The 54897-nt window shown below is 41.1% G+C and overlaps 4 protein-coding genes and 2 pseudogenes across 8 annotated transcripts; 3 read left to right on the forward strand and 3 right to left on the reverse strand.

Moving 5' to 3' along the window:
* Nucleotides 1-4824: 4824 nt before the first annotated feature.
* Nucleotides 4825-7846, forward strand: LOC139412318 (UDP-glucuronosyltransferase 2A1-like; annotated as a pseudogene).
* A 316-nt stretch (nucleotides 7847-8162) lies between these two features.
* On the reverse strand, nucleotides 8163-20130 carry LOC139410746 (RNA exonuclease 1 homolog). 4 transcript variants are annotated; one of them, XM_071156208.1, is made up of 17 exons: nucleotides 16365-16457; nucleotides 15226-15326; nucleotides 13220-14859; nucleotides 13039-13137; nucleotides 12671-12938; nucleotides 12209-12414; nucleotides 11871-12011; nucleotides 11631-11745; nucleotides 11398-11469; nucleotides 11113-11256; nucleotides 10494-10607; nucleotides 10350-10423; nucleotides 10148-10252; nucleotides 9883-9998; nucleotides 9630-9768; nucleotides 9318-9438; nucleotides 8163-8921 (listed from the first exon to the last, which is right to left on the reverse strand). In XM_071156208.1, exons 2-17 carry the CDS (start codon nucleotides 15266-15268, stop codon nucleotides 8830-8832), a joined length of 3489 nt encoding a protein of 1162 aa, XP_071012309.1. In that variant the 5' UTR covers nucleotides 15269-15326; nucleotides 16365-16457; the 3' UTR covers nucleotides 8163-8829. The 4 variants fall into 4 exon arrangements, with proteins under 4 accessions (XP_071012309.1, XP_071012308.1, XP_071012311.1 ...); XM_071156207.1 differs by lacking the exon at nucleotides 16365-16457 and adding an exon at nucleotides 19956-20130 and having other exon boundaries at nucleotides 8388-8921; XM_071156210.1 differs by lacking the exon at nucleotides 16365-16457 and adding an exon at nucleotides 17407-17476 and having other exon boundaries at nucleotides 8388-8921.
* On the forward strand, nucleotides 15769-23157 carry LOC139410747 (polymerase (DNA directed) iota). 2 transcript variants are annotated; one of them, XM_071156212.1, is made up of 10 exons: nucleotides 15769-16012; nucleotides 19404-19538; nucleotides 19633-19797; nucleotides 19982-20128; nucleotides 20387-20623; nucleotides 20812-20990; nucleotides 21105-21196; nucleotides 21291-21424; nucleotides 21679-21887; nucleotides 22032-23157. In XM_071156212.1, the coding sequence occupies exons 1-10, from the start codon at nucleotides 15928-15930 to the stop codon at nucleotides 22926-22928; spliced, it is 2280 nt and encodes a 759-aa protein (XP_071012313.1). In that variant the 5' UTR covers nucleotides 15769-15927; the 3' UTR covers nucleotides 22929-23157. The 2 variants fall into 2 exon arrangements, with proteins under 2 accessions (XP_071012313.1, XP_071012314.1); XM_071156213.1 differs by lacking the exon at nucleotides 15769-16012 and adding an exon at nucleotides 18617-18736.
* A 512-nt stretch (nucleotides 23158-23669) lies between these two features.
* LOC139410748 (ras-related protein Rab-27B-like) lies at nucleotides 23670-32440 on the forward strand. The gene is made up of 6 exons (XM_071156214.1): nucleotides 23670-23761; nucleotides 27184-27361; nucleotides 29861-29946; nucleotides 30071-30174; nucleotides 30886-31009; nucleotides 31450-32440. The coding sequence occupies exons 2-6, from the start codon at nucleotides 27209-27211 to the stop codon at nucleotides 31634-31636; spliced, it is 654 nt and encodes a 217-aa protein (XP_071012315.1). The 5' UTR covers nucleotides 23670-23761; nucleotides 27184-27208; the 3' UTR covers nucleotides 31637-32440.
* Nucleotides 32441-38783: 6343 nt separating this feature from the next.
* Nucleotides 38784-48071, reverse strand: LOC139411946 (alpha-N-acetylneuraminate alpha-2,8-sialyltransferase ST8SIA3-like). The gene is made up of 4 exons (XM_071158710.1): nucleotides 47908-48071; nucleotides 45089-45211; nucleotides 44338-44895; nucleotides 38784-39066 (listed from the first exon to the last, which is right to left on the reverse strand). Exons 1-4 carry the CDS (start codon nucleotides 48069-48071, stop codon nucleotides 38784-38786), a joined length of 1128 nt encoding a protein of 375 aa, XP_071014811.1.
* A 2392-nt stretch (nucleotides 48072-50463) lies between these two features.
* Nucleotides 50464-54683, reverse strand: LOC139412319 (cyclin-G2-like; annotated as a pseudogene).
* Nucleotides 54684-54897: the final 214 nt, after the last annotated feature.

A 54897-nucleotide genomic window follows, 5' to 3' on the forward strand; every position in this document is an offset into this window, starting at 1 on the left:
AAAGTAAGTACACATTAAGTACCATCCTCTTATTGTAAATAACCCTGGTATTCCATTGACACCATGCAACCATTTGTACTAATTTAACAAACACCTCAAAGTGCCGAGCCAGGAATTCAACAGTGCAGCTGCTCCCTATGTGTTTGTACTGGTCCATTCTGGACCCTCTGGTCTACTAATGCCCTTGTTTCCTCTCAATGGGGCCAGTGATGGCCACGCCTCTGATTGTCCTCTACAAACCCTCTGACCACTGTGTGGACACGGAGACAACCCCTAACCTCTAAACCCTTATCTAGTGTCCGAGGGCAGAGAGAGGGGAAGAGAAAAAGGACAACTTAACTTGTGACCTGCAATCACACAGGTCAACATGTAGTCAAACCCTGATCACTGACCCAACAGGCAGATACAGCGCTGCTAGTCCTGAGGGGCTCCTATGGGCTCTTGAATGGAGTGTTTTTATCCCCTTTCTGTGTCAAAATGTCAATGAAGTCAGATGCCAGTGTAGTTTACACAGGCCATTTCTGTGTCCAATAACATTTGAATTGGAATATGTCATTATTTGGATATTTGCCCTAGGTATGGATATGCACATATTAGATTAAACTTGAATTACTGAATTTGCCTCTAGGCTCTAATCATGGATTATTATGTAAGAACTGTGAAATTAGATTTAGAGAAATGCATAACCTTACAACACAATAAACATGTTTTGAGAAAATAATAAAATAAAAATACACAAATTAACAGATCCATTTTGTCAAGTACCAGTAAGTACCAGTACCAATAAGTACCAGCAAGGTTCGATCCTAGGCCCCACGCTCTTCTCAATTTACATCAACAACATAGCTCAGGCAGTAGGAAGCTGTCACGCTGGTAAAAAGGATTTTGGAGACAGGCGCAGGAATACACAATAGGGGTTTTTAATACACTCAAAACAAACACGTATACAAAAACACTGGGCTGTACCCAAACAAAAAGGCGAGGGTAAACCTCATTGACCGATACGGGACGATACCCGTAATACACAATATATATAGCACGCAGCATAACAGCTGGACCAACGCATAGGTACTCACACCACCAACAGACATGGAACAATAACCGGCAAAGACAGAGGGCACATATATAACATACTAATCAGGGGAAATGGGAACCAGGAGTGTGTAAGCAGACAAGACAGTCCGGGGTTGATGATAATGAATCCCGTTCAGTGAAGCCTAGAAAGCCGGTGAAGTAAACCTCAGGAACTGGTGAACAGAACGAGCATCAGTATCGGGGGGATCCATAACAGAAGCTCTCTCATCCATTTATATGCAGATGGTACAGTCTTATACTCAGCTGGCCCCTCGGATTTTGTGTTAAATGCTCTACAACAAAACTTTCTTAGTGTACAACAAGCTTTCTCTCCCCTTAACCTTGCTCTGAACAACTCCAAAACAAAGGTCATGTGGTTTGGTAAGAAGAATGCCCCTCTTCCCACAGGTGTGATTACTACCTCTGAGGGTTTAGAACTTGAGGTAATCACCTCATACAAGTACTTGGAAGTATGGCGAGACGGTGCGCTGTCCTTCTCTCAGCACATATCAAAGCTGCAGGCTTAAGTAACATCTAGACTTGGTTTCTTCTATCGTAATCGCTCCTCTTTCACCCCAGCTGCCAAACTAACCCTAATTCAGATGACCATCCTACCCATGCTAGATTAAGGAGACATAATTTATAGATCGGCAGGTAAGGGTGTTCTCGAGAGGCTAGATGTTCTTTACCATTCGGCCATCAGATTTGCCACCAATGCTCCTTATAGGACACATCACTGCACTCTATACTCCTCTGTAAACTGGTCATCTCTGTATACCTGTAAACTGGTCATCTCAAGACCCACTGGTTGATGCTTATTTATAAAACCCTGGACAGTTTTATCTCTGTCTATTCATTCAAAGACTCAATCATGGACACTCATACTGACAGTTGTGGCTGCTTTGTGTGATGTATTGTTGTCTCTAATTTCTTGACTGTTGACTGTTGACTAATTTCTTTGTGCTGTTGACTGTGCCCAATAATGTTTGTACCATGTTTTGTGCTGCTACCATGTTGTGTTGCTACCATGTTGTTGTTCTGTTGTGTTGCTACCATGCTGTGTTGTCATGTGTTGCTGCCTTGCTATGTTGTTGTCTTTAGGCCTCTCTTTATGTAGTGTTGTGTTGTCTCTCTTGCTGTGATGTGTGTTTTGTCCTATATTTATATTGTATATATATATTTTTTTTTTAATCCCAGGCCCCCGTCCCTACTGGAGGCCTTTTGGTAGGCCGTCATTGTAAATAAGAATTTGTTCTTAACTGACTTGCCTAGTTAAATAAAGTTCAAATAAAAAATAAAGTAAGTGCCCATTGTTACCTCCACATATTTTCCTATTAAATACAAAGAAAATATCAGTGAAAACAGTCATGTAAATTAAAGTGTCACCGATTGGTGAACAAATGTAAACAAAAACAAAACAGTTTCCTCGTTTCACCCTTGCATTGGCCCTGATGTCATCAACTAAGAAGATGATTATACCCCAAGGTCACACATCTAGAGCCCTAATCACCTAGCCTGCTTAAACCAGCCTGAATGCTGAGATCACCATTGTTTAACATTTAACCAGGCTACTAATCACCTATTGTCACTGTTTAAATCTGCCCCATGTCCTTTCTGTGCCAACAGGCTGCAACTACTGAGCTGAAGGGTAAACAGTGAGTTGGTGTAAGGCCTTTTCTCCACCAACATTAAACCTGCTAATGGTGTGTAAACGGAGCAATGTGCAGCTGCTGAACACAGGCATACAGCCCGTGGGAATGGACAGGTGACTGCTCTTAAAGGGATAGTTCCCCCAAATTACAACATTACATATTGGTTTCCTACCCTGTAAGCAGTCTTTGGACAATGTATGACAGCAATCCATGCTTTGGTTTAGTTTCCTTGGCACTGTTTACAAATGCTACAATTTTTGCATTTGTGACACAAATTCCCTTCAAGTCAGGGTACTGATATGAGCAAAGGACATCCAGCCAACTTGACACAACTGTGGGAAGCATTGGAGTCAACATGGGCCAGTGTTCTGAGGGTGTTCTGAGGGCAAAAGGGGGTGCAACTCAATATTAGGAAGGTGTTCCTAATGTTTCGTTCACTCAGTGTATATGGTAGAGAGAATGCACACATGATGCAATAAATCAATTTGTTGTTGCTCAGCAAACTATAGCACTCTTTTAAGGCCAAACAAATGTAAAATGTTCAACACAACACATAGGCCTTCAGTGTAGTCATATTGAATCATTGTCTTATTTACAGACATTTATGTACATTCTTGGCAGAAAACATCCAATCACAGTAGATGCTGCCCTGACAACCTTTCAGCAGGATAATGTCAAACTCACTAGCTACTGAAAATCAAATCTGTATTCTGCTCATCTCCTCATCCAAGGATATTTGCCTGATTGACTATTCTCTCCCAAGTACAGTGGTAATGGTCTATTGAGAGCACATTTCCTTATCTACGTCTAACACACTGTCTGAATCTGTTATCACAATGGACCAGATCAGTGCAGGCAAGCCCTCTCTCCTGGCTGAGGTGCCATGAAAAATATTTTCTGGAGCTGGGTGCCAACCGATAGGCCCTGAGCTCTTTATCCCCTTAAACCAATTCACACTGCATGTTTAAATTTTTCATCCTCCCCCTCCTCCTTCCCCATCACTTCCTTTCCTCCCCCTTTTTCCCTCCTCTCCATTGCTCTGGTCTTCCCCAGCGAGGACAGGTAGAAGAGGGCAGCCCAATGAGGGATGGATGCAGGTTCAGGCTCATCGGCGGAATGGGGACCCCATTCTTGGCTGGACAGCACCCTCTCCTCTGGAGCACTTTCTTATAGGGCCCACCACTGACAATCCCACATTCTAATCAGATTATGCAAATGTAGACTTCAAAAAGCAACACACTGTAACCCAAACCCAGGCACTGAGAGAGAGAGAGAGAGAGAGAGAGAGAGAGAGAGAGAGAGAGAGAGAGAGAGAGAGAGAGAGAGAGAGAGAGAGAGAGAGAGGGGCCAGGGGGAGGGGCCAGAGGGAGGGAGTTGGGAGGGAAGTACCAGGGATGGTTAGAGAGAGAAACCATTTCGAGAATAACAACTTCCAATAAATCTTGTTCACATGTATATATCAAACACTACGCACTAAAAGCTCTACTGACCACATGTACTGTATACACCTACATCCTTCACAACAACAGTAGCCGAGGACCGTTATTTCCCAGAGAAAAACTTCCACAATACCACAGCTTTCTGAAGGCTGGTATACACTGTCTATTCACCCAACCCTGACCCTGGGAAAACTCTGTGGCTCCACACTTAAACTAGCTGCCGAATTTACCTGACAACTATGCTTCTACATCTCACTTGCTAAACAGAGATAGGGGCCTATAAAATAAACTATACTGTCGTTAGCGAGGAAGTTTAGAAATATCTATTACCAAATGTAATAGTTTGTCACACGTAGTAGTAACACAAACATTTTGAATGATGACTTCTATACACTTTTATATTTGTTTTACTTTGTTGACTTTCTCTGTGTGTTGACTATTTTCAGATTTACAATGTAGGCTTTTACCTTTCACCCCCAAAGTCCACCGGTTTGCTCTTCTACCCGGTGGCATGAGATAAGATGAGTACCACTATGATTCAGAGTTCAAGTTCTTCAGTTAATGATTGCTTGACTTAAATGACTAGTTTAAAAAGGATTGATTATAGACCCTGTCTACACACTTACCATGAGGCTGGCAGGCAGAGCATACCGGCTTAAATAATCATACAGTTATATATCATAGGGTGCATAGACTGTGGAAACATATTAGTTTGGCACACTGAAGTCAGTCACTGGATCAACCTCAAGCCTGTATTGGAGACTCTGATAGACAGAGGACACAATGTTACAGTGCTGGTAAACAGTGCTTCTCTGTACATAGACCCCACGGAATGCTCTCGCTTCAGCTACCAACCCTTCAATGGCTCAGTCTCTGTGGAGGATTGCCTTGAGGAGTTCATACACTTTTCCATGTACGAGATGGACCACCTGTACTACTGGCAGATCCACTGGAGACTTGATGAACTCGTACAAAGACAAATTCAGCTAAACATGCAGATTGTGGATGGACTGTTAAAGTCAGAGAGCGTCATGGAGAGACTGAGAGAGGCCAAGTATGAACTTCTATTAGCTGATCCCATTTGGCCTGGCAGTAAGCTGGTGGTAGAGATGCTGGGACTTCCTCTGGTGTACACGTTTCTCTATCGCCCACACCAGGGAGAGGCTCTGTGGGCAGCTTCCGGCCTACCATTCTACGTCCCTAGTGCCATGGTAAAATGAACGGACAAAATGAATTTTGCTGAGACTGATGAATTTCCTGTTCTATACGTCGCAGGACATGACAATATACAGTCTTTGGCGTGATATAGATGACTACTACAGTGATGCTATAGGTGAGCTGTTACAGTATCATTGGATGAGGTAGCCACATTTGATGATAACTACAGAATAACGTAGCATAGTGTATTTATTTATACTTAAATGTCAGTTCTAATGCAAATACCACTTAATTCTACTGATTTGTAGCCAACAACAACTTGTGCGATGATAGGAAACGCTGATCTCTGGCTGGTCCGTACATACTGGGACTTTGAGTACCCCCGACCTTTCCTCCCAAACTTAAAATTTGTTGGAGGAATCCACTGCAAGACCGCCAAGCTCTTACCAGAGGTAGGCTATGGCAAAAGCACACTTACCTTAAATCAGCATCACTACAAAACATATTAAGTATATCAACATCAATCTGTCCTCACAGATATCCGTTTGTCTTCTCCGCAGCATCCGTTGCATACACAATGTCATTCTAACTAAGCCTACAAAGTACATTATGGTCATGTTTTAGCCATGTCATGTCATAGTCAGGTCAATGTCATTACGCTCTGGATAAGAGCGTCTGCTAAATTATTCAAATGTAAATGTTTGAAACAGAACAATACAAAGAGCTAGATATACAGTAGAGTTATATTTATGGCTCTGTGGTGAAGTGAGAGGACTACTGTCCCATCAGGCCCTGGAGGAGTTTGTGCAGAGCTCTGGAGATCACGCCATTGTTGTGTTCACTCTGGGGTCCATGATCAGGAACATGACCACAGAGCAGGCGGATATGATCACCTTAGCCCTGGGACAGATACCACAGAGCAGGCGGATATGATCGCCTCAGCCCTGGGACAGGTACCACAGAGCAGGCGGATATGATCACCTCAGCCCTGGGACAGATACCACAGAGCAGGCGGATATGATCGCCTCAGCCCTGGGACAGATACCACAGAGCAGGCAGATATGATCACCTCAGCCCTGGGACAGATACCACAGAGCAGGTGGATATGATCACCTCAGCCCTGGGATAGATACCACAGAGCAGGTGGATATGATCACCTCAGCCCTGGGACAGATACCACAGAGCAGGCGGATATGATCACCTCAGCCCTGGGACAGATACCACAGAGCAGGTGGATATGATCACCTCAGCCCTGGGACAGATACTACAGAGCAGGCGGATATGATCACCTCAGCCCTGGGACAGATACCACAGAGCAGGCGGATATGATCGCCTCAGCCCTGGGACAGATACCACAGAGCAGGCGGATATGATTGCCTCAGCCCTGGGATAGATACCACAGAAGGTCAGAGAGAACCTATAGACCTACAGTAGAACATTCCCTAAGCATATTTGTTCTATTACTGGTTCTTATTTACAGCAAACCAAGTAGACGTGTTGCATCTGTCTTGTGCAGCCTGTGTAACATACTTAAACAGTTCAATATAAAATATAATAAAGTATAAATAATAACATATAAATATGTCCCTGTCATGGCCAGATTCTGTGGAGGCACAGTGAGGAGAAGCCTGAGACTCTGGCTCCCAACACCAGAGTGTACAACTGGATCCCACAGAACGACCTGCTAGGTAGCTATAGGTTTTTTATAACAAAGACAATAATTCATTATTATGCCTGTTTGGTATAGTGCATAAACCAATCTAAAACTAGAGCCTTGATCACCCATGGTGGAACCAATGGAATCTATGAGGATATTTACAATGGGGTTCCCATGGTGGGTATTCCTATGTTTGCTGACCAGCCAGACAATATGATCCATATGAAGGCCAAGGGAGCTGCTGTCATCATGGACTTCAACTCCATGCAAACCTGGGACCTTGTGGATGGACTCAATGCTGTGATCAATAACCCGTCGTAAGTTGTCCTCATTTTCACAAACATTTATTTTGCTACAGAGTACAGAGTAAATGAGCAACTAGTTTGCTATCACATGAATACACATCTTTATTAAATAAATAGAAGGCCCTACGTATTCTAGGTCATCTGAGAATTGATCAACAGGTATAGGGAGAACGCCATGAGGCTGTCCAGAATCCATTATCACAGACCGCTCAGTCCTAAGGATGAGGCATTGTTCTGGCTGGAGTTCACTATGAGAAACAGAGGGGACAGGCTCCTGAGGTTCCAGGCCCACCAGCTCACCTGTTACCAGTACCACAGCCTGGATGTGCTGACTCTGCTTCTGGCTGTCCTGCTGCTCCTAACCCTCCTCTTCATCAAAACAGGCTTCTTCTGCATCAGGAGTTGCTGTTATGGAACCAAGTTTAAAAGCAAGGCAGAGTGACAGCTTCAGCCATATAAATACAATAGACATCTCTATTCACGTCAATTATGGCATAATGGGTGGACTGGAAGCCTTTGAGTGTACACGTAAGAGCAGGAAATAAAAGCAGTAAGTAAAAACATCAACATGTGTTGTGATTTGTTAAATCAACTCAACTGACATTACAAAAATACATTCCATTGCATGAGCCCCATCAGTTAACATCATTTGAATGAACATTCTATATTACCATGGAAATGATTGCATCGTAATACCAGGCAGCAATTGAGTGTATCCATGAGTTTATCAGTCAAATTGCCAGGGTTAGAGGTTCCTTGCCCGTTCTGTTCATTCAATTTTTTATGGGTTCAGCACCAGGCAATATTATTTCAATACTATTACTTGACTTTCTTCCTCATCACGGAGAAGTGATAGCCACCAAACAGAATCAGAATGTTTTTTGTATCGTATTGTACGTTCCATTTATTTTAGTTAACGTTTGCGTTCATTGCCTGGTTGTAGAGGAAATTACAGGCTTTACACAAGTTGGACCTGTTCTTTCAAAAGAATGGTGTTAAATAATTATTGAAATAGTTTATCCTCAGTGACACTGAGGTTTTATGTATCATCACATAACATCTGAAAGTGTTGAGGACTGTAGATAGACTGGGGAGGGGCCTGTTTCTTGCTCACATTGAGTTTATTGGATGTTGGACTTGACTCTAATCTCCTCAGGTGTCACACACAGCTATAAAAGCATAATGCTGCAATTTCCATCAACCATGATCATAATAACAATAATACCCCACAACAGATTTCTTTACTGTGCTTTTACTTTCAATATATATTATTCTTTCCCAGTGTTGAGTGCATCCCCAAATAATAACTACATTGGCATAAGAGACTGAGAAGCATAACATAATTGAACAAAGATTAAACAAAAATGAATTCCATCAAAAAACAAAATGTACATAACAAATATAATTTCCCTCTCCAAGCCTACCCAGACCATTTGAAGAAATGAGCCAACAACACTTCCCCTTTATACAAATAAGTGACATTTTAACATACATCTCTGTGATTTCATGAATAACGAAGGTGGGCGATGCCAGTTTTATTCAGATCACCATCGTTTAGTTTTGCCATCTTCTTTGACCTTCCACAGCATGAGCTCCATACAGGCAGCAGCATCTTCTGCTGAGTCATGGCCACCCACTGGAAGAGACAGGAACAATGCCATACACACTGTTACTGCAAGACTAATGTAGGCCTGGATATATCTTACATGTATCGGAAAGCCTTGGATTAGGAATGATTCTCACATTAGTGGATACATGTTTTAGGACTTTAGCCTCCTACGCAACACAAAATATTCTCTCTCAGAGTTTCCTTCTCACCTGTGACGTTCCTTTTTCTTAGTGTTCTAAGAACATTTTTTTAAATGTCGTGAATGGACAGAATTGGGATTGTGAAATATTTTTCATTGAGAACATTCATGCAACATATCTCCCTGATTTCACCATGATCAGTTTGACGGTATAAAAAAAACTTTAATGACACACAGTAGTTGGACATCCTCCCCACTGCCAGACTTGTTTGTGTTTGACCCACCACTCTCCTGGATGATCCTCCTGAGGTAGTCTGCTGTCAGGTTGTGGAGGGTCATCTTATGAGGCAGGCCCAGGCGGTGGGGGAACGACACAGAGGTGTCCACCACGGTGCCATGGAGCAGCTGAGACAGGTAAGGTGACAAACTTTATGGGCCAGTTTCCCAGACACAGATTAGGCCTAGTCAGGACTAAAAAAACATGCTCTAAGAGGATCGTAGTAATGTTTTATTTGATGTATCGAAAAAAAGAGTGATATTGACTTTCCATATCAGTGTCCATTCACTAATAAATAGTTAAATGCAGCACAACTCACCTTCAGTGCACAGAGGTCAGATTCCAAGCCGTAGCCGATCAGTATAGTCTCAGCACTGACAAAGCTCAGTAGAGTCTCCTGAACGTCTCGGATGGACGAGCTTGTTCCTTTCACATCAGCTTCATTGATGCCTGAAAACCTGAGGAAAAGAGAGCAATAATGACTTCCATGCCATCCTTGTCAAAAATACTGGATTAAATAAAAGCAGCCTGTCAAGATTCAATATTAATTATGAAGTGTTATGTGGCCTTACCTGGTGTTGTAGTCAATGACATCATTATCAGGTTTCACAAAGGTGTCATAGATGACCTGCAAACTGGAGTTGACAACAGTCACTCTGGCCAGCTCCAGACCTTGAGTGGTATAGCACTGAAGAAAAATAAATGTATTAGTCATACAATAAAACTTCACCAGATCACGTGTGGCAGTGTGGAAATTGATATTCAAAACACACTGACCCAACCTTAATTGGCATGTCATGCAAAATGTTGCCTATGAATTCCATAATTCAATCTCACCATTTCACAGTCGACTGAGAACACACCCGGGCATCCCTTGTCAGAGGCAGGCCTTGGAAGGGTACTGACAAAGCCATCCAGGCTAACTGCATCATGGACATGCAGCTGAGGGGGGAGACATATGTGAGCAATACAAAATGTTCCCTGACAGCTTTGAAGGGTCTTAAGGAAAATAAGTGTAATGCACCAGTCATCTTCTTACCTTGAAGACTTGGCATCCAGGGCACCCAGCCACACCTTCACAGCAGCTGTAGCGTGTTTCCACTCCACCTGGAACTGTACAGTAATAGCAAGTTATTAAATATCTGTATTCAGACATTTAGAACATTCCATAACGTCCTCTCACCCTTCTTCTCAACTCCTTTCCCATAGTGGTAGTTGCACTCCTCCTTGCGAGTGTGCTTTCCCACTTGGTTCACAGAATAAGTGGCCCCACACCGACAGCAAATCCTCTTCAAAGCTTTTCCCCCAGAAACAAACAAAAACACAAGTTGCCAATTCAGGAGTTAAACAGAGCCCTGAAAGCAAAGACATTATAAAGCTGGAGTATGCCCTCTTCTGGAATGGGGAATGGTGAAAAGAACATGAAGAACAGGTCCATGTTGACTACAATACCCAAGGTAGACCAGTCCAAGGGAAATGACTCATACCACAGGCCTAAAATTTAAATATGAACCGTTGAAGCCAGTTCCACTGCTTTCTTTCATTGTTCCCCTCTAATCAGGGACTAATTCAGAACTGGGACACCAGGTGGGAGCAATTAATTATCAGCAACAGAGAAACAGTACTCTCAGTACCTCCAGGGTTGGATTTGAATACCCCTGGCCTATTGATGTATTTTACATGCTTGCTACAGGCAATACATGCTTATGACCAAATGTCACATTCCAAGAGGTACATTTTTACATTTGGTCATTACTCAGCAATATAGACCTGAACAATGCAGTGCGTCATACTGTACTCACGATCAGTGATTCCCTTTTTATAGTCTTCACGGTACAATATGGCACTGCCAGATTTCTCTGGGTGCTGAAGAGGATAGTTATTCTCCGTCAATATCTCCTCTGACAGAATGTGCTCCTTCAAACTGTCATACAATGCAACATCTCCTTCAGCAGAAAATGAATAGGAAAGCTAAATGAGTCATGGAAGTGTCAGAACGGCAGTCAAGATTTTGATATGACGCATAGCATAACTTAGAAAAAAATCTTATCCTTTAATGAAAATGTGTGTTGAGGAATGCATGATACCATTTCCCCAAAGTGCTTTTTCATTGAGTGGAATATTTCCTTTGGACAACTGGACATTGGTTTCATTTCCAGCTGCAAATGAACAGACAAGAAACAATTCAACTTGAGTTGCGAAGCCCAAAATGTCCTTTGTTTACATCTGTCCCACCACAACATATTTAACAATATAATACTATTGCAAGTAATCAAAAAGCAATTTAGAATACATTCACTCAGTTGCTGTAGATTCCCACCTTTGACAGAGACGGAACTCTGGTTCTTCAGCCTCTTCAGTGCATTCACTGCAACACTCAGATACTTGAGTTTGTTGATGCTGCGATCATACACAGTCTTCTCCTCAGCAAGAGCCTAAAGTATAAATCACACTGTCACAGCTTCCAACATAAAACAATAGGTCATGGCAACAACATGTATGACAATTCCCATTTAATATAATCATGGCTAGTAGAAATGTTGACTGCCCTGGGTCAAACCTTTTCAAAAGCATCTTGTACAGTGACGGACGTTTTGAGGAATTCCTCTACAAACAGGTTTACATAGCGCTGCCGTACGTCATGTGGGACTTTGGCGCTGACCTCAAGACGCATCTTGGCCTTACGTTTGGTAGGAATGGGCTGGGAGGACAAAAGCAAAGTAATGATTTTTTACTTGAGAAACAAAACAAAAATGACCTTGCCATGCACAGTTTTTTAGAAAAGATATGTATGCAAGCGCTAATGAAAATAATCTGCTCAGTAATGTGCTACTGTGTCAATACAAAGAAAACCACTAAAGCCATTTCATTCCACCTCTACATTATGTTGGTACTCACCTTAGCAGGGATATAGGCAGTAGGCTGAGGTTGTACAGGAACAGGTGTAACTGGAGTATGGACTGGGGTATGGACCGGGGTATGGACCGGGGTGACTGGAGAATTAGCTGGAGTGATGGGCAGAGTGTAGCTTCCCTCTGGGAGGATGAAGTGCAGGTTGTTGCCCACCTGGATGGCTGTTCCCACAGGTATGACGTTCACACATGCTAGCAGGGAAAATATATAACCAATAACTTAGTATCATGTACAGATGGAAATAATATAGATGAAATCTTCTGATGCATAACATAGACAAAAAAAATATGTACAATAGGACATACATGCCAACTGACTGGAGGAGTGCATTTTCACCTCAACATCACCCTGTTGTACTTTATCATTTACAACGTCAAATTGCAGTGGTTGGTACATTCCTCACACATACAAAAGTATAGTTTACACATTAAAGATATGGACTCTTACAGTTTTGCATAGTAGTTTGGTGAGTTGGCTGGTGAATAAGGTATTGAACTGGATGGTGGGTGGCCTGATGACTGGCCTGATGAGCAGGAGAAGGCAGCATCACCATTTTTCTCTGTGAGTTGGAGATGAACGCCTGGCCTCCTTTCAGAGCAGCGGACAAAACGGAGGCCCTCTGCTGCAGCTGCTGGATCTTAGAGGGGTTGGACAACTGGGGGGCTCCTCCACGGAAAGGAACGATCACCTGGGCTTTGCTTTTGCCCACCGGTGGCTGTAGGACAGGAAGGCAGTCAATTACAATAAGTAAAGTTTCATGAATCACAGTTAATAAAGTAATTCATATGCTTGAGTTGTAGCCTTCAATAGTGTACCTCAGTATATCTGGACACATGGGCCACCCTCTTCCTGGGTCCTGGCAACGGTTTGGGTTTCACTGCTAACCCTGGTGTCTCCACATCCACAGCGCCTACCTAAAACACACAATGACAACATTTTCCTATCTCCATTGAACTGTACAATTAGCCCACCCAATGTCTGTTTGCATGCACTTACAGGTGTACAAGCCTGGTCTGTCGATCCCTCTTCACCCTTGTTGGCTTCCTCCATGAAGATACGATAGCATTCCTCCATTGTGTCACTATCAGATAACTCTGAATACTCGAGCTCCTCAGAATTTGAATCAATAACAATGTGTTCATTCATTGCTTCCACAGTAGGCTGCTCTAAAGGAGCAGATTGTAATTCTACTCCATTAGTCCCTGACGCAGTTGGCCCATATGACAGCTGGCATTGGGTGAAACCCACAGTAGTGGCCGCTTGCTCTACAAAGTTTGCTCCCGGAACTGGACTAGGCAGGGAGAAATCAAACGCTGGCGTTTGGCCTGGTATTTTCTGCAGACATGGCACTGATGATACACTTTGTACAGGTGACCAGTAACTCTGAGCAGAGCTCTGTGCTACTGGCTGCTCACTTCTCTGGGTCTCAATGGGGAGTTTATGGGGGGAGTAGACAGAGGGAGGGACTAAAACATTATGAGGTAGTGAAGATACATGTCCATATGAGACTTCATTGGGTTGAAGATGGTTACTGTTCTCAACACAGTTGTAGGCAAGCTCACGTTCAAGCAATCCAGGCTCTGCCATCAGTAAGTTGACATCAGTCTTAACTGGCTCATTATGGTGGCGTGTCTGTAAGGATGATAGACTCATTTTGAGAGTCACAGGTTCTGGGACACAGTTGCTTTCCGCAGTGACTTCAGCCTCTTGGTAACAAACTATTCTCTCACTTTCACTCCTCAGGTTTTCCAAGCATTTGGACAAGTCATCAAATACACTCTCAGCACTGGGTTCACCATCATTTCCCCGACTAACGGAAACACTAGATAGGCCATAAGTGTTGAGGTTATCATCATCTTTCACAATCTCAGACACTGCAGGTGGGGATAGGACTTCGACTACTTCAGGACCAGGAGTGGACACAGGAAGTGGAATACTAAGTGGAGCATGAGCCACAGTAGGAACAAAAACAGGGTGGACTTCCTCTTTGATTTCCTGTGATTGGTTTGTGTTGATCTTACAGGGCTTCTGAGCCCGACACTTCTTTCTATCGCTCTCCAGAGGTGGAATATCAATGATGAGGACCCCTTCTTCTTCAGAGTCATCAACTAGCTTGTTACTACTAGCTGGTGAGGCAGTGAACTCTTGAGAAGGTGGCTTAGTTTGGTCCTCCTTACAAACATTCTCTCTAGTCCTCTTCACACCTTGCCCACTTCTCACTTTCTGCTCATTACCTGGTTTGTACTCAGAACAACCACTAGATCGCAAAGAAGCTGAGAAGTTGGACAAGGGGTCGTATTCCAAATCAGTCCTGGGTTTGGAGTTGTCAACCACATACTTCCTCCGGGCAGGAGAATAGACTGTAGTTGACTGCCTGTGTTTAGACTTGACACTATTTCCATTCAGATCTTTACCTGGGGTTTCAGATTTGACAATCAAGACTTTATTGGACCCTGTTCTTTCACTGTCCACCTGCACAGTTTGGTAACGAGATAATCTCCTTTGCTCCTTCTCAACCTCATTCTTAACAGTCTCAATTTCTTTGTTGATCCTCTCCAACTCCAAAAGGCAAGGGTCTTTGGCTTCATTGACCTGTGGGACTCCATTAATGGAAGTGGAATGAGTTTTCCAAACACCTGTTCATGGAGAAAAAGTAAATAGAAATCTGATGTCATTAAGAAGATCAAACGACGTAAATTACTACACACATGCCATACTATTTTTCCAAAGTGAAAATAAATAAATAAAATGCAGCCACCTCGCATAATTCCTTACAACATGGTCAGGGCAGGTTGATGCGCTGCAATTAGGTTATAGGCAGACTTGAAAAGAAGTAATCCGATTTCAAATTGATGGGCTACTGCCCATTTCCACTTGAGGATGTAATGTGGCAATTAACAAGTATGCCTTTTTGGAAAACTATGGCAAAACTAAAGGCAAGCTGAATAAAAAAATACTTCGGGGAATTTGTATTAAATGAATTACAATAAAACCAGACTGACCTGCTGCTGTTACCGGTGACCCATACAGGGTGTTGTCAAACATTCCTCGCTCGTCTTTGTCATGCTTGTACAGACAGTGGGGCCGCTTACAGTGGTCACGTCTGAAAAATGGACAGTCTATTTCAGCGAAGAACCCAATGGAAGACAACATCGACTACTTATAATGTATCTGTACTCCGGCTATATTTAATAACATTTATTCACGCGTGGGCGCTTTCCATCAATTGTCCACTCACAACACTATGCACCTGTCATGACGTCAGTGTTACGTGAGTTTTATAGCATCAGTCGTGGCGCGGGACATTCGGTCAAAAAAATTATAGTGGACTGCCATGCGCAATCATTTAAATTAATGATGATGATGATCATGTGAAATAAGTTCGCTTTGGTAAAGAGTCAAGCTAGCATATTTGAAATTAATTGACAGGGAATCCACCTGAAATTGATAAAACTTTCCCCAGGCCTAAAATACAAATATGTCTAGTGGCTGGTGCCACCAAGTGGCTGTGCCTCTCTGCTACTCTGGAAGTACTTCAGAACTGTAGGTGGTGCAAATGCGCTTGTTGCTGCTCAAGCCGTCGAACCCAGAATCAGAAGAAGACATCCAAGAGACGTTCGTGTGTTGCGTGAAAAATCGAAACAACACTCAAACATATTCATATTAGATGTTTGAGTACATCAGAATGTTCTTGTTGTTTAGAAATGGACGTGGGTGTTGAGGACATTGATGAGGATGAAACTGACTGGAACAGCATTTGCTCGGACTTTGTTCAACCCCCCCATGTTGGTAAGAAAACAACACAAATGACACCAAATGACGGAAGCATATTCCTTTGCTTACATTGCATGTTAAGTGTAGTGAATAATAAGTGTGTAATGCTATACTCCGTGTGTAAACAGTGTTTGCCTACCCTTTTCGGTTACTGTACCACTCATGACTCTGTTCCATTGCATTAATGTTACACAAGAGTCATTGGACGAAGGCGTGTTGTGTAGGGGAAAGTTTTGTTAAGAGCCCTGATTCTCGGTTTGAACATTAACATGCATCGCTTGCACTACGGTTTTGGAAGCATAACGGACCTTATTTCATATCAGCGAGAAATATTTTTCAAAAAACAAAAGGTTAAATTAATACACACCTTGTTAGTGTTCCCACACGGCAATATATCCATGTTACAGCGCTTGTTTACGGAAGACGAGGCTATCTAGCAATTAACTATCTAGCATGCTCTGAACACCTGTGTGTAAGTGTAACTCGGGAAGTGTAGTTTCCTCGTATGGGGCACCCATAGCTATATGGATCTGTGCAAAACCGCTACAGTAAGTGTATGTTTTCTGTGTGAATATTTTTTTCTCGCTGATGAAAGATAAAGGCATATGCTTCGAAAGCCATATTGCAAGAAATTATTTACGTTTCTAAACATTAAAACACAACGTCAATATTGTAATTCACATGAGGCAGTCGTGGGTGAAGCTAATGGCTGAGAACAATAGGGAGAAGGCAGACTGTCGCCTAGAGTTTGAGAGCTACTGTACCACCAACTGAATGTTGCTCTGCCCAGACTACCCTAGTCCAGTGGTTCCCAACCTTTTTCCTTACTGTACAACCAACTGAATGTTGATCTGGCTAGAGTACCCTAGTCCAGTGGTTCCCAACCTTTTTCCTTACTGTACAACCAACTGAATGTTGATCTGGCTAGAGTACCCTAGTCCAGTGGTTCCCAACCTTTTTCCTTACTGTACAACCAACTGAATGTTGATCTGGCTAGAGTACCCTAGTCCAGTGGTCCCCAACCTTTTTCCTTACTGTACAACCAACTGAATGTTGATCTGGCTAGAGTACCCTAGTCCAGTGGTTCCCAACCTTTTTCCTTACTGTACAACCAACTGAATGTTGATCTGGCTAGAGTACCCTAGTCCAGTGGTTCTAGAAATATAAAGCCCTTTACTTTCATATCACATAAAAAAAATAATTTCACACCTACTGTCACTGTTTTAACCAGTTGCAGCCAAAAGTATTTTTCAGTGACAACACGTTTCTGGAGGCCTTCTTCCGTTACACACAGGTTTTCAGAGCATGCGAGATAGCGAATTAGCACAGGTGGTCCCTTTGTCTTCTGTCTGTCTTCCATAAACACACGTTTAGCCCCTCCAGACCCCCTTATAGTAAAAATATATTACCTTTAAATGTGCCATGAACACAACCAGTTGGGATGTTTTCATCTGATTGTCAAACAAATCACTTCACAAAGCAGTTTACCTTCGTACGTTCATCCAAAATGATTCCAGGATGCGAACAGTGCACTGTGCACCCGCCAACGCTCCTTCACTCATGTGAGTGGTTGAAACTATCTCACCGGAGAAAGCATCCAAGCAAGGGAAACAGTGCCCCTCTGCCTTACTAAATGTATCTGATGCTGTCTGGCCAAAATAATTGTATTATATGCCATACTCTTTTTGGCCAGACAGCATCAGATACATGTGCTACACATACGTTGTTCTTAACTGACTTGCCTAGTTAAATAAAGGTTCAATAATAAAAATAAAAAATTATGTCCTCTGCCTCGATGATGATGTCAGTATTATCATCAGCACCTGTCTTTCTTCTAAAGAAGTGTGTATTGTATCCCCATAGAGTCTAAGGGCCCGAGGCTGGGTTTCTACTAAACTAACCTGGTCGAGAACCAGGGTTCCCTAATACGGGCAAGCCTGGGGAAGTTCATTGTTGAAAAATGGCTAAATAGGGGTGGAGACCCGGTGTAATACGGTGACGCCTCGGTACACATCAAACCAGTCAAATGCCTTGCTTGGACGGAGCTCCAATAGTGCTCACTAGATGAATGTTGTAGGTGCAACAGTGCCTGACGATTCTTTGGTGAGGATGGCCAGGAAATCGCTGATTTTAAAACCCCATCAAAATATGTTGATGTATGCAATTTTATGTATAGAGCACATCACTCTAGTGTCTAATTGGTATATTGTAATTACTTCGCCACCATGGTCTATTTATTGCCTACCGTCCTTTTCTTACCTCATTTGCACACACTGTATATAGATTTTCTTCAACTGTATTAATGACTGTATGTTTGTTTATTCCATGTGTAACTCTGTGAGGTTGTATGTGTCGAACTGCTTTGCTTTATTCTTGGCCAGGTCGCAGTTGTAAATGAGAACTTGTTCTCAACTTGCCTACTTGGCTAAATAAAGTAAAAATAAATGTAACAAATTCTAACAAAACAGAATTATGTTTTTCTTCCAGGCTTTCATCCATTTTCTGCAATGTTGCAAACTAGCATACAGAACAACTCTCTGCAAAATATGACCTTCCCTGTCGAAAAACAGTGGCAAATATTACACGTAGCACCAATGGGCATGGGGAGAGAGGGTTCTTGAACCGTAAAGTCCTATCAAAAATCTTGCCGCTGGGAGCCATTAAACCATTCAAACTGTTTTTGCAAGAAAAAATGATCCAGACCTCCAAAGGAGGTGTGACAGCGATGCAATATTGGAGGTATGGCAAAGCGAGATGACTACTACTAAGCTAACATATGGAATTGTTTTAAGATGGTCATAGCAAGGACATTTTAGCTATTTTATTTTAGGACCCTTGTAGGTATATAAATAAGGACCCCTATAGGTATACAATAAAAATGTATACATTTTTGTTATGCCTCAAGTGGAGTATTATTATTATTATTATTATTATATATTTTTTATGCTCAACTCATGAGGCCCCTTGATGATGTGAGGCCTGAGGCAATTGCCTCTTCTGCCAAATGGTAAGTCCGCTAGCGCCTCTAAAGATGTGTATCAATTTAACCTTTTGTTTTTTCTTCCTGATATGAAAGATGAGGTTCTTATGCTTCCAAAACTGTACCGCAAGCAGTGCGTGTTAATGCTCAGACATGGCTTCTGGGCTCTTATCAAAACTTCCCCATACAGAAGACTCATTCGTCCAATGACTTATGTGTAATGTAATAGAACTGGGAGTTGTGATCAAGGGCTAGGAGTACCCCTGAAGTACCCCCTCGTGCATTTTACCAGTAGGTCTATGGTCTCATGAGTCTTCTCAAGTACCCCCTGTGGATAGGCCGAGGACCCCTGGTTGGGAACCACTGGTGTAGTAGCTCTTTCACCTGTAATTGTTCTCACTATGAAACTGCCCTTCTCTATTTCAGTGATCCATGGGGGCAAATATTGCAGTAAGGTACCTGCACCACCAGTACAGAGAGTCATCCTGCATTTTGACCTGGACTGTTTCTATGCCCAGGTTGAAATGATCCGCAACCCAGCACTGCGGATGGTGCCTTTAGGTGATTTATTTACATACTATTTCTATAGTATTGTTTTTCAACATGTTAATGGAAGCACTGGTTGCATAACAACTTCCCTCTGGACTCCTTGTAGGTATTCAGCAAAAGTACATCATCGTCACCTGTAACTACGTGGCCAGGGACCTTGGTGTGACAAAGCTGATGTTAGTGACGGATGCCAAAGAGAAGTGTCCTCAGCTCGTGCTGGTCAAGGGAGAGGACCTGACACACTACAGAGAGACATCGTACAAAGTCACAGGTAATCAACTCAGTAACTCTTGAAAGGAGTTAACCACCACAAACAGCTAGAACTGTGATGATCTCACAAACATCAGATTTATAATGTTTATAGCCACAGTGTTACGCTCTAATGAATTCTACCTTACTATCAGTTTTTTGTTATGGAAAAACTCTCACCTGTCTCTGTGCTTTCCTCCATTTAGAGTTGCTGATGTCGTTCTGTCCATTAGTAGAACGGCTAGGGTTTGATGAGAACTTCATGGACATCACAGAGATGGTGGAGAGGAGGATGGAACAGACCCCAGAGTCTGCTCACTATTCATACGAAGGCCACGTTTACAATCTTGACAGTGAGTAGCATAAGGTCTAGCAGCATTCAGACGGGGGACTTATGAAACCAAGATATGGGTTGTGAAACAACCTGTGAAGCTAAATGTATAAACATTTGCATTGCACTTTCAGTTTCCTACATTTAGAGCCACTGTGGGTTTGGATTCTTAACCTTAGCCTTTAGTTATTAGAAATTCCATGTCTACATACTAGCAATCAGGTTGAGATGATGTGAAATTTAACTGTGAATTGTGTATGGTTTTGTTTTGTCTACTCAGCCTCGGATGCCAAAGTCATGGTACACCCTAGACTAGCGGTAGGCTCACATATCGCAGCTGAACTGAGAGCAGAGATCCACAGCAAGCTGGGCCTCACTGGCTGTGCGGGCATTGCTACCAGTAAGCTGCTGGCCAAACTGGTGGCGGGTGCCTTCAAGCCAAATCAACAAACCACACTTTTGCCAGAGAGTGTGAAAGACATTATGGGCAGTCTAAATGGTTTACGTAAAGTACCAGGTATAGATTTGCGCTTTATTCCTAATTTGACACTCAGCAAGTTATCCAAGTCACTACATGAAGTAGAGTATAGTGATAGATTATCCAACCTGTTGTTGATCCATGTAGCCCTAGTTGTAATCACCTCTGTATCTGTTGTCATGCCATTCAGTGCTTTACCTTTCTTTACCCATTATGGCCCATTTCAGGAGTAGGCCACCAGACTGCTAAGAGGCTTCAGGCCCTGGGATTGGTTTGTGTGCAGGACCTGCAGCTCTTCCCATTGGCTGACCTGGTGAGGGAGTTTGGAGTTTCCACTGCTCAGCATCTCCAGAACCTGGCTTTGGGCATTGATGACACTCCAGTCACCCCCACTGGTGCTCCACAGGTGTGAGATGATAACTGATCAATACAATAATCAATTTTCAGCTAATACTGTTACAGTGCACATATTGATATGTCTTTCTGTATTTTTTTCTCCCTGTCTTCATAACATACCAAGTCTCTTAGCAATGAAGACTCCTTCAAGAAAATGTCCTCAACCAATGAAGTTTGGCAGAAGGTTAAAGATTTGTTGAGTAGCATTTTAGACAGGTAAGCATAAGGTTTGAATTGCAAGGTGCAGAAATGGTGGAATTTCCAAGTAGTGTTTCTGCTCTTAAGTTTAACTAAGCTGTCTTGGTTTTAGGATGCATAAAGATGGCAGGCAGCCTTTGACCCTTCGACTGACCATCAGGCGTTACTCTGCAACCAACAAGTGGTTCAGCCGGGAGAGCAGGCAGTGTCCCATCCCCAACCACATTGGGCAAAAGATAACCTCTGGTACCTGTTAAATAATTCTCTCACACATATGGAGTATATTTTGTCTGCAAGTCATTAGGAATTGAAACGGCCAATGTACTGCCAATGGCTTTAGCAAATATACAGTAGCTATTGTTTAGTACCTACTGTACTGTGTATCTACATTTTAACTGTACATTAATTTCTAAGTATGGATTTCACAGATCTTGAATGGTAGATCAGTTACTGTGCATTTAGCAGCTAACACCACTTAAATCTGCTGTGTTATTTTTCAGGCAACTGTGATGCCTTGGCCCAGCTGGTCAACATGGCCATGAAGCTCTTCCACAAGATGGTGGACACCAACACACCCTTCCACCTCACCCTCCTCAACGTGTGCTTCAGTAACCTGCAGGCCAAGTGTGCTGCTGTCAGCAAGGGATCCATCGCCTCCTTCTTCACACACAGATCTCCTGAGAAAACACAGGCCTCCTCTCGGTGCCAGGTAAGAAGACCGGTGGATGTCACCCATTAGAAGTAAACTAGTATCTCTGTCTCAGGCTTTACCCTGCCATGTGTACTCCTTATGTGTCATCTTTAGAATTCTGAAAATGTGCATCCTTTCTCTTTCTCTCTTCTTCCCCTCTAGGAGGATCTGTCTCAAAGTGTGCTTAGTAACCTATGTGGACAGGCTGGATCTGATGTTGAAGGTAAGACAGAGGAGTTGACTGGTCAGGATGCATCACACTGGATACCAGACATACCTAGCAACCTTAAGATCAAGTCTTACACACAGTCAACAATGCATAGCCCTGAGGCCTCCCAGCAGCGGCCTATGGTGGGAGAGTGCTGCATAGGTGGAACAGTAGATGATAAAATGACCAACAGTCCAGGGATGACAGATGTTCATCCATTGCCCCCCAACATTGACCCTGAGGTGTTCAGACTCCTGCCTGAGGACATCCAGAAGGAACTGTTATCAGCTGCCTACCCAGAGACCACCCATGGCCTCCACAGCCATGGCACTCAGTCCGTCAGACCCACAGTATCTGATCCAGCAGACAGAGCCCACTCATTTCACCACAACCATTCAGAACAGCCTGTCTCTTCCTCTCAGCCTGCTGCATGCAAACTTAATGACTCATTTCACAGCACTCCCATAGACCTAAGAGAAACTGTGAAGGGCTTTGACAGACAGCCCAATGCACCGACAACCAACAACCAACAAGAACACACAGTCTCCTCCCTGCACTATTCACTCACAGACCTCTTGGAGGAGGGAAACTCCTCTACAGGCCTCGTGTCACAGAGGCAGTCGGCTGACTGTGGTTTCCCAGGAAGTGTGGACCCCAAGGTGTTCTCAGAACTACCTCCAGAGGTTCAGAGAGAGCTACTGTCTGAGTGGAGACAACAGATACCTGTCCTTAAGATTTCTTCCTCTTTGAAAAAACAGGGCAAAAGCCCCCTGGCCAGAGAGAAGAAGGCTCCAGCTAAAAGCAGTCAGGCTAATAAATTATTGAACTATTTCAAACCCAGCTCAGGTTAGAATGTGTCCGTTATATCAAAGGTCACTATGTGGTGATTAAGAATTTGGACAAATATTAAAATCATTCTCTTATTTTTAGGATGTTCAGCAAGTGAGATTCATACAGTTATTTTAGTCAATGCAAATATAAGGAATTGAATGTTAAAATATTTTTAAAAATCTAACTGTGTTTTACATTTGTAAACATGGTAATGTTCCAAGAAATATGTAAATAAAGATCATTTCCTTATTTTATTGTACAGTTTTAAATTGATAAACATTGTAATTAGTTTGCATTACATGTGATGTTTAAGCCAGAGCCTTAAAACGTAGATGATTATGCTCCCAGGTGCACAATTCTGTGTCATATGGTTAATATACAGTTTATCTAGTGTAGACCTTCTATAAAAATTATCTACATACAGTGGATGACACAATACATGTTCCCCCCACAAGTTGACTTCATCATTTTTCCTAATAGATACTTTTTATTTTTTATTAGCCAACGATTAGCCTACTTGTTGAGCTTCCAGAAGAATAAGTGGGAAAAGGGGCCTTTTAAGGGGTTTACAAAGCTTACAGTTGGCTGAGTTCCACTGAAATCCACAGCAGGACATTATTTGTGGACAGGGCCTCAATCCAGTTTTTCTTTTTTTTTCTCCTGAGAAATACCAGAAAGCACAAGGTCTGTGAACACCGCACTCTGTGGTTGTTTTTTTTAGCTGGAAACTCCTCCCTTATAGCATGTGAGAGGGGAAAAGGTTCAATCAACAGCATGTCTCCCCCCACTATGTGTTTACCAAGCACGGGTTGAGCTCCCTGAATGGAAGTTGGCAGTACCTCCGGCTAAATCGGTAAGACTGAATTTATTTGTTTTTGTCAAATCTTGGTAAAGTTCATCTAATTATTCAGCGGCATCAGTGTGTGGCATATTGGCTTAGTCTTTCAGGCATTGATTGTGTTGTCTGTCACACTATATTGTTTGGGGGCTTTATCATTGGCCTACATTTTCTGAAAAGGCTACGTGAGACTTTCCTTATGTGCATAATGGCCATTTATCATCATTAGAATTTGCATATTGATTGATTTGATTTTGTTCTATGGCTCAAATATTTCTGGCATCACAAACCTATGCCACTGACAGAATTCTGGGTTTTTTTCTGGATCAAAAAGGGGCTGTGGTGGTGGGCGTGGCAGAGCACGTGGTATTGGGCAAGGTTGGCTGCATTTAGCAGAACACTTTAGAGGCCCCCATCTTGGTGGTTTTTGTTGTTGCATTTTTAAGCCAATTTCCTGCAATTCTCAGAAATCCTCCTCTGAGCCGAGATATATTTTTACAGTTTTAAAGTTAATTTCCTGCAATTCAACATATTTTGCCATGGAGCTGAGAGCAAATTTTGCAGTTTTTAAGGATAATTTCCTGCAATTATATGCATTTTGCCATGGCTAATGCTGTGTTATTTTTGTCAAACTCAATAACTAAATCAATACTCTTAAATTCAATGTTTTATTCATTTTCAATTCCCCTGACTGTTTAGCTTTTATTTTGGTGATTGTTAGTTCTCAGTTATTATATTATAAAACAATATATAGTGTATTCAGACCCATTGACTTTTACCAATTCTGTTACGTTACAGCCTTATTCTAAAATGGACTAAATTGGGGGGTTTTCACATACACAATACCCCATAATGACAAAGCAAAAACTGTTTTTCAGAAACTGATAATACATTTACATAAGTATTCAGACCTTTTTATTCAGTACTTTGTTGAAGCACTTTTGGCAGCGATTACAGCCTCGAGTCTTCTTGGGTATGACATGGGAGAAACTCCAAATACTGGCGTGCCAAGCTTGTAGGCTTGGCACGCCAGTATTTGGAGTTTCTCCAATTCTCTGTAGATCCTCTCAAGCTCTCAGGTTGGATGGGGAGCGTTGCTGCACAGCTATTTTCAGGTCTCTCCAGTGATGTTCGATCGGATTAAAATTCGGCCTCTGGCTGGGCACTCAAGGACATTCAGAGACTTGTCCTGAAGCCATTCCTGCGTTGTCTTACTGTGCTTAGGTTTGTTGTCCTGTCGGAAGGTGAATTCAATTGATTGGACATGATTTGGAAAGTCACACACCTGTCTATATAAGGTCCCACAGTTGGCACTGCATGTCAGAGCAAAAACCAAGCCATGAGGTCGAAGCAATTGTCCGTAGATCTCCGAGACAGGATTGTGTCATGGCACAGATCTGGGGAAGGGTACCAAAATATTTCTGCAGCATTGACGGTCCCCAAGAACACAGTGGCCTCCATCATTCTTAAATGGAAGAAGTTTGGAACCACCAAGAATCTTCCTAGAGCTTGCCGCCTGGCCAAACTGAGGGAGGAGAAGGGCCTTGGTCAGGGAGGTGACCAAGAACCCTATGGTCACTCTGACAGAGCTCCAGAGTTCATATGTGGAGATGGGAGAACCTTCCAGAAGGACAACCATCTCTGCAGCACTCTAATCAGGCGGAAGCCACTCCTTAGTAAAAGCCACATGACAGCTCGCTAGGAGTTTGTCAAAAAGCACCTAAAGGACTATTAGACCATGAGAAACAAGATTATCTGGTCTGATGAAACCAACATCCAACTCTGGCCTGAATGCCAAGCGTCATGTTTGGAGGAAACCTGGCACCATCCCTTCGGTGAATAATGATGGTGGTAGCATGTTTTCCAGCGGCAGGGACTTGGAGACTACTCATAATTGAGGGAAAGATGAACGGAGCAAGGATCTTTTATATAATCTACACGGGTAATGAGTCCGTATTTAATGAGGGCATCTCATCCCTTTTTCAGTGTTTAAGGAGTCTCATGACAGGCCTCTTAAGAATGACACAGATTGCAAATAAACAAAACATTTGAAATAATCAAGAAGGTTGTGCTTTTTAGACTTCTCAACTCGTAATGGGTCAATTGATGTCCATGATGGTAATGATATAAAAATGTAAACATCCTTTTTGATATTTTCTTCCACTTGACCTTTCTATCCATCAGACTACACTATACTTTGTCATTTCATTTCTCAAATAAAAATTTACCGGTGTAACTGAATAAGTAAGAGGAGCACAAGTTCTGAGATTATACTGTATGTGGACAATGAAAGAATTTCCTCGCATCAATAGAAGCCACAGTTGAGTTTTCCTACAGCTCACACAGGACAGCCACTTGACTGATCATGTGAAAGCTGGGTCAAGTCATGTGCTAGCTCCTCTCTGATCAGCTTTTAAAACGTCCTGTCCATGGGACGTTTGAGCTAAAGTAGGCTAATGCGATTAGCATGAGGTTGTAAGTAACAAGAACATTTCCCAGGACATAGTCATATCTAATATTGTCAGAAAGCTTATTCTTGTTAATCTAACTACACTGTCCATTTTACAGTAGCTATTACAGTGAAAGAATGTCATGCTATTGTTTGAGGAGAGTGCACAATTTTTAACAAAGTTATTAATAAACAAATTAGGCACATTTGGGCAGTCTTGATACAACATTTTGAACATAAATGCAATGGTTAATGCAATGGTTAATTCATTTAGTCTAAAACTTTGTACATGCACTGCTGCCATCTAGTGGTCAAATTCTAAATTGCACTTGGGCTGTAATAATACATTATGGTCTTTCTCTTGCATTTCAACGATGATGGTACAATTTTTTTTTTTTTTTAAATAACTTTTTTTTCTTTGTATTATCTTTTACCAGATCTATTGTTATATTCACCTACATTCCTTTCACATTTCCACAAACCTCAGTGTTATCCTTTCAAATGTAACCAAGAATATGCATATCCTTGCTTCAGGCAGGGGCTACAGGCAGTTAGATTTGGGTATGTCCTTTTAGGTGAAAATTGGGAGAAAAAAGGGGCGGAACCTTATGCCCCTGTGATCATGAAGCAACTCATTGGGAATTTCAGCTATGTGTTCTGTTAGACCTGTGTTTGCCTGTTTCTAAATGTTAAGGCAATTTGCAGTATATTGGCTATATTAACAGTACTGTAATTACATTGTATATTATGACCGTTTCCAATTATATAATTAGTTAAGCCTGTAATGTCCTCTGGAAGACCTGTATAGAATCTTCTGAAGTCCTTGCAATGTAATAGTGACTCAACTGTATTTATTGTTACTATAATAATGGTGAATGTACCACTATTTACAGTAATGTATGTAATGTAGTTGTGTTCTCTATGCAAAAGCATGTTACATGCAAGTAAGAATATGACCATAATATGGTACTTTTGTTTAATATTTTAGGGCAGGTTCAGTACGAGGCTGCACAATGACTGACTGGGATTATGACTTTCTGATCAAGCTCCTGTCGGTAGGGGATTCTGGAGTAGGGAAGACCACATTCCTCTACAGGTACACAGACAACAAGTTCAACCACAAGTTCACCACCACAGTGGGAATAGACTTCAGGGAAAAGAGAGTGGTGAGTCGTGATGCTTTACTCCAGTGTGTAGCTTATGACATTCATTTCAAAGAGAAAATTCATTTTCAGTCATCATTGCTCCACAGCTTCCAATTTATGATAATGTGGTTCTGCAAATCCAAAAGGTTGAACAGTTGATTTGTTTTTTACAAGAAATAGTAGGGTATCAACTCAAATATAGCTGCAAGCAGCGATGACCTGGGGTCCAAGCCTTTCTCGCCTTATCAAATATTCTGCCTTATTTTACAAGTCATAGATTTCAGTTCAGGTACAACACCAACAATCCCTCACTGTCTAGGGATGTCTATCTGAAACCGGCAGTGGTGGGATTTGAACCTGGGCTGTCATGTATTACAAGACGAAGGCCTATGGTCACAGAAAAAAATGGGTTGAACACTGTGGAAGAGCATGCGTGTATGTATGAATTGCAGGTTCCAGTCTTGACTCAATCTTGTAACACTGTAATATTTGCCATTTAGCAGGTCACTTTTATCCAAAGCAACTTGCGGAGCGCCATGCCCTACCAACTGAGCTACAGAGGACCACCATGTGGGTAGCGTGCTGACAATGTAAACATCTGTCGTTCTGCCCCTGAACAAGGCAGTTAACACAATGTTCCTAGGCTGTCATTGTAAATAAGAATTTGCTCTTAACTGACTTGCCTAGTTAAAGTTTCAAATAAAACATACTGTACTGTGCTAAACTATGGTGAACTGTGGGGCTCAGTTGGTAGAGCAAAGCGCTTGCAATGCCAGGGTTGTGGGTTAGATTCCCACGGGGTACCAATACGAAAAAGTATGAAAATGTATGCGCTCACTACTTTAAATTGCTCTGAAATAGAGTGTCTGCTAAATGACTAAAATGTACTGAACTTAACAGAACTATAAACTACTCATGTTTACTCTATTGGATCTTATTTTTACCCATTTAAACTGGTCTTGTTTTGGTCATGGTCTCGATCCACTGGTCTTCGGTCTGGGTGTTAGAAAGTCTAGTCTGAATCTAAAGGGCTCCGGTCCTGACTTCATCCCTGGTACTCGCACCAATTTTATACTCTTGAATCCATACGTATGGTTACATGTAAACAATAATGTGATTTATTGTGGTTGTGGATAGTCAGATTAATATAATAGTTTGATTGAAACGTAAACAAGCTTTGCAAGAAGAACTATTTCCCTAATAATGCTGTTTATATAATGCACTCTAATGCAGAAAATCAACATTCAAAGTTAACATTCTACTACAGCGACCATGTTATTTTTGGGAAGCATATTTGATTCTGAGTTCGATCATGTAAAGTTTGAATGTGAAAACTACGTCTAAGACGCATACATTCAGTTGTTTCCTAACTCGCCGATCTGCGCATATCTCAGACACCGCTGGAATGCGGATTAAGACGTTTACATGTCCTAATAATAAGAAAGAATCCTCAGAAAACCAGGTGTTTTAATCGGCTGACGCTAACTTCGATTTTGACCTCATGCCGATTTAAGATAAACAGAGTAAGGTGTTTACATTACTTTTTCATAATCTGCATACTGCCATAATCACTTTAATATCGATTTATTAGTGTGCGTGTAAACGTACTCCATGTTGGTAGTGGACAAGTGCACACTTCGGGTAACATTGTAGAGTATTGAGATGAATGGCCAGGAGGGGTCTCTGTTTCCTCCAAGATTGACTTGAATTGTCAGGCCGGGGCTCACTTTACTTTTAAGAAATCAACTTAATTTATGGAGCATATAACGATATTGGTCTATAGATGCTGTACACCAAGTTTCTGGGAAATCGGTTTAGCGGTGTCTGAGAAAAAGTTGAACATTTTGGAAATGTCAGATGATCCGTCATGGTGATGTCATTGGTCCTATAGGAAAATGTGTTTATTGGGTAAAGAGAAACCTTTGTACCTAATTCTGTGACTAGGTCAAATGGGGAGGCGGGGCTGACCTTTTGAAGTCAAAAGTTGTTTATAGTGCCACCATTTTTTTAAAATTAAAAAGTAGTTTTTATTGAACTAGGCAAGTCAGTTTAGAACAAATTTTTGTTTACAATGACGGCCTACCCCGGACAAAGCTGGGAAAATTCTGTACCGCCCTATGGGACTCCCAATCACGGCTGGATGTGCTGCAGCCTGGATTTGAACCAGGTACTTTAATGATACCTCTTGCACTGAGATGCAGTGCTTTAGACCGCTGTGGTACTCGGGAGCCTGAGTTGCACCATTTGGCTGAATTGCACCCGTATTAACCAGATGTATTTGTCCACCAACGTACACCATCCCACCAAGTTTGGTCTCTATAGGTCTTACCATTTTAAGCGCTATAGTGCTCCAAAAATAGGATAATAATAATCCTAACAATTGTAATTTCAAGCCACTCCGGGACTTGGACCGCTAATTATAACAGTATGTTGGATTGGTAAAACAAATTCTAGAGCCAAAGAGTATGTCTTTGGTCCTAGCTCTTGATATGACACTTATTTGACATCTTATGTCTTCAGACGTATTTGGGGACTGGCTCTGATGGAACGACAGAGAAGACTTTTAAAGTGCACCTACAGCTCTGGGACACAGCAGGGCAGGAGAGGTAGGCCACGTAAACAAGCAGACAGTACATTTTGTATAATTTTGTAAGATAAGGATTTTCAATGATAGTCCACATCCATCACTTTACCAGCATTTGAACATTGTTGTAATTGTATAAATTCCAGGTTCAGAAGTCTCACCACAGCCTTCTTCAGAGATGCCATGGGCTTCCTGCTCATGTTTGATCTAACCAATCAGCAGAGTTTTCTGAATGTCAGGAACTGGATGAGTATGTCTGTGAATCATCCATTTAGTACATCCTTTAAGAACCAGACTTACCACATTGATCGGGTATTTCAGTTTTGTATTTGGCATTATCAGTGGTGTAAAGTACTTAAGTAAAAATAGTTTTTTGGGGGTATCTGTACTTTACTTTACTATTCATATTTTGACAACTTTTACTTCACAACATTCCTAAAGAAAACGATTTACTTTTCTTACTCCATACATTTTCCCTGACACCCAAAATGATAGGAAAATTGTCCAATTCACACACTTATCAAAATGACATCCTTGGTCATCTCTACTGCCTCTGATCTGGCAGACTCACTAAACACATGCTTCGCTTGTAAATGATATCTGTGTTGGCGCGTGCCCCTGGCTATCCGTAATTATATACATTTTTTTTTAATGGTGCCTTCTGGTTTGCTTACTATAAGGAATATTACATTATTTATACTTTTACTTTTGATACTTAAGTATATTTAAAACCAAATACTTTTAGACTTTTTGCTCAAGTAGGTTTTTTACTGGGTAAATTTCACTTTTGCTTGAATCATTTTCTATTGAGATCTTTACTGTTACTCAAGTATGACAATTGGGTACTTTTTCACCACTGGGCATTATAGTAAATTATCTTGGTAGCTTGCTGTGATTCAAATATGAATTGACATATCCATAAATAACTGAAATTGTATTATGTCTTGTTATGATTGTTCAGGTCAGCTGCAGGCAAATGCCTATTGTGACAGTCCAGACATAGTCTTAGTTGGCACCAAAGCAGACCTTAAAAACCTGAGAGATGTACAAGGAAAACAAGCCAGAGACCTGGCGGACAGATATGGGTAAGTGAGATCAATACTTGCTTGCTCAGGACAAAATTCTGCTGCCTCTGAAATCTGATCTGACCGTACAATGCAATAAAATGACTGGCTAGTCCTTTTACCATTGGCACTGCTAACTTCTCCAGTGCCTTAACATGAACTGAGGTTGTTTGAGTTCATACCTTCAGCACCACTGTAAAGCATTTATACCGATCCAGATCCAATGCTGGAAACAGGCTCACTATTTTAATACCTCTAATTTACAAGGAAGGAATCCGTGATCTACTACAAGCCAAGGTCTATGGATCTTCTTAAGCATCTTTAAACTAGAAATGACCCTATTAGAAATAAACCACAAGTTAACTGACCTTAATAATACATAAACCGAAAGTTAACTGTTCTTTATCCATTCATTATTCAGTATAGTGTTCAGTATAATAAGTTCCTCCCTTCCTGCTTAGTATCCCCTACTTTGAGACGAGTAGTGCCACAGGGGCTGAGGTGGACCAGGCAGTGACCACTCTGCTGGACCTGGTGATGAGACGCATGGAGCAGAGCACAGAGGGGCCTGGGTCAGAGGCTGCCAATGGGAGTGCTGCCACTAACGACACGGCTGAAACGTCCACCAGCAGGAGGTGTGCCTGTTAGGATGTAGGGATGTCCATCCATTCAAATGTGTAACTATTGCATCTGGGGAGTATTATTACATTAGAAAGTTCAATTATCCCATACAGTATTTATAGGAAGTGTATTATCCTCTTATGCATTAATGTGTGTTTGTCTGGATTGATAACTGTCACACTCAAGCTATATATTCCCAACCTGGTCATCATTACCTGCTGAGTCTGTACATGTACTGTATGTTAATGATATGAAACGAGCAAAAGAACACACAATCTAATACTGTAAAATGATTCAAAGTAAATGAGAGCACCATGTGTATGTACATCTCAAACTGATATTTGCAATTTGACTAAGCTTTGTGTGATTCTAAATAGGTAAATACTAATGGGAAGTGTTTGAAGAAAAGTTGTATATCAGAGATTTTTTTTATGTATTTTATTTGACAGATTGAAGCATTGATGGAAGGAAAATACAGGTACATACATTTATCATTGACAATATATAATCCTAACAGATTATGCAACAACTCATTAACAATCATGGTTATTTCCTTAAATGTGAATGAGAAAATTTATTATTCTGTTTCACAAACCGAGATAGCAAAGTGCATTACAGGATCCATGAGTTCTATATGACATGGAGCACATTTGGTGTTTAGCTTGATTATTAGTGGAACAAAATTGTCATGCACATTGAATAAAGTATAGAACATGTTTAGAGCCCATAAATACTGTCAACCCAGACAAAAATTAGTTGAATATGTTTTAATACAAAGTCTTCGGAGTAAATGCAGTCACTTTAAATAAAGTTAATGTCCGTTTTACCAATGATTGCCTTTTGACAGGAAAATGTCTGGTTGCTTTATCTTTATCAAAGAAATGCATACAAGCGCAAACTTTTGGTGATTTGCAATCCTATAGGAATTCCGGGGTTCTATCACTGGCATAGCAACAAGAAAAACGCCACACACACCCCTGAGCTTTGGGGGGCCCCAAACTCCCGGAGGTTGGTCGGGCCACGCAGATGGTACTGAAAACATAAGCCATTCATCATTTTTTTGTTACATTAAATTAGTACTGCTAAATTTTCTCTCAGCCTCATGGCAGAATGTGTCAAATAGCAGGAAATTGGGTCATGAATTCTTGAAAGTCGGGGCAATCCTTGTCCAGCAGGAAACTTTTTTTTTTATAGTTGAAAAAGTGATTTTGTTGCATTCTTTGATCTAAAATGTATATTTAGCGAAATTATGTAAGGAAAACCTTTTTGTGGGGTAATATTCAATATACTTTCAATATTATTTGTTTCCATGTCGGCTCTATGCCTGGAAATGCCTTTGTCCCGGAGCAAAGGATCCCCATTTCAAACTCTCCCAAAAAGTACTTTAAAAAATAATGGATATTAATTGAAAACATATGTGTCTTTCAATAGCCCTCTGTGACTTTAATATTTATCTCAAAACTTGTGTCTGGAGATTTGGTCAACTTTGTCAGATTTGTCTAAAATGCTAAATTAATTAGGAATGAGCAGGGCCAGCTATACCATAAAGACCCCTTGTTTTAAGATGGTCATACCAAGGATAATTTAACTATTTGATTTTGAATTTTAGGACCCCTTAAGGCACGAGTGTGCTAAGCTGTCATCAAGGCAAAGGGTGGCTATTTGAAGTATATAAGTAGCGTACTACAGTACATACTACAAATATAACAGATTTTGATTTATTTAACACTTTTATGGTTATTACATGATTCCATATGTGTTATTTCATAGTTTTGATGTCTTCACTATTATTCTACAATGTAGAAAACAGTAAAAATAAAAACCCTTGAATGAGTAGGTGTTCTAAAACTCTTGACTGGTAGTGTGTGTGTATGTATGTGTGTATATATATATATATATATATATATGATGAAACATGAATAAACAGTCAAAATAATTAATAGGACGATTGTTCTGAAGTGTCTCTCCTATATCTGAGAGATACAGTGGGGCAAAAAAGTATTTAGTCAGCCACCAATTGTGCAAGTTCTCCCACTTAAAAAGATGAGAGAGGCCTGTCATTTTCATCATAGGTACACTTCAACTATGACAGACAAAATGAGGAAAAAAAAAAAAGAAATCTGGAGAAAATCACATTGTAGGATTTTTTAATGAATTTATTTGCCAACTATGGTGGAAAATAAGTATTTGGTCACCTACAAACAAGCAAGATTTCTGGCTCTCACAGACCTGTAACTTCTTCTTTAAGAGGCTCCTCTGTTCTCCACTCGTTACCTGTATTAATGGCACCTGTTTGAACTTGTTATCAGTATAAAAGACACCTGTCCACAACCTCAAACAGTCACACTCCAAACTCCACTACGGCCAAGACCAAAGAGCTGTCAAAGGACACCAGAAACAAAATTGTAGACCTGCACCAGGCTGGGAAGACTGAATCTGCAATAGGTAAGCAGCTTGGTTTGAAGAAATCAACTGTGGGAGCAATTATTAGGAAATGGAAGGCATACAAGACCACTGATAATCTCCCTCGATCTGGGGCTCCACACAAGATCTCACCCTGTGGGGTCAAAATGATCACAAGAACGGTGAGCAAAAATCCCAGAACCACATGGGGGGAACTAGTGAATGACCTGCAGAGAGCTGGGACCAAAGTAACAAAGCTTACCATCAGTAACACACTATGCCGCCAGGGACTCAAATCCTGCAGTGCCAGACGTGTCCCCTTGCTTACGCCAGTACATGTCCAGGCCCGTCTGAAGTTTGCTAGAGAGCATTTGGATGATCCAAAAGAAGATTGGGAGAATGTCATATGGTCAGATGAAACCAAAATATAACTTTTTGGTAAAAACTCAACTCGTCGTGTTTAGAGGACAAAGAATGCTGAGTTGCATCCAAAGAACACCATACCTACTGTGAAGCATGGGGGTGGAAACATCATGCTTTGGGGCTGTTTTTCTGCAAAGGGACCAGGACGACTGATCCGTGTAAAGGAAAGAATGAATGGGGCCATGTATTGTGAGATTTTGAGTGAAAACCTCCTTCCATCAGCAAGGGCATTGAAGATTAAACGTGGCTGGGTCTTTCAGCATGACAATGATCCCAAACACACCACCCGGGCAACGAAGCAGTGGCTTCATAAGAAGCATTTCAAGGTCCTGGAGTGGCCTTGCCAGTCTCCAGATCTCAACCCCATAGAAAATCTTTGGAGGGAGTTGAAAGTCCGTGTTGCCTAGCAACAGCCCCAAAACATCACTGCTCTAGAGGAGATCTGCATGTAGGAATGGGCCAATATACCAGCAACAGTGTGTGAAAACCTTGTGGAGACTTACAGAAAACGTTTGACCTCTGTCATTGCCAACAAAGGGTATATAACAAAGTATTGAGATAAACTTTTGTTATTGACCAAATACTTATTTTCCACCATAATTTGCAAATAAATTCATTAAAAATCCTACAATGTGATTTTCTGGATTTTATTTTCTCATTTTGTCTGTCATAGTTGAAGCGTACCTCTGATGAAAATTACAGGCCTCTCTCATCTTTTTAAGTGTGAGAACATGCGCAATTGGTGGCTGACTAAATACTTTTTTGCCCCACTGTAGATATAAGAAAGATCAGGAAACTATTTTTATTTAACCCCTTATTTTAGCCACTAAACTATCTCCATATATACAGTTCTTCCATAAAAAAAATAACTGGTACCTGCTACTTTCAGACGAGTCTTGTGAGGCTTGTGGGCATCCTAGAGCAAACCAACATGTATGTGTTTGTGAGAGATTCACCTTTCCACAGAGGGGTCATATTAGTGTGTAGCCCAAACTGTTTGGACGCTACAGACAGAAGTTGGCAGATCGGCTGTACCGATTTCAGACGAGTCCTGTGATACTTGTCGGGGTTAGAACAAAACAGAGAACACCATTGTGTTTGTGACTCATCTTTCCATAGAGGGGTCATAATAATAGCCAATCCTTTCGAACGTTACAGAGGTTTTTCTGAGAATATCAATTATCGGGATATCTCATGGACTGACAAACACAGCTCAAACACGGCGACATCTCCGATGTGGTGGATTGAGACAGCCCTTGCAAAAAAAAAAAAAAAAAAAAAACTGTAGTGTTAAACACTTGTTGGTCAATAATTGTACAAATTAAATGCCTTTTATGGTGTCAGATGGAGTTAAATCCAGCTAGTTTTATTTTATGGAAAAAAAACTATTTCCTTTATATGGTACGCTAGCTGCTACTTTGGTCTATCAAAATGTATATTTCAAATGTTATTAATAGTAAGACAAATAATTGTGGGAAAAAGTTGAGATTGTCCCATCTTTCAAGAATCCCTGAGCTTTAAAATAGCAACATTTTCACACAGCCTCATGGAAAAATTTGTAAAATAGCATGAAATTAGCTATAAAACTTAGACCTGGGGGGACTGCAAAACTGTGCTATGCCACTGGGTTCTGTTGGTACCATTCCTTTTGAAAACAAAAGTGTTGGCACACACTAACACACACATTGGACATTTTTCTCTAAGGAAATGTGGGGAGAATAAATTCCCTTCATGTGAGCAGTACAATAGTCTTCTTTGGTGATGATCAGTACATGGAAGCAGTCAAAGGAAGACATTCATGGCGGCACAAATAGTATAAATCACCAACAGAACCTATTAGATGAGACTGAAAAGACAAATATACCACACAACAATCCAAGTGTTTTCTATCTCAGGAAATCATTTGTCGACACATCATCAAATAAAAAACCTCCATCGAATGAAAGATATTGTTGTACATCATTGCCATACTTAAGCCAACATTTCAAATCATGTTACATTCAGATAAATTAACATGTCTAGTTTTAATGGGCATTCGTTGGTATATTTACTTATATGAAACATTCTAAGAGGGAAAGATCTAATTACATTTCAAATCTAATCTACATAATCAGGGTATGGACTAAGAGTAAAGTACTACCTAGCAAACTAATGGCATATTAGTATCATATATTTGTATTATAATAATGATGACAGACAGTCCTATGATGGGAAAACAAATTGGTATGTTCTAAAATACTTCTGTGGGCATACACCATCCATTTAAGACTGAAGAACTTGAAAAGAACCAATGATCTGGTTCATGAGCATAGTAAATCTGAACTCATAAGCAGGGTCACCACCTTCCCAATGAGTGCATGTGCTGTGAGTCATGTGGATATCATGTTGTACCATTTGAGCAAAGTCGTTGTACTGACATCAATGGTTAAGTACTAAAAAATGTCCAATCCATACCCAATCCTCTAACATAGTGGAGCTTGACTTGATATTTTTCATATAACATTTTGCTGAGAAAAGTAAAGATAATCTAGAGATATAAAAAATAAAGTTACATTAGTTCTTTCATTCAGAAAGGGAAAACTAATCATTTTGGTCCCAGTGGTTTGATAGGAATTTATGCTTAAAACAACTTTCATATAAAGTTTCTGATGATATTTCAATTAAAATATCAGCACAAATAATAACAAAAAACACCGTATCCCCTCGAAACATAATCTCCTTCAAAAATGTTGTATAAAACTAGCCTTGAACATTTGCTAGTCTCTTACATGCAATGTCATTCAATAGTGTATCATGCTCTTTGTACAAGATGCTATAATTATTAATCAAAACAATATCTGGTTAAAAAGTCAAAGTAATGTCTATGTGGTAGAATGCAAAATGTTTCCCTGTGTTGCTACATCATAACAATAGTGATGTGTTATTGATTAAAGATAGGAAGTAATGTTCATTTGAGGTGGTTCAATACATAATATATATATATATATATATATATATATATATATATATATTACTGTATGCATCCCAGTGTGAAATCCCTTTAACTTTTATCACTATGATTTTCTATCGTATTTTGAAAATATAAGATTTGAAGTCATTTGAAATTTAAACAGAACACAGGCACTTTAAAAATAAAAGCTGCAATATGTAACTTTTTGGGGACCCGACCAAATTCACATTGAAAAGCAAGTCTAAGAAGCTGTAGATCTGTTCTAGGTGCGTTATTTCTATGCTTCCCGTTCTTAAATTTTGTTTTTGCCTCTATTACTTTCGTTTTTTTACACCAGCTTCAAACAGCTAAAAATACAACATGTTTGGTTATGGAAAATATATTTCACAGAGGTTTGGATATTACAATAATTATCTACACTATACTTGCTTGTTATCACATAAACTGAAGTTAGGCAAACTATTCAAATTTTTTGAACCAGGAAATGACAGAGCCATTTCTGCATAGTGCATCTTTAATTCTTAATCTTAATGATGATGATAACAACAATATACATGTACTTTAAAGTTTACTGTAATTAAATTCAGTCTATGGCTTGGTGTTGGAATGCAGATTATTCATCTTCAAACTGAAATATTACCAGAGCTATCACCAGAATCCCAATAAAATAGTGGGACTAGGGCTATCACTGCAGTATCTTTATCTATATAGGGCAGCAATTTACATACATAAAGAGGCCTTGTAAACAAATCTGAAAACAGTGCAGTGTGCTGGCTGAGCCCATTGTCTATCTACTGGCACCTGTGGCGGTTCACTGTATGCTCAAAAGGGCTGGAAAATAGACAGTGTGTCTGTTTGCACCTCAGTGGAGGCATTTGAATCTGATTAGAAAAAAAACACTGATCTCAACTCCATCCCTGAGACTAAGCAGAAGAACAATCAAATCCCTTTGAAGTAAGGCTACAGCTAAATAACAATTACAGACCCCTACACTATAAAAAACACTGTTTGGAAATAGTGATTATTTTGCATTAAATGTATTCCCTTGTGTTTTCTTGTTGAAATAGGTTATGTGTGTTTTATTGATCAATGTATCCACACAATTATGGTAGCAATGCAAATAAAGTGATGTGAAATATTGTGATGTGAATATTCTGCCATGTTCCTCGCAACCCAACATGTTAGTGTGAATTACATACATTGGACAAAGCTGAGGCAAGATGCAATGGTGATATGATAGTGTGTTTCTAGAGTGAAAGTGTAATATAAAAGTATTAATTCTAAATCATGCATTGTCTGCTTTGAGTCGCAAAATATATTACGCGAGTGCAAGGTCAGCTGCTGTATAGGAGAGTCACCAAATGAATCTCTTAAGCCCAGTCACCCAGGATGGGATGTCTAAGAACAGTGTGAAAGGCTCAGCTTGGTCACACCTTCTCCATGCATCTTGTAGAGCAGCTTAAACTCACTGGGCAGCTGGTGGGTCTCCTGCCACTTGGTGGTGAACTTGGTTCCTTTCTTGTCGTAGTAGTGGTAGGGCAGCTCCTTGCCTGTGTTGGGATCCCAGCCGAAGGGCCAGAAGCCATACAGATGGATCTCCTCACACATGGCCGAGGCCAGAGTGTACATGAGGATACCAGTGCTCAGTCGCTTGAGAGACAGGTTCTTGGTCTTCCAATATCTGTGGGAAAAAAGTAAACACAATAAAAACAATTATGTGTAAGCTATGGAAAATGAATTGTTCGACAGAACATCTACACTCTAAAAGATGCGGGGTTAAAAACAACCCAATTTGGGGGTTTTTGTAACCCAGTGCTGGGTAAATAATGGACAGAACACACTCTGGGTTATTTTGATCCAGACAGTTGGGTTGCATGAATAACCCAACATGTTGGGATTAACTAAAACATGGGTTAATGTAACCATCAATTGGGTTTTATTCACTTTCATGCTGGGTTGATCCAGGTTATTTTCAGGAGGTGTGGCTGTTACAGGCTTTAGTTTTCCCATTAATATTTTGTTAGTCAGTATAGTATGCATTACACCTGTGCTGGTTTGTCATCTTGTTAGTGAGAAGGTGATTCACCTGTGCTGGTCCAGGTGATATTTTAGAGTAGCTGGCCCAGTGCTCCAGTTGTCTTGAGAGATGTGGAGGATTAACACTTTTTGTTGGCTCTCCCTGTTTTCTTCTTGGTCTACTTCCTACCTTTAAGTTTGGTGTGGGTTTTTATTTGGTTCACCTGTTCTTAATCAAATTTAGTGGACGCTCATGGTGGGTGTCTTTTAGGTCCCAGTTGTTGTTGCTAGTCAACTTTCAGTGGACACCTCCATGAGGGTCTTTCAGAACCCCTCCTAAAACCCCACCTGTTTTGTTGTGGTCAGTGACTATTTGATAGTTCCCCCTTCTGTTTGGGTGACATTATTTGGTTTTCTTGCTGGGGAACATAACAAAATGGGGGCTTGTCCAGGATCTTCTTTCCCTTGAGTATTGTAGGCCCTTTCGACCAGAGTGCATAAAAGGATTGGGAAAGAAGTTAATATTCAGACCAGAGAGGCGTGTAGCTGCAGCTCACGTCCAAAGTGGTTCAAACTCTGAATATCAGCACAAAGTAGAGGGGAGAAGCTCACCTCCCGGACAATCACTGGTACAGCTGATTTGCTGTCCTAAGTAAAGTATCTAGAAAAGCGAATTTAAGTGGGACCATTCCACTACTCTTCTCAAATCACTGTAGTACGCTACTCTGATCCCCCAATGAGAACCATCTACACGGCTGGCTAGCCTATCTTCCAGAGCAAGTGGAAGCAGAGTGAGCTCGGTCGCTCTGTTCAGGACTACCCGACGCGTCGCCGGATTCCGGGCGACAGCAGAGGAGAGCGACAGTAGAAGAGATGAGTGAACGACATCTTTTGGACAATCAGAGCCTTACAAGCGTGCCGCAGTAAGAAGGCCTGGTTCTGACTGAGATAAATGGCAAACGAAGGCATTCACACGTAAATACATTCATGATTTCTTTCTCCAAATGGGCGGCGGTTCATGTGCAAAGTATATGATTACTGTGAGAGAAGTGACTCTCTCTCTCGCTTCCTCTCCATTTCCTTTGTGTCAAGCCACCATATGTTGTGTCAGTACGCTCGGGACCTGTTTGTAATGTGTTTAAGTGTGCATGTTTATCCTGTGTTACCATTTAGTTAGCTAGTAAATAAATAATTAAACCACTTTGTGTAGTAATGAATCATAAGTAAGGCTGGGGTTTTTGCAGATGCAGGAGGTTATGACTGTTCAGAATGACGATATGATATGAGGTTATGATTAATAGGTTGACTGTTTTATGGATGTGATCGGTAAAGACCTTTTAGAGTTTAATTCTGGAGATGGTAACTCTTTAAACAACTGCTCTCGTGGTGCCCCAAATTCCTAATTAGTTTATTGTTACATGATAACCATTAAACATAGTTAGTTGATTAGATAAATAAGTAATCAGATTAATGAAGGTAAAGTCACGACACCAGACTAGAACAAGAATGCCATTCAATTAAGTGATTAAGAGAGATGGATCTGGAAGTGCTCCGAATCCAATCAGGCTATCCTGCACACTCAACAGAGTTTGATCTTTGTCGGAACAGCCAACTTGTATCGCCTTTCAATGAAAAGGAGGTGGATGTATATTTTACTCTGTTTGAGCGGATTGCAACATCCCTAAAATTGTCGCGAGACATTTAGTCACTGCTCCTCCAAAGTGTTCTTGTGGGTAAAGTCAGAAAGTGTATTCCGCTTTATCTCTTGGGCAGAGTTTAGATTATGAAACTTTTAAAGCTGCTATCCTTCAGGCTTACGAGTTGGTCCCAGAGGCATACAGACAACAGTTCCGTAAATTACAAAAGACAGAATCACAAAGCCATGTTGAGTTAGCAAGGGAACAAGCATGTCTTTTTGATCAGTGTTGTGGTTCTCAAGATGTCAGGGACCTTGAGGATTTAAAGAAACTCATACTTCTCGAGCAATTCAAGAATTGGCTTCACGAAAGGGTTGCTACCTACACTTGTATTTGCATGAATGTTTAATATTACGATTTTTGTATTTTGAATTTCGCACTCTGCAATTTCACTGGATGTTGTCGTGGTGGAACGCTAGCGGCACACCTAGCCCAAAAGGTCCCATTAAGTCTCTGGTTGGAACTGGTGTATCTCCTAAACAAGATTTTGTATCAGATGTGTATGAGCCCTTTGTTTCAGACGGGTTTGTGTCTTTGCAGATGCTGTTAAGCAGCCAGTGAAGATACTGCGAGATACTGGGGCAGCCCAGTTCTTCATTTTGGAGGGTGTTATGCCTTTGTCTGACATGTCAGCAACTGTTACATTACCAGTCAAAGGTTTGGACACATCTACTCATTCAAAGTTTTTTGGGCTATTTGACCAAGAAGGAGAGTGATGGAGTACTGCATCAGATAATCTGACCTCCACAATCACCCGACATCAAACCAATTGAGATAGTTTGGGATGAGTTGGACCGCAGAGTGAAGGAAAAGCAGCCAGCATGTGCTCAGCATATGAGGGAACTCCTTCAAGACTGTTGGAAAAGCATTCCAGGTAAAGCTGGTTGAGAGAATGCCAAGAGTGTGCAAAAATGTCATCAAGGTAAAGGGTGTCTACTTTTTGAAGAATCTAAAATCGAAAATATTTTGATTTGTTTAACTCTTTTTAGGTTATTACATGATTCCTTATGTGTTATTTCATAGTTTTGATGTCTTCACTATTTTTCTATAAGGTCCCAATGTTGACAGTGCATGGCAGAGTAAATACCAACCCATGAGGTTGAAGGAATTGTCAGTAGAACTCTGAGACAGGATTGTGTCGATACACAGATCTGGGGAAGGGTACCAAGAACGCAGTGGCCTCCATCATTCTAAAATGGAAGAAGTTTGGAACCACCAAGACTCTTCCTAGAGCTGGCTGCCTGGGCAAACTGAGCTATCGGAGAGAAGGACCTTGGTCGGGAGGTGACCAAGAACCCAAGGTCACTCTGATAGAGATCCAGAGTTCCTCTGTGGAGATGGGAGAACCTTCCAGAAGGACAACCATCTCTGCAGCACTCCACCGATCAGGCCTTTATGGTAGAGTGGCAGTTGGAAGCCACTCCTCAGTAAGGCACATGACAGCTCGCTTGGAGTTTGTCAAAAGGCACCTAAAGGACTCTCCGACCATGAAAAAAAATTATGAAACCAAGATTGAACTCTTTGACCTGAATGCCAAGCATTACATCTGGAAGAAACCTGACACCATCCCTACGGTGAAGCATGGTGGTGGCAGCATCATAGTGTGGGGATTTTATTCAGAGGCAGGGACTGGGAGACTAGTCAGGATTGAGGGCAATAGTGAACAGAGCAAAGTACAGAGAGATCCTTGATGAAAACCTGCTCCTGAGCGCTCAGGACCTCAGACTGGGGCAACGGTTCACCTTCCAACAGGACAACGACCCTAACCCACACAGCCAAGACAATGCAGGAGTGGCTTCAGGACAAGTCTCTGACTGTTAAAGGTGCTTCAACAAAGTACTGAGTAAAGGGTCTGAATACTTATATAAATGTGATATTTTTTTTCTAAAAACCTGTTTTTGCTTTATTATTTTGGGGTATTGTGTGTAGGTAGATTGATGGGGGAAAAAATCTATTTAATAAATTTTACAATAAGGCAGTAACTTAACAAAATGTGGAAAAAATGAAGGGGTCTGAATACTTTCTGTTTCACTGTATATTTACCCCAAAAAAGTGGCTGTTCTGTCTGGCATTGAATTATTGACAGCCAGTAGACACAATGTTTATATTGGAGAAGGTGACGCATTTAAGTTGATCATGTTGTGAGATGGTAGTTATTTTCTGTTGGTTGAGAGCAAACTTGTCCAACAAACATATAGGATATATTTGTTGTCTTAAGGGGGAAGGTGTTACAGGCTTTGGTTTTTCCATTTATATTTTGAGGATGCATGCTAGCACATGGGGTGCACCAATTGGTGCCACCTTATTGTCATCTCGTTAGTGGGAGGTGTTTCACCTGTGCTGACCCAGGTGATATTTACGAGTGGCTGGCCCAGTGCTCCAGTTGTCTTGAGAGATGTAGAGAGTTAAAACAATCCTTAATCTGATCTTCCTAGTTTTCGTTTCGCTCCCATTTTTGTTTTGCTTACTGTCGTACTGTTTGGTGTGTTTTTTTTTGTTGTTTGCCTCTTCTTGGCCAAATTTAGTGGGCGGTCATGGTGGGTGTCTTTTAGGTCCCAGTTGTTGTTGCTTGTCAACTTTCAGTGGACACCCCCATGAGTGTCTTTCGGAACCCCTCCTAAAACCCCACCTGTTTCATTTTGGTTGTGGTCAGTGACTCTTTGTTAGTACTCCTCTTTGAGTGACATTATTTGGTTTTCTTGCTGGGGAACATAAAAGTGGCTTATTAGAGGCGTAGCAACATATGATGCTAAATGCATCATACCGGCTGTATTTTTTTATTTTGAAAGTTATATATCTTAACTTGATTGCTGACATACAACACATTTTGGGACTATATCAACAATGGACTAATGAAACAAATACCAAAATATGTTTTCCTGTAAGCCTTCTGTAAGCCTCATAAAAGCTTGAAAAGTGTTTAACCGTAACATCCGGTATAGAACAAATGAACAGGGATGACATTTACTATCACCGGTGGCCAAAAAACCCTACCGAAAAGCCACGCCCCTATTAATCCATACCTCTGTTGGGTTATATCTCAATAACCCAGCATCAACAACCCAACCTTGCTCTTTTTAAAGAACACAACTAAGTGACCCAATGCCTGCAATCCAGCATTTTAAAAAAAATGTACAGTTTGTAGTAACAATGGTGTCTGAAAGTGAGAACAAAACCACCCATGACTGCTCTGATGCCCAGAACTCTGGCACAAAACTCAGTCCCTTCCTTCTCCATACCTGTTGACATCCTGCATGATGTTTCCTGGCCAGGCCAGCTTGATCTTCAGCTGCCCCTTGTGCTCAACAAAGAAGTCCACCAGGGTCCGTGTGACGGTGGCCGAGGTGTGGAGGAAAAATGCAGGGATCCACAAAATGGCCCCCTCCAGCTTCTTCAGGTTGAGAAAGAAGTTGTTGCGGTCCTGGATGGTCAGCAGATTGTTGTAGTATCTCTCCAGGATGCTGGGGTTAAAAGTGGTGAGGTTGGTCTTCCGGCCCACATCCTTGTAGTAGGAGTCGGTAGGGGCAAAGTTGCAGCGGAAGATAAAGTCGGCGCTGTCGATCTCTGGCCCACAGTGACTGCCTGTCAGGATCCCACTGTTACCCACCACGGCACACACGTTGTAGTGTTTGTTCTGGATTGGCGAAGCATCAGGAAGCAGTGACTTCAGGTTGTTGTTTATGGAGAAGACATACTTGTGACTGGAGAAGTCGAAGTGCATCAGCTGGCCGACGCGTACACCGTTCTTGGTGAGGGAGAAGTTGTTGGCCACATCAATGTAATGGAAGATCTCTTTCCTGAAAGGTAGTTAACAGATAAAAATATCAGCTCATAGCTGCTGTTTCTACCAAATTTAGTTATGTAGCCAACTGCAAATGGCAAATAAACTGTAATGTTTTACTAAACACAAACAGTATTCCGTTAAACTGCTTTACAAACAATATAAAGGTTTCTACAGATTATTACAGAAATCCCACATAATCATAATACCTTTGCTGATAAAAGGCGGTCCTATTAAATTTCCATTTGGATGGTTTCCCTTGCAGCTCCTCATTCAGAGCATGGGTTAATGGGATGAAGGATGGGTCCAGGAAATTCAGGGCAAACTGGGACCTGAGAGGAAGAGAGTTTCACTTAGTAAAGACACTGTTGATATTGTCAGCATGTACTGTAAGCATTACATTGAGTGTCATAAGTATTCACCCCCTTGGATTTATTCACATTTTATTGTGTTACAAAGTGGGATTCAAATCAAATCACATTTATTTATATAGCCCTTCGTACATCAGCTGATATCTCAAAGTGCTGTACAGAAACCCAGCCTAAAACCCCAAACAGCAAGCAATGCAGGTGTAGAAGCACGGTGGCTAGGAAAAACTCCCTAGAAAGGCCAAAACCTAGGAAGAAACCTAGAGAGGAACCAGGCTATGTGGGGTGGCCAGTTCTCTTCTGGCTGTGCCGGGTGGAGATTATAACAGAACATGGCCAAGATGTTCAAATGTTCATAAATGACCAGCATGGTCGAATAATAATAAGGCAGAACAGTTGAAACTGGAGCAGCAGCACGGCCAGGTGGACTGGGGACAGCAAGGAGTCATCATGTCAGGTAGTCCTGGGGCATGGTCCTAGGACTTAAAGGTTGAGACCGAGTTTGCGTCTCTGACATGGGTAGGCAGACCGTTCCATAAAAATGGAGCTCTATAGGAGAAAGCCCTGCCTCCAGCTGTTTGCTTAGAAATTCTAGGGAATTTCTAATGGATTTAATTTGATTTTTTTGTGAACGATCTACACAAAATACACTGTAATATCAAAATGACAAAAAAATAAAAATGTCTTCAATTTGAAAATGTTATGAAAAATGAAACCTTGATTAGAAAAGCATTCACCCCCCACCAAACCAATATATGTTAGAAACACCTTTGGCACTGATTACAGCTGTGAGGCTTCTTGGGTAGATCTCTAAGAGCTTTGCACACCTGGATTGTGCAATATTTGCCCCTTATTCTTTTTATATTCTTCAAGCTCTTTCAAGGTGTTGGGGGTCATGACTAGACAGCAATTTTCAAGTCTTGCCATAGATTTTCAAGCAGATTTCAGTCAAAACTGTAACTTGGCCACTCAGGAACAGTCACTGTCTTCTTAGTAAGCAACTCCAGTGTAGATTTGGCCTGGTCAATGTCCTGCTGAAAGGTTCATTCCTCTCCTAGTGTCTGGTGTAAAGCAGACTGAAGCAGGTTTTGCAGTAGGAGACGTGCTTTGCCCAATCCCGTTTCTTTTTATGAAGGTAAGGAGGTAGATTTGCCCCAAACATAACCATTTGCATTTAGGCCAAAAATGTTATTCCTTTGCTGTGTTTTCTTGCAGTATAACTTTAGTGCTTTGTTGCATACAGAATGCATGTTTTTTATATTTGTATTAGTTATATTTACTGTATATTGTTATTTTCAATCATTCATACATTTAGGTCATTATTTTGGAGTTGCTACAATGTTGTTGATCCATCCTCAGTTTTCTCCCATCAGTCTGTAGCTCTGTAGCTGTTTTTCATGGTGACATCCCAGAGCAGTTTCCTTCCTGTCCTGCAGCTCAGTTCAGAATGATGACGTATGTTTGTTGTATCTGAGTGGTTTAATACACAGCTTAATTATTAACTTAACCATGCTCCTTGACCATGCTCCCTTGTCTTTGTAGTTGAATCTGTGCTCGAAATGCAATACCTGACTGAGGGACCTTAGAGAGGTTGCATGTATGGGGGACAGAGTAGTCATTCAAACATCATGTTATTTCACACAGAGTGAGTCCATGTAATTTATTTGTTAAGCCACGTTTTACTCCTGAACTCATTTAGGCATACCTAAAAAAAGGGGGTGAATACTTAAGCAACGACTAACATTAGCCTATATTAGTTAATGATTTTGTATTAATTTGGAAACATTTGTATAATTTTATTTTCACTTGGACAATATGGAGTCTTTTGTGTAGATCAATTACAAACCATTAAAATATTATCCATTTCAATCCCACTTCGTAAGGCAACGAAATATGAAGTAAAAAAATCTAAGGCGGGTGAATACTTATGGACATTCAATGATTCCACCGTTGAATTTTCATTAAAAAAAAATGTAATTGATGCTGGATTTGCATTAGATTAGGCAACAGCCGCGTGCAGAGAAATATTCTTTATTTCGATTATTTGTCCAAGCCCATTCAGTCCGTGCTATCCGGGATCAGTGGGACGTCCCTACCCCATTGAAGTTGACTTTAAACTGGTTAAGTTAAGGGTTAAGGTTAGGGTAGGGGTTAAGGGTTTAAGGTATGGACGTCCCAAGGATTCCAGATAGCACTGACCAAAGCCCCACGCATTCAGGCGTGGGGTTGTCACAATAGGCAAGATTCGTTCCCTCAGCACCTTGGACAGTTCTCTTGTTTGAAATCCGGCTCCTTGTCGAGCAACGATTTGTTGTCACATATGGCATTTTTTAACATTCAATGATTCTACAGTCGAATTTTCATTTTAAAAATGAAATGTAATTGATGCAGGGATTTGCATTAGATTAGGCTACTGTAGCGTGCAGCAGAATATTATTTATTTTGATTATTTATTAAGGCCCTGATGCAGTTAGCCATATTATGCCATAGCCTACAGAACAATGTGGACATAAACAATCATAAAGATTGTTAGGAACAAAATTGTCACGCATGCGCCTTGTCGGTGACATAAATCACATCTTATTTGACAATTTCAGGTGGTTTGAGTCATGTCAAAATAAAAAATTAGGAGTTTCAAGGTCTTGATTTAGCCTACTCACCGAAATCCTGCGTGGAACATTATCCGTGGTGGTCCTCCCATGTTGTCATATTTTGTGGAAGATAAGATGCTGTCCTTTCTAATGGACACATAACTTATTAAGGATAAAATGAGAAGAGCGACCATCAATATGACCAAACCCAGGGCGTTTGAGATGCGGACCATCTTGGAGCGTTTTCAGTCCTTGAAGAAAAGCGATTAAAATGTGCGAGCCTTCATCACCTCGATTCGAGATGCTGATTTTGGCTATACGTATTGGTATTATGATAAAAAATAAACATGTTTTCTCATGTAAAACGGACGGCAAATGTGCACTGCGGTTGAGAGGGCAGGATAGTCATTGAATGGCAGTCGGCTGCCTTGGCGATCCGTCTTCGTGCATTCTCATCATCCCTGCCTTGGTTTAGCGCTGAAATGCAATTTCTCTCCAGCCAGATTAATTCCATTAGGGCGATGCATCTGAAATTCACGTCAACGCATCAAACCAGCAAACATCTCACTGCTCTGTTACGCACCCTTTCCTCAGGAAATAATTTCACATATTTCGATGTGTTTGTTGAGCCCAGATGAAAAGAAGACCCTAAAAGTGTCATGGCTGTATTATAACTCTCTGGGGTTTACAGATGGGAGCAATTAATTTAGTGGTATGCATACCATCCAAGATTACTTGCTGACTGTATAGAATACTGCAGCACAAAATATTAAGCAAATGTGGAAGCCTGATCAGCATCGCAAGTAGTCCTGGCTTCCAGTCAGAGTTCCAATTCATCCCAAATGTGTTCGATGAGGTTGAGGTCACGGCTCTGTGCAGGCCAGTCAAGTTCTTCCACGCCGATCTCGACAAAACATTTCTGTATTGACCAAGCTTTGTGTACGGGCGCATTGTCATGCTGAAAGAGGAAAGGGCCTTCCCCAAACTGTTTCCACACAGTTGGAAGCACAGAATCATATAGAATGTCATTGCATGCTGTAGTGTTAAGATTTCCCTTCACTGGAACTAAGGGGCATTGCTCAAACCATGAAAAACAGCCCTTCCACCACCAAACTTCACAGTTGGCACTATGCATTTGGGCAGGTAGCGTGCTCCTGGCATCTGCCAAAATCAGATTAGTCTGTCAGACTGCCAGATGGGGCATCACTCCAGAGAATGCGTATCCACTGCTCCAGAGTCCAATGGCGTCAAGCTTTACATCACTTCAGCTGACACTTGGCATTGCTCATGGTGATCTAAGGCTTGCTTTCATGAAGCTCCAGAGGAAGTTATTGTGCTTACGTTGCTTCCAGAGGCAGTTTGGAACTCTGGAGTGAGTGTTGCAACCGAGGACAGACGATCTTTTCAGCATTCGGCGGTCCTGTTCTGTGAGCTTGTAGGACCAACCACATTGTGGCTGAGCCGTTGATGCTCCTAGACATTTCCACTTCACAATAGCAGCACTTACAGTTGACTGGGGCAGCTCTGGAGATTATGGAGATTGCATGGCTGTGTGCACAATTTTATACACCTGTCAGCAACAGGTGTGGCTGTAATAGCCAAATACACTAATTTGAAGGGGTGTTCGCATACTTTTGTATATGATTAATTCGTTAAACAAAATTAACAATAATAGGGAATACACAACAGGTTTAAAAATACTATTTTTTGGGGGGGTTATTGGTTCATTTCTAACAATATGTTGATATACAGTAACATAAGATGGCCTATTCACAAAGCATGATACAACTTTCTTAATTTTATGTACATTGTTATTTGTTTAAATATAAATATTTTGCACATGTACTGAATCTCAATAGACAACAATCACCATCATTCTCTAACACAATCACATTTACATACAAGTCACCATTCATAGAATACAGTATCATCCTGCATATAATCTTACAAACACATTACAATAGCATGGTGTATAGGACACTTTTACATGAATATTATTCTATAAAACAGGTAAAGTTTTGCACAAATGTACCAATATGTTGGGTATTTCCCATTGATTTAAACAGTCAGTGCACAGGTTTGACATCCTAGGAAGAAAATCATTACACCATTGTGCTTAATGTCACCTGGAATGTGTCAAATTTGGACATAGATTGACACCAGCAACATCTTTAAAAAGGCTTTCAAAGATCTTATTGCCAGTCAGCTGCCAAGATATTGCAATTTAAATCTCACTCAGATCTAAAATCATAACAAAAGTTTAAAAACAGCACATGGACTAACACAGGCACTTGATAGGGCCTGTTGTTCAGTATTTCCAGAATACATATGTATGTAGCAGAGGTGGTTTGTTGGACTACGCTCCCGTGATCAGTAACCTAGCTTTAGACAGGAAGACTTATGTCCACACCGAGGCTTTAGTGGAGAGGGCTATCCAGGCTCGCAGGCAACCCGAGTTTGATACCAGTCTGTCACACATACAGTATGCCAAGTGAAATAAACTATTTTGTCCTGAACCATGACTACAAGGAAGGGGAAACAGTACATTTAGGGAAAGTTACATTTAGCACCCTGGTTACACATAATCTCAATCACAAGTTTGAGCTCATCAAAAAAGAGGGAGTATCATTTTCTGCCCTGGTTGCGAAACTCTCCCTTTTCGTCGCTGCCAGGAGAGCTGCACGGGCTGTCCTCTTCACAGCTCATGTCCTCACAGGAATCCTCACTAAATATACACAGGGGAGAACACATGTCATCATTACTGTCTTCAAGCCACTGTTCCACTGATCTAATGTTATGTTTCTCTTCTTCCCTGAAACATCACAGCATTGCTGTACAATGTAGAAGTAATGTGGTGCATTATGTTACAGGTCAATAACGACCTAATAATAATACTAATAATAATAATAATAATACACACACAGTAGCTCTAGTGATATGAAATATTATTATACAGTAAAGTGCATTAAAGGGGCTGTTTGTTTACCTCTCACTTTCACCCCAGCTCCCCTCTGGAATGGTCTGCAGTTCACGGACACTGAAGTTATTAGCGTGCAAATTTTGGGCAGTTCGTCTGGACACGATCCACACCAGTTTTTTGTTGTCTGGTTTGTTACATTCACTTGAGCGGTACTCAGTCATGCATTTGGCCACAAGTCCCCTCCAGTAGAGTAACTCACTGTCAACAATCTGTGAAAGAAATAAGAAACATCTGAGGATGCTGACAGAAGACATAAATAGAATAGTCTTGGAAAATGTTGTCTCAATCAAGTCAGAAGGTGCTAGTTTTCATGTAGCATGTTTTAATTTGATGTCACTTGTTTAGTGGCAGGGTCAAGCTACTGTATAATGTCAGTCTCAGTGGGTCTTCGTATTATAAAAATATGATACCTGTCACTGGTCATGACACCATCATGTCATAGATCCTGAGGTCTGTAATTAAACTGTATAATACCTTTAGGTGCCTTTGGACATCTTGGACAATTTCCAACATGGCAAGAGACTGGAGGGCTTCAAACTCCTGACAAACGACAGACAGTGCCAGCACCGATGGCTGAAAAAATAAATAAACATATCGGTCCTGCAACTCAAAGTAAACATTCTTATAATTTAACAATTGTGTTGGCCTGAGAATAATTCTTACTTTTGCTTTAGAGAAAACAAGCTGACATAAGCAGGCCTATAGCTGGGCTTCCAGTCTCCCAATGCTTGGGATCTCCCTCCCTTAAAATAAAGGCAACCCTCATGTGAGCCTCATGTCAATTGATCATCAGAAGATCAACTTTACAGCTTCTAGCAATTGGAAAAATACTCACTGATGACATAATGCAAAAAGTTATCAATTAAGAAACAAAGCACTCACCTTTCTGATGTAAGTGATACGATGACAGCATGGTATAAGTGTAAAAAGGTTAAGGCTGTGACGGCTTTGAGCTCCAAATTTAGTTTTTCAGAGATTATCTTCTCCGTGCGGCTGAGGTCAGAAACAGTGAACTTGCTTTGGCTGATGCGGATGAGTTCATGGGTGGGTGAGATGTTACACTCATCCTCAACCATTTTGGCAGCAATATGGAGGCAGGAGACTCCAATGCAAGGCAGATGCTTAGGTTGGACCTGTGAACATACCATTATAGTGATACATAAGTCAGCATAAATGGGCTACTTCTGCTAAATTTTATTATATACTGAACAAAAATATAAACGCAACATATAAAGTCCCATGTTTCAGGAGCTGAAATAGTTTTCCATACTCACAAAAAGCTTATTTCACTCAGATTTGGTGCACAAATTTGTTTGCATCCCTGTTAGTGAGCATTTATCTTTTGCCAAGATAATCCATCCATCTGACAGCATATCAAGAAACTGATCAAACACCATGATAATTACACAGGTGTACCTTGTGTGGGGACAATGAAAGGCCACTCTAAAATGTTTTGTTTTGTTACTCAACACAAAGGGAGCGTGAAATTATTTAACCTTTATTTAACTAGGCAAGTCAGTTAAGAACAAATTATTATTTTACAATGAACGGCCTTCCCCGGCCAAACCCTCCCCTAACCAAGATGACGCTGGGCCAATTGTGTGCTGCCCTATGGGACTCTCGATCATGGCCGGTTGTGATAAAGCCCAGGAACAAACCAGGATCTGTAGTGATGCCTCTAGCACTGAGATGCAGTGCCTTAGACCACTGCGCCACCTGGGAGCCCCCCAGACTGAGCATGCTGATTGCAGGAATGTCCACCAGAGCTGTTCCCAGATAATTGAATGTTATTTTTCTACCATAAGCCATCTCCAACGTCATTTTGGAGAATTTGGCAGTACGTCCAAATAGCCTCACAACCGCAGACCACATGTATGGCGTTGTGTGAGCGACCAGGTTTGCTGATGTCAGCGTTGTGAACAGAGTGCCCCATGGTGGCGGCAGGGTATGGTATGGGTAGGCATAAGCTATGGACAACGAACACAATTGCATTTTATGGATGGCAATTTGAATTCACAGAGATACATTCATTCGCCGCCATCACCTCCTGTTTCAGCATGATACTGCATGTCCCCATGTCGCAAGGATCTGTACACAAATCCTGGAATCTGAAAATGTCCCAGTTCTTCCATGGCCTGCATACTCACCAGAGATGTCACACATTAAGCATGTTTGGGATGCTCTGGATTGACGTGTACAACAGTATGTTCCAGTTCCCGCCAATATCCAGCAACTTCACACAGCCATTGAAGAGGAATGGGACAACATTCCACAGGCCACAATTAACAGACTGATCAACTCTATGCGAACGAGGTGTGTCGAGCTGCATGAGGCAAATGGTGGTCACACCAGATACTGACTGGTTTTCTGATCCACACCCCTACTTTTTTTAAATATATTTTTTAAAGGTATCTGTGACCAACATATCTGTATTCCCAGTCATGTGAAATCCATAGAAAATAGTTGCCTAATTTATTTATTTTAATTGACTGCTTTCCGTAACTCAGTAAAATCTTTGAAATTGTTGCATATTGCGTTTATATTTTTGTTCAGTAAAATTAAACAAAGTAAAGTGCACACAAATTGACATAAGTTAAACAACAAACACAGGTATTAAACAATAAACAAAATGCATACAAAACGCTAATTCCGTAGAATATCCAGAATTACCATATCTCAACACAACAAGCATATCTTTAAGTCGATGTCCGCTTCCCCACTGAAATATTAATTAGCATAATACAAAATTCCCAATAAAAATCTGTCAGTTTAAGATAGAGATATAGATATGTTTTTTGCATTGGATGCGTCTCAATCCACCGCATCCACCGATGTCGCACTTCCGCCTCTGTGAAAAGTGACAGAGCTAGAGCAGTGTTTGTTAGACCATGAGACATCCCGAAAATCCGTCATCTCACAAAATCGTCTGTAGCGTCCAAGCGGTTTGGCGACTCCCACCACTGTCTTGGGACTCGTCTGAAGTCGGTACAGCCGATCTGCCAACTTCTGTCTGTAGCGTCCAAACAGTTTGGGCTACACACTAATATGACCCCTCTGTGGAAAGGTGAGACTCTCATACATGTTTTGCTCTATGACACCCAAAGGCCTCACAAGACTCATCTGAAGGTCCCCCAGTACTACTTGAAAAAAATGAATGGAAGTATATATGGAGACTGTTTAGAGCCAAAAATAAGGGGTTAAATACATGTATAAATGTAATTAAAAATCATGATCTTTCTTATATCTCCTTTTGACTTTTTGGGGGGGACTATCTGTTGTTCCATGTTGAATCTGTTTTCAATGCATTTGTATGGGTGAATAGCAGTAAGGTAATAACAAATAATACTTCAAGGGGTCTTACAATTCTAAATCAAATAGCTAAAAATGGTCCTTGGTATGACCTTCTTAAAACAATTCCATATAGCTTAGTAGAACACCCCCCCCCCCCCCCCCCAAGCTTAGACAGGGCTCAGCCTGTAATAGGTTAAAATACAGACCTTCATAATGGCTAAGAACCTATCCAGTAGATTGACAGCCAGAACAAATGTCTGGGTGCTGAAACCAAAGAAACTGGTCAGGCTCCACAAGTCTTCAACTTTGGCATTTCTGCATTTTGCAGAGACTCCATTGTGATTCTGAAAATGAATGGTAAATAACAAAACTTCAAAATAGAACATCAAGAAACTGAAAGGTAAGTACAGAAGGTGAGTATATGTAACTGGGTCAGCAATACCTACCTCTGCTGCAGACTCCATTATATTCAGGCCAGTTTTCCTAGGTAAAAAGTATGATTTGAGAAATGTTTGACTTCAGCTCTTTGACAAGCCAACATGTTTCATTGTCAAGATATTGAAGATCCCGCATCCTGAAAAAACACGTGATTAGCTAGATCCGAAAGAAATAACAAAAATGTTTCCCTCCGAGAAAGAGCCAATAAATGTAGACTGTCTTTACCCCACCCACAGGGTGTCAAGTATCATCGGTCAGCCACCAATATGCACATCACCCCGCTAGATAGCTAGCTATGACATAACAATATATGCCCAATACAGTCATCTTAAACACAAAAAGGCTAGCAT

This window comes from Oncorhynchus clarkii, chromosome 6 (genome assembly GCF_045791955.1).
Source record: "Oncorhynchus clarkii lewisi isolate Uvic-CL-2024 chromosome 6, UVic_Ocla_1.0, whole genome shotgun sequence".
Taxonomy (NCBI): domain Eukaryota; kingdom Metazoa; phylum Chordata; class Actinopteri; order Salmoniformes; family Salmonidae; genus Oncorhynchus; species Oncorhynchus clarkii.

Bases quoted from the DNA above. Each gene is read 5' to 3' on its own strand.
- LOC139410747 (XM_071156212.1), top strand. From the start codon at position 15,928: ATGGACGTGGGTGTTGAGGACATTGATGAGGATGAAACTGACTGGAAC. The intron at 19,539-19,632 runs GTGATTTATTTA...GACTCCTTGTAG, and splicing joins ACTGCGGATGGTGCCTTTAG to GTATTCAGCAAAAGTACATC. The intron at 20,624-20,811 runs GTATAGATTTGC...GGCCCATTTCAG, and splicing joins TGGTTTACGTAAAGTACCAG to GAGTAGGCCACCAGACTGCT.
- LOC139410746 (XM_071156207.1), bottom strand. From the start codon at position 20,005: ATGGACAGAACGACATCAGCAACTCTAAATGGAGGAAAGCACAGAGAC. The intron at 15,327-19,955 runs GTGAGAGTTTTT...TCCATTTTTCAG, and splicing joins GGAGGAAAGCACAGAGACAG to ACGTGACCACTGTAAGCGGC. The intron at 14,860-15,225 runs GTCAGTCTGGTT...CTCCATGAACAG, and splicing joins GTCACCGGTAACAGCAGCAG to GTGTTTGGAAAACTCATTCC.
- LOC139410748 (XM_071156214.1), top strand. From the start codon at position 27,209: ATGACTGACTGGGATTATGACTTTCTGATCAAGCTCCTGTCGGTAGGG. The intron at 27,362-29,860 runs GTGAGTCGTGAT...TTATGTCTTCAG, and splicing joins ACTTCAGGGAAAAGAGAGTG to ACGTATTTGGGGACTGGCTC. The intron at 31,010-31,449 runs GTAAGTGAGATC...CTTCCTGCTTAG, and splicing joins GACCTGGCGGACAGATATGG to TATCCCCTACTTTGAGACGA.
- LOC139411946 (XM_071158710.1), bottom strand. From the start codon at position 48,071: ATGGTCCGCATCTCAAACGCCCTGGGTTTGGTCATATTGATGGTCGCT. The intron at 45,212-47,907 runs GTGAGTAGGCTA...TCTTCCTCTCAG, and splicing joins ATGTTCCACGCAGGATTTCG to GTCCCAGTTTGCCCTGAATT. The intron at 44,896-45,088 runs GTATTATGATTA...ACTACCTTTCAG, and splicing joins ACCGCCTTTTATCAGCAAAG to GAAAGAGATCTTCCATTACA.